Genomic DNA, 53,143 nt, shown 5'->3' with positions numbered 1-53,143 from the left:
GTCCCAACATACCCAGGTTTTGACCCCCGCTAAGGATCTCACTGATTGGTACATCAAAGACAGCCCGATCCGACACCTAGTGCAGTATCATAATCGAGTTTAGGGGTCGGGTGTAACTTTTCAGTTTTGCCCATCAATCTCCAAGGTCCAGGGCAATACTGGAAATCTGGTCCAGTTCAAAGATTCAATTAATCCTACACTGTATGTGCCTAGGGTCTCACCCTGGCAGCTGAGACAGGCCACCCCAACCGACTTGGTGGCACCACAATGTCAGTCTTGTCAGGATATGTCTCCTTAGACCGACACACTGGCTGTGAACATTATAAACTAACACGAGTCTCATTAAGTGTCCAGTTTAAGGGTATTACACAGAAACATACCAAATAAACATGAATCAAATATGCACTTTTATTCATTTACAATAAACTCATAAAGTACATCATTCTGATTGAAGCTAAGGGCATACAAAACTGTCTAACAATGCCAACCAATAGAAGTCAAACAAAAACAAATAATAAGAGTCCCTTAACCTGGATCTCTCTCAAAAATAGTGCAATAAGGTCTCGGTAGAACTTGCCAAGTTTAATCTTTCAACCTCTTTCACTACACAATACCAACTGCAATTTGTGTTCAAAACAGGGAATAAATTGTTGTTAAAACTTATTGACAACCAATAAAAAAGCAAACAAAAATAAAGAATAAGAGTTCCTTAATATGGATCTCTCTCCAAAACAATGAAAGATGGTCTTAATAGAACTTTCAAGGAGTGAAACTTCAATGAAAGGTCTCGGTATTTCCCCCAAATGCCAATCCAATAAGGGTGTTAAATGTGAAAATAGGGGCGAGTATGGTGAAGAAAGAAGTAAGGGAATAAAAACTTACCCAATGAATGTGAAAATAGAAGAAACACGTAGGGAAGAAAAGAGGGAAGAAGGGGAAGTTTTGCAAAGTTTTCAAGATAAACACGACAATGTTCATAAAAATTCTAAATCACTATGGTTATGGTGATGGGGGAATGGGACCTAATCGCATTATAAGGGAGAAATGAGAGAAGTTTAAGGAGAGAAGAGAGATGGGGGAATGGGAGGAGAAAGTTGTTGATGATATGGGACCTAATCGCATTATAATGTAGTATAGATTGATTATAAGTACATGCTTTATAACAGTATACATAAAATCATAACTAACACAACACCAAAAACAACAAGAAATGTTGTCTGTTGCAATAGAGGACCGTAAGGAGGGAGAACATTTTTCATCTAACGATCTGATGCTGATAGTTGTGGTGATAGTTAAGCATATAGGAACGCATAAACATGAAGAATTTTCAGCTTTCTTTTAGAAAATTTAATCCTCTCTTCTTAACCTTAGAACAAAAATTGAAGTTTCTTTTTGAAAATTTAAAGAAGAATGATGGGCAAACAGTATTTTTCATCCTTCCATTAATGGACACTGACGATAAGGGAAGTATTAGTCAACTATCAAAAACAGTAGGGGTAGCATTAGTTAATTTTAAAATAGTAAGGGTACACTTAGTCAATTAGCTAAACCATAAGAGTAGTTTAAGAAATTTACCCTTTAAAGTATATTGGAGTAAGGCTCTAGCTCTCCAATTGAGTCAGAAAATTCATTTTCTTGCTTGCCCATTGGTAATAATTGATGCTATGTAAATTTTTGAAATTTGGTTGTATAATTATAGTACAATGCACTACCAAGGCAAGACAAATGTTAAATTATGATTATGATTGCCACTCCTACAAGGAAAGCCATTCTTGTTGATGAAAAACCTATCAAGGATGATACACCAAATGAAAACAATGATTCAAACCATGCATGGTCGATAGTTGAAAATAAAATGTAAACATAGGAAAGATTGAGAGACAGTTCCAAACAATCAATACGCAATATTGAGATCATCAAAAGCAAACAAAGGTGTTCACATTGTTATTCTTCTAAATAATTTTGTTCTGAATCATAAGCTAATGACTAGAGGTTTTTCTCCCTAAAAGCTTTCAAGGTCAAGTTTTAGGCTCCACACCCCTTATAATTCATGGTCATTTAATAAATAAAATCATTTTCTTAGAAATCTACTACACTAAAGGAACTCTAAGTTCCATAAAGTAGTTCTTATAACAAATCACAAATGTTTAATTTCATGCTTAGTAACACATAAACTATAAAGCTATCCAAAATGGAACCAATTATTACCAGGGTTGTAAAGGTATACCTGTAGGTGTTCTCTCCTAGGCAGAAGAATCTACATTTCAAAACTCTTCTACTTATTATTACCTTTGTCACCTATTTTCTTTTACAACAAATGAAAATGCCATCTCCAATATGGGTGATTGGCAAAGGAGTTCGGTATGTAAAGTTCATATTGATTAGCATTATAAATTTGAAGGGTTTAAGAATATGCTAGTGAAAATTTGGAAAATATTGCTCCAAAACATACTAGATTTCATAGATATTTCCTTTTTAGTGAGATTTTCCCAACAATTTTGGTCGAGATTAAGTCATTGGTTGTTCATCAATGATCCCGTTGTCATTCAAAGAGTTATCCCTTATAAACATTTGAAGTGTTATGAACTTTCTCAAGATGATTTTTTGTTCATTTAGTACAATTGTCAGTCAATTATCTTGATACGAACACGACGATGCATATAGGTAATAAGATTGGCCGTCCCTACCAACCATATCGGAATGATACAACACACTATAGTAAATTTATGAGGCTTAAGGTGGCTATACTTTTCTAGTTCAAATAGTTTTAATGTAAAAACTATTAAGGTGTTCTTAAATTTAAATGTATACATTACTTTTGTTCACTGTAAGTAGGGTTGTTCACAAAATATCATAAATCGACCAAACCAGACCGATCCAATCCGAGATGGTCGGGTTTATAAAAACTCGGTCAGTTTCAGTTTTGATAATAATAGAAACCAATGATTCGGTTCGATTGTGGCTTATATTTTATGACCCGATTTAAAATCAACCCGACCTGATATATATACACGGCTACACTACAAAGTAAAATTCTGGCCATCCAAGGATCCTTTGGTCTTTGATACAATCTATATTTTATTGATGGGACCTATGGATGTGGGCCCCTTACAAGTCATTTCATTAGTCAAGTTTTCATGAAACTATGCGATATAACTACCTAACCATTTATAAAATCCACCCCTCTTTAAAACTAAACCATGTCATTAAATTCATGCACCTGAACTTGACACATGGCATAGTTAATCATCTGTAAAATCTACTCAAAAGAACATTATTAAAGTATTGTACTTGGGCCCACAAAGGAGAACATAGGATCGGTTGAATTCAAACCGACTAAAACTGACCCCAATAATAACCAATTTCAATTCGGTTATATATTAACTTTGGTAAGTTTGGGTTGGTTTGTAAATCAACCCAATATGATCAGTTTGATTGACAAAATAGGCAAAACCGATCCGAGTTGGCCCATGTACAAGCCTAGTTGTAAGCACCCAATTTTTCTCGGTCCCTTCTCTTGTCCATTTTTTGCACTTCAGATGCCCAATCAAGCCTCATCTACTTCCTTAAAATGTGCCCAAAACCCAAGAAACCAAATTTTGGCTCAAATATCCTTAAATCCACCGTTAGACCTACAAGATTCCATTTTGATGATCATAATTGTGCCCCATCACCACACTTGTTACCTAATATCACTCTAGCACCAAAACATTTGTATATCCAATCACACCAAATTTTAGCCATAAACTATTTAATTTCCCTACTCATCTGTTAAACATTCATCTTTAGCGCATTTGACATTACTTTTTAGACATAAAACCCACGATTCTTATGTCCTTGACATAATCAAACCCTCTTGACAGCCTCATAATTCAAATACATGTCACTAAACCAAATTTTAACATAAAATCCCCTAATTGGACCCACCCTCAAACAAAGATTTTGTTTTAGCAAATCTTGTTGATTAAAGCATACCAACCATACATCTCCACCATCCAAGCTTCATCTGACCAACCAAAACTTACCATCATATTCAAAGACACAAAGAGCCCTTGCATGTCAAATTTCGTCACTTAACTCATCCGTTTAACTATTAAACAAGCAAGATTCCATTTTGAGTATTATTGTTAATTGATAAACCATAAGTTAATACCTGATCTGAACCAAATCTACCAACCCACACCTTTAATCAAAGATCCACCACTTCCATAAAGTTTAGGACGTTTAAAAGTGTCTACCCACCAAATTTCATCCAAAAATTTCCTTATTTGACCCTTTATCAAGCTAAAATTTTGTTTCAGCAAGTATTCTTGATTAAGAGCATTCCAAATGTAGACCTCCATCATCCAAACTTCACTTAACCGATCAAACCTCAACACCATATTCAGAGACAAAAAAATAAAAACCTTGTATGTTAAATTTCATAGCCAAATTCACCTGTTTGACCATTAAACTATAAAGATTTCATTTCAATGTGTTAAATTAAATCGCCTCATAAGTTGTCCCAAGATGAAACTTAAAAAGTGTAGGAGTTGACATCAACCCTTCCTCAACCTACTAAAACACTTGGACCAACAAAATTAAGCCAAATAGACTTAAAAAAGCATAGAAACCCAAAGATACCCACACTTAAAGTTAAGAAAAGATAAAATAACATATATGAGTAATTCATCCCATATCAAGATAAAATGTTGTACAAAGATGAAATTGGTGGGGAGATCCAAGTTTTTTTCCCCCATTTTATTTATAAATAGAAACCCAAGTCGAGCTTGATGGAGGGGAAAGACCTAAGAAGCATCTCTTGACCTCTTTACAACCTTTATTTGCTAGAAATCCCCAAGCACTTAAGCTCCAAAACTTCAAATCCACCTCTCTTATTTTAAGACCGAAAATTTGTAACAAAATACACTCTTTCACTTAGTTGCTAATCCAAACTTCATTCTAACATATCTCAATTGCTAGATCACTCCTATCAAGGTCGCATATGAGAGGTAAGCCTATCATTTTACTATTTAACTTAGATTCGTAGTCTATGTTTTTCACTCCTATCAAGTTCTAGGTTGCTTAAAGTCCTAAAACCATGGAGAACTCACATTAGTAGCTTCTTCCAAATTGAGAAAATAGGTAGAAAGGTGAAGTTTTAGGAAATTAGTATCTAAGACCCGATAACATTACCTTAAATCAGTTTTGGAATAAGTTGTTAGTGTTTTTCACCATATTTAAGGAATTCTTAGCAATCATTTTTTTTACAACAAATGGAGCCTAAGAAATCTCGTATTGGGCTACTACAATAACTTAGAGAAAGAGGTGCCTAACACCTTCCCTCTCCCAATCCCAGGAGCTTAGAATCTATCGTTCAAGTCCCCATCCCCATGGAGAATGGAGTCACTATTTTTAAGATAAATTTATTTTTTCAAAACTGAAAATGATGATCAATTTTCTTAGGAAAATGGGTGGCAACTCCTTTTATTTATGTTGAACATGAGCTTTTCGGAGCTCACATTCCTTATATGCTCGAGTGGGCCATGAGATGGATGGTTGCTAGATTAAGTACCACCTGGATACAACTATTCATACCTGTGTTGATCTCGATCTTCTCGTATAGTTTAAAGAACTCCATCTAATCGTTCTATTGAAGAGATTATAGGACATACATCACCCTCTTCAAGAGACATTTTATCATCACCGATGCAATCTTTGCCTAAAGACTCATCGAAGTTATCATCAATGATAGTTCTAGAACCGATAAAAACCAGTTAGGGATCCCCAAGTGTAGTTACAAGTAGATGCAATGAAATCACAAGCAGTGGAGAACATGTAGTTGCACGTATGCAACTTCCTTCAACGGTTTTAACCTCCAACTCAACTGATGTGGATGGCAGAATTACATCTGAACTAACTAATTGTAATTCTGTCAAAGCGGGGGAGTTTTATTCTAATGCTAATTGTTTAAAAAGTTTGACAAACTCTTATTTCTTATTAGTTTATTGTAATAATTTCAATGTCTTTATTGTCAATGAGATCCTAGTGCTAATGGAGGTGGTGGCAAGATATATACATAATCTCAAAGTTTCAATGTCAGTTATGTTACTAAAGTCTATCCAGAGTGAAGCGGTGATCGTTACTTCTCAGTCCTCAGTATGGGGAGGCGGGTTTACCTATGAAGATGATGGAAGTATGGCCACCAAAGCAGACAATCTTCCTTCATATTCACATGATTTCCCTTCTAGTTGTTTATTAAAGGACTTTAATACACTTACTTGTATTGTTTAGAGTTTGACAAAGATCCTTATGAATCCACAGAAGCACCTCCCTAGGATTGAACTCCCTCTGCAACTTCCACACTCTAATCAAGAAGTTAAGTGTAGTTCACTGAGGGTTGGTTCTGAATCGAGACTCAAGAGGATCGCCAGAGATATTTCTCATGAAGACTTGTTGTTTACAACCCATGCCAACAATATGAACATGAAGAAATAGACAATACCGATTGGGCCTTGTAGCTTATCTTTATTAATTGACTTGCTAGGGCAAGGGAGTCCTCTGACAATTCGACAATTGCATTCACTCCTCAATGATGAAAAGCCCCATATTGCTTTTATCATTGAAACAAAATGTGACTAGAGGAAGTCATCTCGTATATTACATCAATTCAAAAACTTGTAATATCATATTATTCCATTAGTGGATTTAAGTGGGGGTTTATGGCTTTTATGGCCATCCAATTTTAATTTATCTATTTCATATTATTCTTTCCATCTTATAGTGTTTGATGAGCATAACTTCCTCTCCCATTTCCAATGGAGCATATTCTTTGTTTTTGGGCATCTAGTAAGGGCACATAGAATGGAGATATGGAATGCCATTTGCATATTGTGCCAAAGCAATACTTTTCCTTTGGTGTTAATTAGAGATTTTAATGTCATCTATCCGAAGGTCGATAAGGAAGGTGGACACCTCATTTCAACTAGAGATATTGTTGTTTTGTTATCTGTGTTAACTAACTTCCATCTTCATGACATTGGGTTTGAGGGGCGTCGTTCCACATTGCCAAATAGGAGACATCCTAATTTCATCATTTTCAGAATTCATTGATCGGGTCTTTGTGATGACTCTTGGCTATAGTTATTTTCTTTAATGTCGGTTAAACATTTGCTTGCGGTAGGCTTCGACCACTATCCAATAATGCAGAATCCTATGCAACATTATTGTTGAAGTGACCTCCCATTTGGTTTAAAGCTTATTGGACAAGTGGGTGGTTTCCATACTTAGGTGTCTAATTCTGAAAACTTTATCGCAAAATGTGCAATGACAAAATTTAACTTACATTGTGGATTTCCACCAACCACGGGCAGTTAAAGAAACAACAAAAGCTTATTCTTTCCAAAGTTACATCTCTTTAATCCATTGTTTGTACTGAAGATAATTTGCAAAAACAAAGTTAATTACAAATGGAGCTTGACTATATTTTGAAGCTTTAAGATCTATTGTTGATGACACGACTATCTTCACCCGATGATCAAAAAGAGTATTGGAGAAAACTATGGAGTCGATTCACATGTATGAGAATTGCTCAGGACAATTGGTAAATAGGGCTAAAAGCTGTTTTTTCACATTTGCAAGACCCACTCGTAGCAGGTTCTAGATAATTAGCTTGACTGCAATCGTTACTCATAAGACACTTCCCTTCACCTATATTAGCATTCTGACTAATAAAGGCATGTTAAGATTGACAGAATTTAATGATTTGGTGCAAAAAGAAATTGCCTCTAAAATCTCTGGATGGAAGGGTAGAATGCTATTAGCTGACAGTAAGCTTGTTTTACTTGGACATGAGTTGAATAGTATACCTATTTATGTTTTTTTTGAAGGCCAAAGTCATATTTCATTCAATCTAAGAAACTTGTATGAATACAGAGAAGTAATAACAATACCATGGAAGAAACTACAAATACAATTCCTTAGAAATAACGAAATAAACAGAATGGATAAAGGAGAGAAAAAAAAAGAACTTTTGCAACCAATAGAAGGTGATGTAGAATCACCAATAGAAGAAACATTTGAGTGCATCTCCAACCACCAAAACCGAGGAATAAAGACAGTAGCGCCTCGCAAAGGTAAAGATAGTGAGTCCAAAAAGGAATGAGAGGTGAAAAGAAAGGGCCACCAAGGAACTTCCACTGGCACCAAGAAATTGGAACCACCCGGAACCGTAACAGTCGTAACGGTAACCACTGGAACTATAACCACTCGGAACTGCAACTGTCAGAACCATAACCACCGGAACTATGAACCACCTGGAACTGTAACCACCCAAAACCGTGAATGTCGGTGAAATATAGTCAGGAAGCAGCCATCAATGGTGAAAGCCAAAGTAGCAATGACGACCACCACAACCCCACACCAAAATCATCAAGGAATAGTCAGCCGCCTGTACTAAAATCCCTGCAAAAGGAACAAAAAAAAAACAAAAAAAAAGAAAGGAGAAAAGCATCATTGGGCGGCTTAGGAATGGATAATTATGCCTTTCAAATAAGGTTGGCTACAAATTAAAAGTTTGCATAATGTTTACAACCCTAAGATTGAAAGCTCTATGGTAGGTCCTATTCCACAATTCCTTATGGGCAGGTTATTTTAAAGCAAAGGTTCTAAGATGTGAACACTTTTATATAGCTGATTATCAAAGTTATACCTCTCGGACTTGGAAATCAAATTTGGACTTGAAGGAGAATTTGGTTCGGCTATCTAGGTGGATGGTGGGTAGAGGGATGACCAATTGTTGGTTTGATAGGTGAGTAGAGTTTGGTCCCTTGATTGGTAAAGTCATTCAGGTAGAGGGGCTTAATCATTAGTTACGGGTTTGTTATTTTCTAGGTGAGAAGAACATATGGCACTTAGACCAGGTTCAAGACTTCCTAGTCATCAAGTAGCGGATTGGTACAAGGCGGTTTAAGTGAAGTAGTCCTAACAAAGGTGAGCTTTTTTATTTGGGAACTTATGGTTGGTAAGGTGAGTGTGGATGTTGATATAAGAAAGTTGGGAATTCTGCTTGTATCTAAATGTTATTGTTGTCAACAACCATCAATACAGGATGCTAATCATGTGACGGTTTGTGGTTTTCTTGTAAGAAAAGTTTGGTCTTATTTCGGTAGACTTTTGGGGCTGCCATTTAGGGGAGATGAAAGTGTCAAGGAACTATGATCCAGTTGTTTTTTGGAAGCCTTTGAAATTCAGAATCAATGAACTATCATTGTGGGCCTGATAGCATGTGCTGTAGTTTGGGAGATTTGGAAGGAGAGGAATAGGCATAAAATGGAAAACAAGTTCCACTGCTCTCAAACAATCATTTGGGTGGTGATAAGGTGGGTGCATGAGTTTTTCCCTTCTTGACGTTTGAGAATGCTGTGAATTATAATCAACAGATCTCTTTAAGTGACTTGGGGTTAACGATCCAACCAATTAGTAGGAGTGTAAGGTGGTCCACTTGAATGCCTTACCTGATGGTGATGTGAAACTAAATGTTGATGGTGCTTGTAGGGGTAATCCCGACCCTTGTAAGGGAGGTGGCCTAATCAGAAATGGAAGGAATGGTTTCATTTGTGCTTTCTCCAATAGTTATAATAGTGAGACAAACTTGGCTGTTGAGCCAACAACCTTACTGTAAGGATTACGCCTTGCGACAACCTTATAACTAAACAAAATTATGGTAGAGTTGGATTCCTCGGTTTTGATTAGCATTCTTAATGAAATTTGTGCAACACCTTTGAAACTTTGATATTGGTTTGTACAAGTTCAGGAGCTTAAAGGAAAAATGGATTTCTTTTGTGTACATATTTATAGAGAAGTTAATCAACCAGTTGACGCGCTTACAAAATTGGGTTGTTTAGCTTCACAACAGATGATTTATGATAGCTCAAATAGGTTACCTTCACATGTATAGAAGCTTATTACAACATATGGGGTTGGTTTTCCTTTTTTTTTAAATTCCCAAAGACCTTGGAGGTTGGTAGAATCTCCCTGACCCTGGTAGATGAAGACCTAAGTAGTGAGTAGGACTCCCAGGTTACCAACCTACCGACCTACATGGCAGAACGTCCTTCTCCGGAATGACACACTTATCGGTTCTGAGTCATGTGGCGGCATGTTGCCTACCCAATACACATATATTCAGTTCCCTTATGATTCAAGGAGTTCGGATATGGATCACCACCAATATGGAAGAAACACACTCTGAAAATAATGGGCTGGTAAGGCCAATTGTTCCTAGGTATCTTGGACACGAAACACGAACCTCGATGCCTATAAAAGGACCTCACTATTCTACCACCCACTAACATTTTGCTCTTTCAAGCTCTTTGCTCTCACTATTCTTATTGTTGACTTAAGCATCAGAGTGTCTAGCCCAGGTTCAACACCCTAGGTACTCTAATTATTTGTTTTCTACAGTTTGGTAGACCGATAACATCAACCCATCCGTCCAAGTTGCCCTCTAGTAGAGATATCGATAGATTCCTGCTACAACATAAATAAAATATGCGGTGTCCACCCCTCAACTGGGAGTAAATTTTGGGGTTAAAAAAAGCTTGAAGATCTATATTGTCACCAAAGAGCAAGGTGTAACTGGTTACAAGTCGGAGACAAATAGTAAGTTCTTTCACATGTATGCATTGAATAGGAAGCGTGAAAGTAGCATTCATTGGCCCAAGATTCTCAAGGTTAATAGACATCAGACCATTCGGCCATTGAAGATATTATACATAGCTATTTTGTTGAGTTTTTTTTTTTTTTTCTAATTCTCCTTCTTGTGAATATATTCATGATGAATTCGCACCATGTAATGTCATTTTAGAAGACAATAACTTAGTCTGTTCCATACATTCTTTTGAGGAAATCAAATCCACCTTATTTGTTATTAGGCCCACCACATCTACAAGCTTGGGTGGTATCTCAACTTTATCTTATCAACAATGTTGGGAAGAGGTTGGCATTGAACTTGTTGCTTTCACTCAACACTTATTTGTGAATCCTCATGATATTAAATTTGTTAATGATATTAATATTGTATTGTTCAATAAACAAGAGGGTGTGGAGTTGGTGACTAATTTTAGGCTTATAAGGCTTACAAGTTTGATTTGGGATATTCTACCAACAAAACACATTCCAACTCACTACTAACTTGATCTAACATGACACATCTCACCATGAGAATGAGACCCATCATAAAAGTGGCACCCGTCATGTATGAGATGTGTCATGTGAGATAATGTTGGTTGAGGGTTTGAATGTATTTTATTGGTATGTCATATGGAGTCTACAAATGTTACTTATGAAATATTAACACAAATTATCATTTCTAAATTGAAAAAATTGCTTCATCAATTAATCTCTCCCGTACAAACAACTTTTACCCATGGCCAACAAATTCCTTGATAACCATATTATGGCTTCTGAAATTCTTGATAACATTCAAATAAAAGATGGTAAATATGGTGCTTTTGTAATGAAGATTGATCTATTAAAATCCTATGACTAGATGGAGTGGACCTTTTTGATTTAGGTTCTCAAAAGGAGAGGTTTTTTAGAGACTTTTTGTCACTTAATTTTCCAATGCACTATAACATATTTTTACTCTATACTAATAAATGGTGAACCTTCAGTTCTTTTATCAGACTCAAAGAGGTCTCAATCAAGGCTGCCCTCTATCACCAAATCTATTCATTTTGGGAGCATATGTATTTTCTAGGATGTTGCATGATGCCCTCCTACATCATCATCTGAAATGCCTTTGGTTTGGTTCAAGAGGTGTCATTTTAAATCATATAATGCATGCTAATGATATCTTAATATGTAGACATGGAACTTGGTGTGATGCATCCTTTATTAATTTGATTCTTCAACAGTTTTGTTCATAGTCAAGCCGATAAGTTAGCTTTGAGAAATCTTCCATATTTTTTAGTTGTAATGTTCACTATTGTGGCTATTTGAGGATAACTAATCACCTAGGGTGAAATTGATGATAGGTCAAGAAATTTATTTGGGTTGCGATTTCCATTAGTTCAAAAGTAGTAAAGAAGATGCTCGGGTTGCAATTAATAATGTTAAAAGTCACCTTGAAAATTGGAAGGACCAATTCTTATCTCATGCCGAAAGATCTTTGATGTACAGTTAATTTACTCCCAACATATGTAATGCCCTCTAAACTTTTTTCTCTCACACATTGTGGGCGATTAATAAGGATTACTCATAAATTTAGGTGGGTCATTTCAATGATTAGAGGCACATATATCTTAAGAATTGGGGTTCTTTTTGTATCCCTAAATTACATGGAGGGTTGGGCTTTAAATATTACCACAAATTAAATTTACCTTTACTCATAAAAGTCCGTTGGCAGTTTTTAACAAAAACAAATTAGTTATGGGTTTAATTTTTATCTTCAAAATATTTTGCTACAAATTCTAGTTATTCAACAACACCTTCGTGGTCTTCAATTTCCCACACTTAGTCAAACATGCTGAAATGTCATGATTTTCTTCGCCAAGGATGCATATGCTTAGTTGGCAATGGGTGATCCACAGATTTTCTTTATGGACCCTGGCTTCCTATCGGTGAACCACTAGAACTATTATCATCTTCCACCATTCAATCGTTATCAAGTTTCAAAGTGGCAAATTTTATTCACTCATACACCCATGAGTGGATGTCATCCCGTATTTCAGAATTTTTTGGTGATGAAGTCAGGCCCTTAATTATCTCCCTCCCTCTTCTAACCTATAACCATGATTTTGAAGATGTCCTATTTTGGTTGGATTCTCCTAATAACTCTTTGACACCAACATCAGCATATAGACATTTATCATCTCAAGTTGCTCAAACATCATCTTCTCACTTTGCATTTGGGAAAGTAACCTGGATGTTGTTTTGAAAAATTAAACATTTGCCACATCGAATTCATACATTTCTAAGGAGATGTATAGTTGGAGTTCTACCTATAGAAATTTCTCCATCAAGCCATTCTCTACATACATCCCATTATGTTGTCTTTGTGAGTAGCAAGAGTCTACTAGACACCTATTTTTTTAGTTGATCAATAATTATAAGAGTGTGGTTTGCTTCCAATTTCTCTATTCAAGTGGAAATTAATCTCGATTGAAATGCTCAAAATTGACTACAACATTGCTTCTTGATGGATAACCATTTAATTTCATCTTCCTTGTTAATGATTGCGCATCAATCTATATTCATGTGGCACATTTGAAACACAAGGTGTAAATTAGTTATGGGGAATCAACCTTTCCAACAATGCCCATATCCTTCACTCTCAATGACAACTAGCGATCTATACATCTGAGATCCACTTATGAGAGTATAGTGAGATGGGAGAAACATCCACCAACTTCACTTAAACTTAATTTTGATGGTTCATTGTGCAACTTATCCATTAGAGGTGCTGGTTTAATTTTTGGAGATTCATTTGGCCAATTATGTTTTCCTCGATTTGTTAAATTGCATATTAGAGAACCTTCAGAGATTGAAGCTCAGCCAAAACTCTCAACTCTCATTTTTGCCCTGGAACTCGATGTTTATTCTATTATTCTCTATGGTGACTCTCTCATTGTCATCAAGAGTTTGTTACACTATGATTCTTCTCCTCTATGGATGATCAGACACACAATTAGAGATTGCAAATTCCTCTTGTCTAGAAACCCTCACTACTCGGTTCGCTAGGTGCCTTGTGCTACTAATAAGACAGTACAAAAGTTGGCCAAACAAAGCTCTTTCAATTTCTAACTGTTTTACTTGGTCTACTCCTCCACCTTTTATGGTTAAAACACTTTCTCTTGATTGTAACTCCAAGCAAAATAATCAATGAGATCGATTGTCAGCCCTCAGTTGATAGGACTATTTGCCTTAAAAAAACATAATTTAATACAACAATAAATAGAAATTATTTAATTTTTGTTATAATGTCATTTCAGACACCAATCAAATGTGGCGCCAACCAATGACAACATTGGGAAATCATTAATGACAAATAATATGAATGATGAAACCCAAAAGTTGAAAGTTCAATCATAATAAAGTCGAACTAAACAAGGAAACTCGGGTTGTAAATGGACTAGATTTGGATCAGATTTAGTTGCATATGCATCTGCATCTGCATCCAATTATGAAATTTTTATACTTGCATTTGCATCCAATTATCATGTCAAATTTTGGATTAGATTCAAATTTAATCAACACCCACCTCGTTGTGTTTAAAGTGACCACAAAAATAAAAAAAAGGTTTAAAAAACTATTTTTTAACTTGTACACAAATAATAAAAGTATATAAATATAAAATATTAAATTTACCAATTATAAGCTTTGTATAACTATACGCGATATCTTTATATATACATAATTATACTACACATATACATAAGCTAATAATTTTTATCAAACTCGAATTTTAATCAATCAAATGGGTTAAATCCACATCCGATTCAACTATTAATCAAATGCAAGTTCTAACATCCAAAAATCGGGACAATAGGATTTAGAGTCTAACTAGGCATCGTACTTTTATAATCTATTGATAGCTCTAAAGGAAACTATGATCTTCTTTCAACAAGGACTCTCATTCTATATAAAGCACTTGACCCAAGGTAATTCTTACTTTACAATACTTTAATTACTCATATAAGTTCTGCCACTTTTGGTTTCTTCCTCTTCCCTGTTTGACTTGAGCGTTGAAGAACTATCCCTATTAAATAAGTCTATGGTTTTTGGTAGTTTATATGCTTATAGGTTATTATGGCCCTAATCTTACAATTCTCTCGTTATTGTAAAGATGGTCAACAAAAGTTCCAATTTTGGTTTTATAGTACTAATGCTACCCGAACCAAGGTGGACGTGCAATAGATAAATCCTGCCAACTTGGATGAGCCGAAGTGAAAGGATGGGATGAGGAGATGCCAAGTACGACCTGTAACCAAAGGGTGGTTAGAGGTCATGAAGAGGATGTCCCTAGAGAAGGCACTCTCATGCCCGAGTCAATAGATAAAGAGAAAGAGGGCTGAAGAGTGGAAGAGATTGGAGATAGAATGCCTCGAGGGAGATGCCTTTATATAACCGTGTGTCATGGTTCACTAGGTTATGATCCGTGTTCTGTGCATCATCTTGTCGAAGAGGCTAGGGTCGAAAATCTTTGGAGGTTTTGCACTCTTCATCATAGGGTGAGTAGTGGATTATCCATCTGGGGTCTTTGCTAGGTGACACGATCTCTTTTCCTTGGTGTTGACTCAGAGCTTATGACATGGCCAAGATCATTAGATGAGGTGTGGCTATCAGTGTTCACGTCGTGAGCATCGGTGGCTTGGGTATGGCCCTAACAAGTACAAAATATTCCATTGATTATATCAAAATGCATAAAAATAAAACTAAAAAAAATATTAGTTCAAAATAATGTTTTATAGGATTGAAATTCTCTTGACTTCCTAAAATAAGAAAGGGGGAAACTAACCGATTGAAAAAGGCTACAAAGAGGAGATGCTAAACAAAGTGAGGTATTTGCAAGATGAAGATATAGCAATGAGAGCAAAAGGTGAGACAATCTTGACTACAAATCAATGGTAGATTAGTCTGTGTTCTTAAGAAAATATAGGAGACACAAATTGTTTATTTTGTATGAAAGTGTAATGGCCTAACATGGCATAATGAGATTTTCATTGATTCCCTCTTTACTTCAAATTGATAGAAGGGACGATGAGTATAATTTACCCCCATTGTGGAGAATTGAGAATGAGGTTTTTCCAAAGTGGTTTGTTTAAAGGTTTTTGACATATCATGGACCGGGATTTAAAGTCAAAACTTTAATGGAAATCTTCATGTTGAGCGTCACTAAGTTTGAAGTTAGAACCAAAACTAGTGTCACATAATACCATGCTTTTTCGATAAATTGGAAGGTGCTACACAAGTCGGAACGGGGAAGGGAAGGGGGAGGTAGCACAACCCTAATAATTGCAAAATATCCCAATGAATGCAATCAATGTTTACAATAAAACAAACTAAAACATTACACACCAGGCAATCTGCCACTTGATTTACTTCAGGATACGAATAACGAAAGGTGGCACTAGTGTTGAATAGAGAGTACACATGAAGACACTTCATAATTATGTTATTTTGTTTCCACAGGGGATCCACAATCTTCTTTATACAATCTATGACGAGCTTTGAATCTCCTTTAAGAATGATAAGGAATTCCTTAAAGTTGATAGCAATGTTGGTAGCTTCCCAAGCATCCCAAGTTTCATTTAAGTTGATGAAAGAAATGCCAATGTAGTAAGCTTACGGATACAAGCAATGGAGTATCAAACCGTCCCTGTTATAAGAGACATCAAAATTAGTGTTGATAAAACCTAACTTATGACAAGACCATTGATAACTCTGCATTTTGATGCCTTAAGGGCACCATTCCAGGGATATTTTCGGCCTTAGAGTAGTCAAATTGTATCATTTTCACAGTCAAAATTAGTTTTGATAAAACCTAACTTAGGATAGGACCATACAACAAACTTCCAAACTTTTTAGACATTACTATCAACCTCGTCATCAAGACTAGCTTTAATCTCCCAAAAGTAGTTAAAAGCTCTATCAAGGAGGAGTAGATTTGTTATTGGAAAACTTATTATTTTTATTTTTCAGATAAGTCATAGAAGCACCATGACCTCCTATTTAACAAGAGGATCAAAACTAAACCATACATACCACTAAAATTTATGACGTATTTCATGTTGTAATGTAACATGTAAAAAGCCAACTCTCTCTAAAAAAATTACCAAAAATTCTCTATAGTTTCATGGATTTACTAAAAGCCACCTTATAGTTTACTTTTTACCAAAACCCTCCATATAGTTTGCAACTGATTTACTTAATCGGCCTTTTATCAAAGATCTTTTATATTGCTATCTGAAAATGGCAACTAACCACCTATGATGAGTGCAAAAATGTTCAAAGGCATGGGCCTATCCTATTATATTCCAAAAGTACCCCTAACACTTCATATTGAGCATTTTAAAACAAACCAATGTTTGATTTTAGTTCAACTACACAATGTTTGGTTTTGGTTGAATGAATAAGTGGGAATAGTGCATCCTAAGGCTATTAGTTTGCAAAAAGTGCCTTACACAAATAATATGGTAGGTTTTAGTAAACCCATTCAACTTTGTTTAATAAATGACCAAAAGTTAGAAGGTAAATTACAAATACCCCCTTGTACTAAGGGACCGTTGACAAATCCCCTTTGAATTTTTGTTTGCAACAAAGTCCCCATTGAGCTTCTACTTTGCAACAAATACCCCTCCGTTAGAGTTATGCCAATTGACTTCGAAAAAGATTCTCATTTAGTTATTTGTTTTTTTAATCCTCAAACTACCATTTTCTTTTTTTTTTCTTTTTGTTGAATGATTTATGATTTGATTAGTTTTACAACTACAACTTGAAGACCCTCAATCGCTCCAATAGATCATTGCAAATATATGGTTGGATTTGATATTCAAATGAAAGGGTAAAAGTTTCATTATGATAGATATAAATTAATGGTTTGTTTGGTTTTCTCTTAATTTATTGAGGAAGAAGTGGATGGTTTAATATTTTGAGATGAAGAGAGGCATTCATGTGAATGAAGTTAATTGAGAATTAAAAAAAAAAAATTATGCCAATGAAATTATTCTTGTTTTTTTATATGTTTTGATTTGGAGAAAATGGAGGTATTTTTGGTAAATTAGGGATAAAGAGAAAAGGGCAAGAAAATGGAAATTTTTGAAAGTTAGTTGAGAATTTTGATAATTTAACGCATTCCATCATTTCACTTAATGGTCAAGGGTAGGTATTTATCTAAAGTAAAAGTTAAGGGGATCTTTATTGCAAATGAAAGTTCATGGTGTACTTGCCATTGAAACCATAGTACAATGGGGTCTTTGTAATTTAACGCATTCCATGAATTAACCTAATGGTCAAGGGGTATTTGTCATAAAGTAAAAATTCAGGGGGTCTTTGTTGCAAATGAACATTCAATGGGTATTTGTCACTAAGCTAGTGTTTATAATTTATTAGAATTAAATTATGATGAAAGGAGGCAATGTAATTATTGATAGGGTAAAATACTTAAAGTACCCCTATGGTTTAAAAAATGGACAAAACTTATCCAACTGTTTGAAAAATTATGTAAAGTACCCTTAAGTTTTCTAGCAATGAACATCATCGTTAAATATTGACAAAAAAGTGAAATGCCACATCTGCCCTTCATTATTTATCAAAATTTCAAAATAAAATCCAATCAATAAAAATTTTCTCATGAACTCTGGTTTGCTGACCACCTCCTGTGACTTAGGTGGTGGAGATTTTTTAAGAATTGTAGGATCAGAACTAGCAGCAGCTCGATCAACTAAGTGTGGCCTTAACAATCGATCCAACAACAAGATTGGCAAAGTCAAAGAAGTTCTTTAGTTTGAATTGATCGAGTCCTGCAATGACAAACAACTCCCCTGTTAATATATGTTTGGGTTAAAAAAAATACCATAGGTTAAAAACTTACTGTGCTTATTCTAATAAGACATTTTGATGGCGCGAGAGGTCCTCTGATAAGTAATCTAACTGGTACAAGACTAATCAGTTTCATTGTACAATAATTTGAGCGGACATTTGGGCTTTTTGCTTTTTTTTTCTTTGATTTTATCTCATATGGAATTTAGGTTTGACAACAAAAACACATCCGTATGTATTTAACGAACTCAGACTGTTAACCTTTTGCTACTTTGCTTATAACATTCTTATAACAGGTGCAAAAAGCTCTACGTCCATGGGCACTTGTCAAATGAATGTTTTAAAATATGATCCGGAATTGTACTGTTATGGCCATCAGTTTTTGGGTAAATGATTCGATCGTCTGGTTCGAATGGATGGCCCATTCTCACCAAAAAAATAAAAATAATTAAAATAAAAAATGACCAAAAACTATTGAACGGGTCGACAGGTCGACCACTCGGGTTGAGTCATTGACCGATTTAACATTTTTTGGCCAAGGATCGGGTTTGGGGTAAAGTGAAACCGGTTGCCTGGATGGTTCCTAGGCCAAACAATCTGATTGTTCGAGTTAACAACGGTTTGAAAACCATGTGTCAAATCAAGTAATTTAACATTTAGATCCCCACATACCATCTACTCTTTGGTTTTCCACCCACTGTGTTTCCATAAATTCACATCTTCTAAGTTGTGCTTGTTTTAAGAAGACATTGCCATTGGGTTTATTTTGAAAAAAAAAATAATAATAAAGGGCAAAATTAACCATGAAGGGTAGTTTTGGAATTAAAAGAATTATATAAATCACATGACGTCACATATAAATGGATTGTAATGACGCTAATGGTAGGGGGAGAGTTTATCCTAAAAACTTAAGGGTACCTTAAATAATTTTTCGAAGAGTAGATAAGTTTTATCTATTTACTAAACCACAATGAATATTTAAGTAGTTCGTGTAATTTATCTATACTACTAATAAAAGTGTGAATGAGGTATAGATTCTGAATTTTTTTTTTTACTACAATACTCTTACTCTTTGAACTCGGTCTCCCTATATTTATGAGGACAAAAAACATAATTTGAATTACTACTAATGGAGGATTATTTGACCCGACCCCTTGAGACAATGACACGTGGACCTGACTCAACACGAGCAACAACTCAGCACCGCAGCCTGACCGCGACTAAGTAACCAGCCCGTAGGGCAGCTTGCTACACCATAGCTCGCTATACGGGTGCTTGCTACAACGCGAACTCGAGGTCCCCCGAGCTACAAAGTAGCTCGCGGCTAAGCGATGCGATGCTTTCAGGAAGCTTCTATTTGACAAGACCGTACCTGTCAGACTGCGCCACGTCTCCTGATCGACGCGCAGTCCCTGCCAATTCAACAGACTGCGCCCACGTCTCTCGACAGATGGTGGCATGCCTGTCCTCCCGAGACGTGTCACTCACCCGATTCGGAAGTACCCTGCAACGGTTACCTGCGCAGCCTTGGCAGGTAACGGGCTGCGACAGAAGCCCAGTGGCGGTTACGTCCGATTTGACAAGAATGCCTTTATAAGAGCTCCCTAGTTGAAGGGAAGGGCTCTCTCGAACATCTGAGATCTTATATGAAACTTACTTGCTCTCGAGCTAATCTTGAAAACTCGGTGATCTAGCACGACCTACACTCTTAGCCTCTTTACACTCTTTACTTTCTCCCCCAGCGTTCTAACTTATGCTTCGGAGTATTCCCGCCGAGCAAATCCCCCGGGAATCCTTCACCGTCTTCTTCTCAGGTGCTGTCCAGTGCCAGCTAAGAGCCAGTCAGCAGCCAGCTAGGAGTGCCCGGATCGTGCCACATCAACTACTTTTATTAAATTCTTTATATTCATCATCACTAAGTCCTATATTTAAGGTATTAAGTACCATTTTCCTTCATTAAATCTTAAATTTAAGACACATTAAATAAATGATCTTTGTGGTATTTTCTTGACTAAAACACCCTTACTTATGAATTTAATCCCTCTTTAACTACGCAAGCAAAAAATATAATTTAATGTACTATTATTTTTCACTTCATTAAACCTATATTTAATATTTTTAATAATGTAAAACCTATGTCCAAAACCAACCTGAAAAATAATTAAATAAACCACCATTTTGCCTAAGTGGCAAGTAAATAGTTTAACTTTTGACATCAAAATGGATCAACCAATGTTCTCATAGTTAAATAATAAACATTTAAAAATAAATAAAAATACAAATATTACAAAAAATAAATACAAAAATGTAAAAAAAATTAGGCATGTCTCTAATGTTATCTATTTATCAAATCAAACAACTTTAAGCATGCTACATAAAAGTATTTTTATTAGATAGAGATGAAATACAAGATTTAAAACTAACCGAAAAACTAAACAATTTTACTATTCAAGAGGTGAGTCAATGGTTCAACCATTTAGGTAAAATGGATTCACCCATGATATCATAATAAAAATTTAAAAAAGGTAGAGACACAAACATTATTAAAAACAGAGAAATTTTGTAAAAAACATTTGCGTACATCTTTAATATTATTTATTCATCATATTAAACAAAAATAAGTGTGATAGATAACAATTATTTCTATTAATGGCAGCTATAGAATTTAAAACTAAACTAACTTAAAAAAGTATTTTTTTTTTGCATTTAATTAATGGTTAATGGTCCATAGGGAGGCAAATTGGGTGGGCTTTAATTCAAACTCGAATCAACCTATCTCATAATTTTAGTTAGGCTAGCTTCAATTTTCTGTCATTGATTGGAGCCTAGGCCTATGTTCAAAAGTTTGGGCTTTTTTATTTAATTTTTGTTGGGCCTAAGCATATCCCTTAGGTAGCTAAAGTCAAGCTTTATTATACACATACAATAGTAAATTCACATATATCACATATTTATATATATATACATTTTATGACAAATTTTATCATGGTGCTATTTGATAGAGATAGACCCAAGTCCAAGACTAAGCCAAGGTACCAAATTTCAATGTAAGTTAGAGGTTAGGCCCAAGTTGAATAGATTAGGCTTTACTTTGGTCTAAAGCCTTAGATCCAATGCATAGTGTTAGCCCAAGGTTATGCTTAAATTTAATTGAACCTACTTGACTTGCACCTAGACCTACCTATTCACGGGTCGGGTCGGGCCGGGCTTTGTCTATGTATCAATAGAATACATTTAGGCTCGAGCTTGGTTCCAACCAAAAAATTGAAAATAGATTTTTTTTTTCTTTTTTATTCAATAAAAATATTTTATGAATATTAAAAGCCCCTAAAACTCAAAAATAATAAAAGATATCACTATTATTTGAAAAAATAGAAGATAAACAAATAAAAATATTGTATATAGATTTTTATTAAAATATATATTTTTTTACATAACATATATTATCAAGTTGGGCTCGAGCTTGGGCCATACTTTTTTTAGGAAAAGTCCGAGCCTAGCCTGAAAAAGGGTTAGGACCAGTGTTTTAGGCTCAAACCTGAGCCTGTGGGCCTTAAATAATGTCAAAGCCCGACTTAGAACGGGCTGGTCTAGCTTGGCCCGTTGGGCTACTTGGCTTATGAACAAGTTTACTTGCACCATACTAATCGTTTGGTAAGCAAGTTAACCAATGATATCATAATTGAATAATAAAAATTTTAAAAATAGATAGAAATATAAAACATTTAAAAATACATAAATTTTATATACAAATTTGAGATATCTATGATATTATCAACTTATCATATGAAACAAAAATAAGTTTGATAAACAATAATTATTTTTAGAATTAATTATGCAAACAGAATAAAAAAATTGAAGTTGCCCAAAAGTGAGATTATTTTATTTTTCAAGTCAAATAGGCCAGCACATGGTGTCATAATTATATAATAAAATTCAAAAAATAAATAGAAATAAAAATATAGAAAACAAAAAAGTTTGTTTATAAAATTTTAGCACATCTCTAATTATACATTTATCTTATTAAATAAAAATAAAATAAAAATACTTTATTTTTATTGTTATATTAATGTTATATTAATATATTTAAAATTATTAGTTATATTAATATATTCAAAGTACATGCATGCATATTTACTAGTCCCAACAAGTATCTTCTCTCTCTCTCTCTCTCTCTCTCTCTCTCTCTCTATATATATATATATATATATATTAAAATTGGTCAGTCCATGTTAGCATGTCTCTCCTTTGAGAGAAGCTATTTATCTATTTTCTTCATCTTTTCACATTTTTTCTTATTTTTTTTATTTTAAAAATATAAAACAATAATCATTACTTATCTTGATTGATTAGATTAATAAAGATGCACACTATTAGAGAGAGACCTTTAGGTTTTTCAATGCCTCTTATTTTAATGCATGTTATTATTACATTTAAAAACAACAATTGAGTGAGAGAGAGAGAGAGGGGGACCTTTGGGTTTTCCAAGGTTTCTTATTTTAATGCATGTCATTATTACATTTGAGAGAGAGAGTAGTAATAGTATATATCAAGGCTTTTAAAATTGAACTGGACAACGAACCGGCTAGAGGTCTGGTTCCCGGCTCGAACTAAATGGACGACTTGTTCTATCAAAAAATAAAAAAAAACGGCCAAAACCCTTGGACGGTTCAAACAGTTTGACCGCCTAGGTCAGGGGTTTACTGGCAAAATCAATAGTTTTTGGCGAAATAATAGTTATGGGGTAAAACAGAACCATGATATAAATCAAATAATATAAGTAGGTTGAGGTTAAACAATCAAAAACTTATTAATTTAAAAATCCACTAAATTTTCACCAAAAGTAAATATTTACAAAACTTAGTAAATATTAAAAATGTGTTTCAATTGCACTTAAAAATCCAACTTAATAAACACTAATAAAAATAAGAAATTTAAATATAAAAATATTAATTGATAGTTTTAATAATATTCTCAAATAACTTATGAGTTGAGATCTTAATAAATGTTAATAAAAAATATTAATTGATTGCTTTAAATTACCAACAATTAATTAAAAATCCAAAAAAATTCTAAAAAACCTAATATTTATTGAAAATAATAAAAAAGTACAATTAATAGTATTTTATTATTAAAAAATACCCGAGCCATAAATTATTGAAAAATATTGAAAATTAGTTGTATTTTTATTAACTATGGTATTTATTTAGTTATTAAATTTATTTTTACTGAAAGCAAATGCAAATTAATTTTGTAATGACTAATATGCTAAAATAAATGATGAAAATACTGAAAATTATTGAAAATACTCATATGCAAGAATTACTAACTAATAATAAAAAAGCACCAATTATTAATTAAAAATCTGAGAATTTTGAAAAGCCTAAAGTTTAGTTAAAATACTAAAAATAATTAAAAAATAAATTACTTGTATTTTATTGCAAAAAATAATGAATAATAATGAAAAAATAATGTATTTTAATTATTAATAGTAATATAGTTAACATTAATTATTTTTAAATTATAATTAACAGTAATTATAATTTAAGCTACAATTAGTTATATTTAATTACTAGAAAATTACATTTAATTAGTTTTAGCCAAGAAATTATCAATATTTCTAAAAACATGATAATTTCCAAAAATTATTGTATTTTAAATAAATATAGTAATTTAATAATTACAATATTTTAATAGCTAACAATATTGTAATAATTAATAATAAAAAGTAACAAATCGTTTATAACTTAACCTAGCCCAATTAGATCTATAAATTTGCAGGTTCAAGCAACTATTTTCTTTTGAGTAGGTCTAGCTGAGATATGCACCATGCTCACACATTACAAGGGATAATTAGATTCGAAGTCTAATTGGGTATCAAACTCTTGGAGTCCAATGAAGGCTTTAGCGGATAGGGCCTAAGCTAAATAATCCCTAATAAGCTAAACTTAGAAATTGTATGCATATATTTAAATAACAAAATTTATATTAATATATATAGAAATGTTATATATTTTTTTATATCAAACAATATATAATTAAATAAAAATTTTAATTTGTAAAAAATCATAGTTTTATAATTAAACACAGGTCTCTTTATCAATAGAAAATATGCAAGCCCAAGCCTGAGCCCGACTTGACAATCGGGAGTTCAGCTTTAGTCAGGACAAAGCCGGTTCGAGCACCCTTTACTGCCTTGCATTGAGACTATCTCCATGCTTGTATGCTTTATTTTATGAGGAGATATTCCCAATGCAAGGGTGAAAATGACTGTTAGAACGGTGTGGTCATAGCTTTGCCTTGATAGAAGCCGATCTTGACCGTTGGGCCTAAATCTTGAGCCCGAGCCTAGCCCTTATATAAAGCTCAAAGCTCGAGCTTGAGCTTGAAGTCCAATCTATACACAAAATGTCTTATTTTTAGTATATTTTTATAAACTAATATTATATTAATTTAATAAATTAATAAACTAATTTATATTTCCTAATAGTAAATTGATATTTATCAATAATTTAAGATGCATATATATATGTATATATATTCTTTATTATATATAAGATAAGTACTTTTTTATATATGTAATAGTATCGAGCCGGACTTATTCGGGAAAGCCTGAGCTTGAGCCCACGAGCCTAAAATTTTGTCCAAGCCTAAAAAATAACGAGTCAAGCCGAGGTAGGTTGTCAGGCTACCTAGCCTATGAATAGGTCTAATTGTATATATAAACAACTGTATACATAAAAAATCATATGAAATAAAAATTTAAACATCTTTTTCATTTTTTTTTAAATTGACCTCTCATAACTTGGCCCAGTCCGCGGCCTGGCTTGGCCTAAGGCTCGGCCTAGTACGACCCGATTTACACCTTTACTTGAACCCCACCCAATACTAGGAATATAAATTATTAATAAAACTAAATTTATTAAAAAATATTAATTCATATTAAATTAACAATAATTTTTTTTATAAATCAACATTAAATGAAAATACATATATTAAAATTTTAGATATTAACAATAACTTTGAATACTTTTAATTAATTAACAACGAAATTTGATTATTAATTAATAGTTAAATAAAATTATTAAACCTTTCAGATTTTTCGTGCATCGCACGGGTCACCGCTAATACCGTATAATAAGTATTTGTATAGCATGTTAGTATTCCCCAACGGTATGTTTTAAGTGTCATCTCAGTACATACCGCCTTACCTTGAAACCCCTTACCACCCGCCAGATATTCCCGCCTGGCTGCCTCTTCACTGTTCAGACTTCAGACTTCAGTTTTTCGTCTTATCCGTCACTCCTCCCAACTGTTCAAGCAAAGAACCGGAAGAAGAAATGCTCAATTACTTCAATTCAATCCCTCAGCTTCGTAGACGGCAAAAGCTGAAGCCCCAGAGCTCGAAATCATGAATTTTGACTCCAATTCTTACGAAACCAAGTTACTCGAAACCCTAAACCACGAACTAGGAAGTTCTGAACAATGTCCAAGAGACAGTCGTGGACAATCGATTCCGATCTCGATGGTATTGATCTCAGCCCTGAAGACTTCAAAGCCTCAGTTCCACTCAAGAAGGTTCCTGCCGGTGATGTCTTCGAAGCTTCGAGGGCTGGAGATGTTGAGAGGCTCCGGTACCTTATTGAATCCGGGGTCAACGTAAATGCCAGAGACCAATGGGATTCTGTTGCCTTATATTACGCCTGTTTGGCGGGCCACCTTGATGCAGCTAGGATGCTTCTCGAGAGTGGAGCAATCTGTTCCGAGCACACCTTTGACGGCGATCGATGTCATTACGCTGCATTGAATCTCAAAGTGCGGAAGCTTCTCAAGGCTTTTGAAGCTCGGCCGCCGCCTTTGGGACCTTTGCAGGCTGCCTTGAGAGAGACCTTCTTGGGCTGCAGAGCTAACCGTCTTTATCTCGAACAGTCGGGGAGTCCTACCAATTGCCCAGGTCCAGTTTTTTCAATTTCTTTTATTTTCTTTTCCTTTTTTTTATGGACTTTAGCTTTAGGTCTTTCAATATGTTTTTGCGCCGTTTATACTTTATGCTGAGCGAATAATAGGTATAACTGAAAGTAATCTTGGTAGACATGCTAGTCTGAAAAGAAAATTCTCTTTTAAGATTCAAAACCTCCGCCCTTTCGGTTTTGCCCAAAGAAAGAAGGCAATAAAAGATTTTAAGGTGAACCGAGAAAAAACCAGTGTTTGGAAGCAAGAAACGCAACTAAAACTCAAGGAATCACCAGATCTCGACTGCGTGAAATGCAAGGCGAAGCTGCTCCTAAACGAAGTGAAACGCCTCCATTGAAAAACATTGAAGAATTTAATATATAACAATATGCAACTATAAATTCTGAAAGAAATAAATCCTGTTAATTCAATTGGCTGGAGATTCGTACTATTGACGTTATTAATTAATACGACGGCTGTAACCTTTAAGTTCAAGCCCCACATAGGCTAAACGGTTTAAACTCTAAAAATCATGCTACCGTGTATGACATAGTAAATTACTCGTTCAAATAACATCCCACATTCCCACTCGAGGTTAAATCTTCAAAAAAAAAAAAAAAGCAGCATGCCGGGGGAGGTGCCGTGTGCGCCCCACAAACTGTAAAAACTAAAATATACATTGATGCTTTTCCTAGTTGTCACTAATATTTTATTTCAGAACCATGCCTTGCATGCCTCATTTATTGAAGGATGAGAAGAACTAATTGTAAGACAACAACTAACCAGGTTATAGAATAGTAGATTGATTGAAACTCAAGACCAAACACTTGGGTAATACAGGGTTCAAGGAAACATCCTTAAATAACTCTTTTTGGTGGATAAATTGGTGATTGAAGTTGCAATTCTTGTCTTGAGCACACTTTCACATGTCTGTACTTCCAATATTAGCTTCAAACTCGGTAAATTACCTAGAAAGAAAGAATAATTTTGCGAATTAGAAATGCATTAAGCTCAGCCTTGTATTTTGGCTAATTTTTTAGAGGTTGATATTAGGGAATTATGTTAAAATTGTTACCCTGGTTCATGTACTAATGCATGATGTAACATTGATGGAGTTGCTAGAAGGAAGACCACTTTGCCGAGAGATTTGGGTGGGTTCCCTGTACATTATCAATTCAACAATGACATTCATGCTTTATCTTCTCATGTACATCTCTTCCCTCCCTTTTTTTTGATCTTAATGAAATCTGTTATCTTTTCTTTCAAAAAAGATGACATTCATGCTTTATCTTTTTTCTTGCCTTTTTTCTCAGGGAATTTCTCTCTCTTATATATATATATATCTATATATATATCCTCGAGGTCTGGTAATGGTTTGGCAGATGGCTTAGCTAAACAGGGTGTGAATAGACATCATTTGTTTTGGGCTCAATGTTTTGGGAAGTGGGGCTCTCTGCTGTATTGGGTGTTATCTCTAACAACTTCTTGTTGTGCATTCTCTTTTCAATTCTAATAAATCTCTTTAAGTTGCTGATCAAAAATGATAACAGAGCTCCCCCCGGTATCCCTTATATTGTTCCAGAGAACAGTTAAATTTACTACTAATAGTAAAGGCAATAGATTGTTTGCATCATCCTATTTCCTCTGTATTGTAGACAAAACTCATACTAGTAAAAGAAATTCCAAATCAAAGAAAAAAGGCCATTACCCAATGTTGGTCCTAGCTATGTGGGGTTTTGGGAGGGGTGGATTGGAACCTAACCTATGGCATTTATTTTTTCTTCACAAAAAAAAAAAAAAACTCAGACCAAAACAAGCCAAATGAAACAAAATTTTAACTCCCCTAAAAATAAAGAACTTGCAACTTCTATCTAAATAATAAACTATAAATCAAAGTTAAATCTCTTTATGAACATGCAACTCTATGGACCAATCAAAATCCAAATAATACAGAACCTAATTGGAACCTTGCTTGCTATTTTAAAAGCCTAAATACATTATAGGGCATCTTTCCTGTGTAGGAAAATCTGTTAATCCCTTCTGAAGTCTGCTAAATCTTAATGCTTTGTTGCATGGGCTTCTCACTTTTTCCATGTTGCAAATATTTGGCTGCTCTTGTTTTTAGAATACTGTATTACTTCTGGAACTAGTTGATGATATAGAATGTAATTTGAGTTAGGGATGTACTAGGTCACTATAAAGGTGTGCTGTATTTTTTTTAGTGTAAATCCTTATTTTAGCAGCATAAATCCATTAAGTGGATTTGGTAGAACTTGATTCTGTGAAGTATGATGCAACATTTTTTTTGTCATTCAATTTATTTCCATTTTGCTATTTGATATAATTCCTTGAACTTAATACTGTCATGCCATATAGTTGATAATATTCCATTTGAGACTAATCTAGGTATTGAGCTGACATACTGTATGAGTAATTGACAGGATCTTCATTCAATGATGCATCCAATTCCTACAACTTTCTCCCAGATGTAGTGTTTTTTGTGCAAGGCAAGCCCATTGAAGCTCACAGAATAATTTTAAGTGCTCGTTCAACTTTCTTTAAAAGGAAATTTGAGACCGATTGGAAAGGTCGCAGGGAAGTAAGGTTCTCAAGAGAGAAGTTGTCTTATCCTGCCCTTTACAGCATCATCCATTTCTTCTATTCTGACAGACTTGAGATTGCAGTGGATGACATGGAAGATCTTGTAAGAATTTGCAAAGTCTGCAAGTGTGAAGGGTTACAGAGGGTTCTTGAGAAGGAACTGATTCACCAAAAGTATGCTGAGTATAAGTCATTGCAAGATATAGATAACTCGCAGAAGCGGTTTATTTTGCAGGGGTTGTCCCTTCCAGAGCAAGATCGGCTTCCTGCTGCCTTGTACCGAATTCTTCAAAATTCTCTTGCAAAGTCCAGTAAGGAAGAAGTCTTAGAAAATGCAACTGATGGATTGGTATCTTCTATTGGGAATATTTCGATGAGTTGTTATGGAGATGATCTTGCAGATGTTTGCATAAGAGTTGGCAAAAGGATTTTTCGCTGTCATCAGGTGATATTGGCATCACGTTCGGAATACTTCAAAGCAAGGTTATCTCGTATGACAGATTTTCTTGAAGGGAAAGATGGATCACCTGGTTATGCTCTTCCTTTTCTTGAAGAACATGATTTAAGCACAGAGACTTTTGAGAAGATGATAGAGTACATGTAAGTAAGAACCTAAATAGGATCATTAAAATTGGTGAATGATTTGGGTTTGGGCACAACCCCAATCACTGGTCAGAAAGTATATATCTTAAAGGACAAAACTACCACCATGTTTTGACTTTTATCAATACTAATAGTGGTTTCTTTGCCCAAATTAGGCTCCTTAAAATTAAAACAGAAAACATCAACAAACTCATTAGCTAATTACAAATGATCTCATGCTTATAGTTTATTCTATACTTTCCAAGGCATTCTGACCCTGTTGATAGGAAAAAGAAACGTTTTTGTCTGGTCAGCATTATGTTATGGGAATATGGGATCAATAATGGTTCAGTTTTAGATTATTTCATGTGGTGTCTTATGTGCTAGAATGAAGGGTGTCAATGGGTTCGGTCCAGATTTAGGTGGTTAAAGAGAAAGGTTGGCTCCAAGCATAATTCATCTCTATAACATGTACTGGTAGTAAGGCTCTGGGCATGAGATAGCTTAATGCTGGATGTGTTGCCCAAATGAAAGTACCTAGTCAATAATGCAGACTTGAGCTTTTGATATGGGTTAATTAATGCCCTTGTTTAATCAAAATATCAACAGAGCTGCTGCTTACCTTTAATAGGTTAATTAATACCCTTGTTTATTTCTTGGATACCCATCAATGGGCCCAGAAATGATCCAACCCATAAATGGTTAGGGCATATGCAGCTCAATCTCGTCTTTTTAATTGATTGAGGCCAACGGCATGCTATCATGCTATTATCCTCAGAGTAGTTTCACCTTGACTTTCTTCTGAAACTTTTGATGCAGGTATACTGATGGTTTGAAGGATATAGATCCAAATCAGGTATTTACCATACAGTTTGAAGCAATCTCTCTCTCTCTCTCTCTCACACACACACACACACACACACACACACTTGATAATTGGTAATTTGGTATTCGATTGCACTAATTATTGAGCAGGCAGAGGAAATGTTTGATGCTGCTTCAAGATACCTGTTGTTTCCCCTTAAGCGTGCTGTGGCTGATGCATTGTTGCCACACCTGGAAATGGTATCACCTACAGAATTGTGCCACTGGCTGATATTATCAGACATGTATGGTGTTTTATTCTCTTTATATTGTTTTTCTTCAATATTGTTGATCAGAAGTTGGAGTAGCATTATGCTACACATTATATTCATTTGCTGAGGTTATGATTTAAGCAATCTGTTTTTATGGATAACAACACGATTTTATTAATTATACATATGATGATTATGTGTCAAAGGGGGAGGATAAGATAACCTTTTCTGTATCACTGAAGACACGAAAAAACAATATACAAATGGAATGAACTGAACATGCTGCTGTTGCCTCACTGGCTCTTCCCACTTGGAAACAAAATCCACATTGCTCATATCCTTTTTGTGCTAGCATCCTGTTCATGATCAGTGAGCTGATGTCCCTACTTACATATCCTATGCAACAGCCTAAATTTATTGTCAAACATTCTTCTATTCTTCTCCTTTCAAATTCCCCACAATTTTGGTATGAGAAAGTAAATTGGCCAACATCCTTGAAGAACCCTTCAAGCTGATGGCTCATTGATACATTTGTTTGCATTAGTTGGCCAAACCTTCAGTGGAGCATATCCCATTAGTATTTTTGACAGAACACTACCTCTGTTATCTGGCTGCTATAGAATGAGTGCCATGCCCATGTTTGAAACTTCAACTTTGGTGCAAATTCAAGTGTCTGAATTCTGATACCTTATCCATGCTGTTCTTGCTTTGGCTGACCATGAAATATTTTATCTTGATAATTGATCATCCAATTTTAGTTCTAGTTGGAAGGCTAATACTTAAATGTCAGGCCAGTATTCAAATGCATTTCATAGATTGTACTGATTGAATACATTGAGATGGTGGTAGGTTAGGTGACATGTGAGATAAGATGTGTTTTTAGTCTCCCTATTACAACATTCTATGGTCTTTTTGGCTAAATTTAGGGGCATGTACTTTGGTCAACTTGGTGTCTTGGACTGTCCAGTGTGGATGGATGTGTTGGACAAGATCCTCTTTATTGATCATTTCATTTCAAGAGAGAAAACTGGAGAATTAGTGCAGCTTTTGTGGACACAGGAGGAAATTGTTCCTTGTTTGTTACTTAGGGTTCTGACAAAATGGAACCTCTTTCTTTTGCCTTCCATTTGTGCACTTTGTAGGAGAAGGGTTGCCGTACATTTGATTGCAAAAGTTCTCCCCTTTAGAAGCTGATAGGTATAATCAGAGGACCTTTGTCAACTCATTCACGGTTTTGAAGAATTTTGGTGTAAAGACTAAAGAGATTGGGGGATCATATATGGTAGTGATGGTTTACTCCCACTAACCATGTGAAGATCCTATTACACCTCCCAAGTTGATCTCTTTTTGAAATATTAATGCAACTGACTGGCTACTTACCTGAAAAAACTTACGCATAAAATATCATGTGGATGGAATGCGGGTTACTGGTCACCAAATACATTGGTGTTGTATTTTCTTTTTCATTTTAGCAAGTTTTTGCAATGGAGTCTACAAAAGGGGCCTGTTCATTGAAATTCAAAAGAGAGCCCTATAAAGACTAAAGAGTGTATAAAAAAGAGGCTGACCAGCCAAATTTTTGTTACTGCTGGTGCTGATAGCTGTGTAAAATGATGAATTAATGAGAAACCTATCCCTCTCTACATGGTTGTCTTCAAAGTCTTGGAATAGTCGTGGTGCATTATTAACAAATGGCTAAACAGGCTCGATTTATTTTTGTGCTGAAACAGGTATGGAGTTCTGAAGATAAGGGAGTACTGCCTAGACATAATTGCTTGTAATTTTGAGACATTTGCTGACACTCGTGAGTTCCGGGCGATGCTTTTGACACTCCCACCACCTTCTGGAGATTCCTCTCTTCGAACTACACTTCCAAGTGCCCCAGGAGCTGGTGTGAATGTCGACCAAGGTAATCTTCTTGATGACTTGCGAGAGAAATGGCTTGAGGTGGAAGCTGCTGAGCTTGACAAGAGAGACGAGAGTGCAGCTCTGTTTGACAGGAGGCTGGAGATGCTCCTGGTTATGGCAGAACAGGAGAATCATGATAATCTCGCTGATGAGTCTTGAAACTAGACAGACCCCCCCACCCCTAAAAAAAAAAAAAAAAAAAAAAAGCAGAAAAGGAAAAGAATATGTAAGCAATATTTATTCTTTTTTATATATAAAAATAAAAGCTTTGGCATTTCACATTTGACGGTGTTGATGAGCTCATTACTTTTTGTCCTGACCCAATTCCTCGGTCCTTCATTCACGTGCATTTACAATGCCTCGATAATCGATATCAAATTGGCTTTGCCTCGAGTTCTCTCAACCGCCGATTCGGTTGTAAGCTCATAATTTGATCTCCTAGCTCCTAGGCCGAAGTTTACTTGATTGAATAATTTGTTGCAGCCTGCACTCTGCAACCATCCTGTAGCCACTTCATTTTCTAGACTAAGCCGGTTTCCCTTGGTTTTTCCATTGAACATACTTAGTTGTGAATCATCACTGCTTACGAGCAGCTTTAGGTGATCTCATGAAGGATCAAAAGGGATGCTTCGACTTTCGATTGTTTACTCCATAAAGCAAAACCATGGCACAACAATAGCTTGGGTTTAGCATGATTTTGGTTTAAGATAGTGGAGGGAGAGGTTTGTGGGGTGGTATTAGTATGTTGCAAATGAAGCCACATTTGAAAGCCCTAAAAGTCTAAAATCCAGTTACATCAAGCAACAAGTCAAGAACTGGGGTTATGCTGCTACCTCTAGTTTCTTTATGGGAGGTAGTTGTATCCAACCATCTAATATCAAACATTCTTCGGTCTTTGATGTTCTATGTTTCTTCTTGAAAAACAGACATACTCAGTTTTTAACGTCGCTTAGACAAATATAGCTGGTAGGAGGAAGAGCTGCAGGAATAAGAGCAACTAGAGACCAGAAAGATATCCTTCTGCAGGAGAAATGGTTGAAATTGCATTTCGAAATTCGAACCAATGCCTGGTCGGATGCGGCTAACCTCCACCCCTGCCTCCTTTCCCAGAAAATCAAGGATTACATTTTGAAACGCAAATACTTGAAAGTGAAACAAGAGAAAGGCCTCATTAGCTACTACTTTTCCACGTTTAATTCAACATTATTGACATATCGTTCCAAAGAATACACCTAAGCAATAACAAAACTCTAGTTACAAAAAGAAAAGAACATCCTCCCTCGCGCCAACCAAAAGAAAATGCAGAGGATAGGGCACAGATTTTACAGTGACCATTAATCTTTGACTATATGCACATCTAAGACAACTGTGCATTTGTTCTAGCTTGTATCCTAGTTATCGTACCACCTTTTCTTCTCCTGTTTCTGAGTTGGAATTTATGGGTGTTATTCTTTTGCTGGGAGTGTCCCCGTTTTCAACTACTGCGGAAGACGTGTTGTCTGAATCCTCACCATCAACCAACGAGGAAGATGTAGTATCTTTGGTTCCATTTTCCATGGTCAAATTTGAGACTGCACTTGCTAGAACGTCCCCATTTTCGGCATCAACAGAGAGAGCTGGGGATGCATCTGGAGTTGCAGCTTTCTCACCTGCAGTTGATTCTGATTCTTCAACAGGTTGCGTTAAGCTCCAGTACATGATGCTGGCTGTTAGAATAAGGATCATCTTTTGGTTTACCTGCCACAAGATTCAACTACATTTTAGGTAATACCAAGTGGTAACATCTTTTCAATGATTAATGCATAGCAATTCGTCTACTCACCAAACATCAAGAACTACTATTTCTGACATCTGAACTTACCAAAAAAAAGGAAAAAGAGAAAGTGCAATGTGGTTAAGGAGATTGTAATCCCAATGAACTGCTCAGGACAACTCCTACGTTATGTTTACGGGAAAATGTATGATACCAAAAACACATGGGTACCGGAAGAGCTTTGACCAATGAAAAGCACCCTGTGAATTTTGATGAATACCATCTGATTGGTCACCACTTTTCTGATATTGTTTGATTGGCTGTAATTTTTTCAAGGATCATGTCTTTTACCCTATGTTTATATGTTTATAAAAGCAGGGTTAGTTGTATTAATATTTTAAATCTAAATATGCTCCCCTGCCAGAAAGAAAGAAGAATAAAAGGAAAATAAAAATAAATTCTATTAAATTATTTGCAAACTTCAAGTACTACAGCATGCAGGTAATTCGGTCAGTTTCCAAAATTTAGGATGTTTTGAGTTCTAACAAAGTCATGGTGACTTGAGAATCAAACCAAATTTAAAGGAGAACATAAAACTGGAGCAAAGATCAGGAAAATCGCAGTGAACTGTTAATTGAAATGGTTTCTAGTTCTGTATCTGTATGGGGTCTGGCACACAAATGTATAAATCCATCAATGAACGCTCTTACCTCCATTATGTCCTCGGGCAACAAGAAAATGGAACACCCAAGCTTCCGTGCAACACTGATTATATATGTAGCATTCAACCTCTTTTCATCATCTGCCATTTCAATGCCAAAACATAAGAAAGGTTTTTCTTTCATCCTAATCCATTACAATTTCATTCTACTTTGTGTGTATGTATCTCAAAGGTGTGAACATTTGTGCATATCACAGAACTAGAACTCATAAGTCATAATAATGGAATTAGTTGCAGCAATTTCAAGCCAACATACCACTTTCACCCTTTGTAACAAGGTTCCAGTTCACAACCCTTGGCTCTACAGAACTAAGAAGCTCAAGGAAGAATATCCCATTTGAAAGGTTCTTATCCTGAAGACAAAATGCAGTCAAATCAAAACATTCACGAAATTTTTAAGAATTGAAGGTAATAAAAGAAAAGGTTGTTACCTTGAAGCTTTCCATCTGTGAATTTCTATTGGCACTCTTCACCTTCTTATTTGCCCAATTTAGGATATCGCTATCTGTCATTTCCTTCCCTTGTGAATAGACTCTCAAATTTTTCAATAGTTGGAGCATATTTAATTTCATCAACTGCCAAAGGAAAGCTGGGACAGGTCCAGAAAATTCAGTGGAACTTGAAACGAATCTTATGAATAAAACAATTGATGCAAATCGGTAGGTAAGAACTAAAATTTATTAGGCAAAGAAAGGAAGAAGGTCAGGGAAGAATTTCATTCTAGATTCGAACTGTAAGGCTAATTTAGTTAAATGAAGCTCAAAAAATCTCAAGAAAATATGATGTTCTTTAAGTTCATCTAGAGTCATGGAGGAGTTATGAAGAGCTTTCTTGTTCATGACATGCAAGATGCAACAGCACTAGGTGTAGGCTTGCAGTAGATGTCTCCCCATGACATGGATAGAATTTAAGATCCATTACATCATGGACCACCAAAACCAACATCCATGTGATATATAGATGCATGCATATAAAATAGCATTATAGTGCATACTACCAGTGTCCTATATTTTAATGCTTTGTCTCAAGAAGTTACTATCCCATGAGAATATAACACTGATTGCAGTACTTGGGGATAAGTTAATTCTTTTCTGAATGACATTCTTTATAAGTCCAATCATGTAAGAAGAAATAATTGGGGACTTGAGGAGACTTCAGATGAAGTTCAACTTTTGGGGTACTAACGTCTAAGACTATGCTATAACTTGTCACTTGTCAGTGAACTTAAGACAAAGTTAACATATTTGAAGAACAGAACATGACACCTGGAAATGAACATATGTAAATGGTCCATTTTTATCAGTTGAGATGATAGGCTTATGCACACGATACATAATGCTTAGTACATCTACAGGGATTCCGTGTAATGTAAAACCATGTATTTCAGACTCCAAAATTGCCAGCTCAAATTGTTGGATCACATGGTTTTTAAACACCCTCCATCCTGGAGATGATCCACCAACCAAAAATAACCATGTACAACTGGGATAGATGTGCTATTTAAGTTCCTGTTCACATTCAAGCTAAATGTTCATCTTAAAGAAACCAACATAATTAGGATTGGGCTTCCTAGCAATGCTTAGCATCTTGTCGAGTCAGTTGATATATTATCATTATGATTTATGGAAGAGCATCTGATAAATACATGATAGTAAATATCTACTACAATAATATACCATATTTTGATCTTACTACGGAGATGCTTACCAAGTATAAGCTTCTTATTTCCTTGTACAATATCATTTCCACCTAGATTGACGAGGGAAAACTTCAACTCCTTCCCAATCCTTACTACTTGGTTGCAATTCTCTACTTTTCTAAATGGCATCTTGATGGGAGGTTTTGTGGCATGCTTCCAGTTAACTGATCCTGGAGATACTTTGTCAAGCACTTCCAAAAGAACCCATCTGCATGCATTAGAGATGTACATCAAACATGATTGGTAAGAGACTAGACTATTAATGCAAAAGGAAATACAAACTCACCCATTTCTGACATCCTCAAATACATTGTTGACATATGTAGCAATTCCAAGACTGTTGATCCACAGTCGGAAGCATCTCTCTTCTCTGGATACTTGAACATCATCTGTCATCATTTCTGCAAACGAGATCTTTTTACTGTCTGTAGACAAGCCATTCCTGCAAAAAGAGATCCAAACCACATTAGCATGCCACAAACAAGACAGCTTCCTACTATTAACAGCATCCTGATACTTTCAACTTAAATAAGGAAAAAAAAGAGAGACAAAAAGGGGGGAGGGGAGGGGGTAAAGCACAAATAACCATATATTGTTTGGATGGGCCAAATTAAAATTGAGAAATCATATGGTTGCAATCATGCAATTGCAAAAAGAACATTTAGAATTTAGCCCAAAAAATTTCCAACCAAAAGTAACTATGTCCAGATCCTGCAGATATGCTTCTTATATTACCAAGTTAAGAAGCAACAGTGAAAAGATAACCATAAGCTTTCTGAACTTTTTCCTACAAATATGAACCTTTTCATAAGTACAATGAGTCCACTTAACACAATGATAGAAGAAATCTAAATTCTATAGCAAATGAACCTCAGTCATTTTGAAAGAATGCTATGGCTAGACTAAAGTAGAAAGAGAAGATCCAGTATTCTTCTAAAGGAAACAAGATAAAATGTAGAATAATTCATTTTTTACCTATGATGAAATATATGTGCAACAAATGCAAGATTCAAGTTTGGTGAACCCTCAACAATGTCCTTTGGTGTTAGGTATCTCTTACAGTTCATTCTCTCAGCATGCTCAAGTATCAAGTTTGCCCTTTCAGTAGGATCCTTTGCATCTAAGGTGGATGGGCTACAGTGCTCTGGGGCAAGAACATTAAGCAGGAAAGCGTAAGCCTCTCCATCCTGTAGGTGCATAGAGTTAATCATTATGCAGAAGATGCTCAACATTAAAGTATATTCTATTAGTGTGGCTTTATTATTTAGGCCATGGTTGCAAGTGATAGAATAAGAAGCTGCTGGGAGGGAAAAACTGGAGTGTGCAAGACCAGGAGAAGTTAGAACAACTTCTGTAGGAGTAGGACTTTTTCCTATAAATATGCTCATGCTTTTATTCTCTCTCCTATTTCATTATAATTCTAGAAATAACTGAGCTTCACCTCTATTAAGAGTACAAGCACCAGCTGTGCAATCAAGAATGCATAAGAACACCAAACTGCCTAAAATTTTCTCCAGGTTTTACCTATTTACACATGAACCAGACATAGGTTTACAATTGTAAATAGACTTTTGCAGGAGAATGCACATATGTTTCACTAATAACAACTGCTTTAATTCTGGAACAATAAAAGGGGCAGCCCAGTGTTCGAGGCTCCCGCCAAATGCAGGGTCTGGAACAATACCAACCAAAAATTTCTCTTGCCATTGACTAAAAATAGAAAGGCATCGATCAATTACACCTCTTACCTTTACATCTGAGGAGAAATTTGTAATGGTTTTCTTATATCCTGCTTTCTTCAGGTGGAAATTCATCCACCGTAGCAATATTTTTTCTGGGGCTAAACCCATGAGTTCTTCCACATCCTGTAAAGTTTGATATCAAGAAAGAACAAATGATATTTCCTTCTTTCCAAGTTTCAACATAAAAGCAAAAGGGTAAAACCCCCATTTTCTGAAATTTAAAAATAAAGTAGAAAAATAGGAAAATAAATCAATGTGTCTTCACCTTACTGTCATCAACCAATTCCACAAGCTGAGGAGTTTTCTTTAAATTGAGGTCTGCTAACAGTTGGATCTGAAACCATCATCACATGTAAAGGCAATCAAAGTAAAAATGGAATAAACATGAATGCGAAGAATTAATCTCCACAATCTGAACCAGAGAGCATTATGAAAAATATTAAGAAGGAACATATTTAGCTTCATACCTTTATAATCTGGGAAATCAAACCAAGTAACAGGTGCGGCTACAAAAAGAAGTAAAGGAAACTTGAGAGTCTTTCTCAAGTTGCATGGACAGACTTTACCAATAAAACACAAATGGGTAGCTGATATGAACTCAACTCACCCTTCCTTCGACCAAGTCTTGTGTTCCAATGTTGACCACAGTGCAGCCAATAGCCTTTGCAGAATTGAGGCAAAGGGTATGGTTTTCATTCCTTTCCCATGGATTTAGTACCCGTTTGGTATTAATAGCACGCTCGTCAATCGTCCCAGGAACGGCAACATTTATCAGCTTACTGCGTCAAGCCACCGGACATCCCAATTAGCAACCAAGAGAAACATACTGCATCACAATCAAGTAGAGAATTATTCTGTATATTTACCAGAGAAGAACTCCGTCTTTTACTAGATCAAACAGACTATTATCAGATGGATCTAAAGGAAGATATTTCTTCAAGAACGGGTCTTCTCCGAGGTAGCTGTTGATGTGGGCAACATAAGACGCCTTCTCCGATTCACTAATGGTGTGAAGCAGGGTAGTTGTTGTGGCCTTGAGGAATGACGATGGCGTCCTTGAACCCCCCAATTTGGCCTGAGCTCGGGCTTGCAAATTCAAATACGCCTGACCAATGAATGTGGTTCATCAACAAATACTTTCATCCTTCCAACTCCATTGAAAGGTAAGACACTATTGTCTTTCTTCTCTTTCTATGAACAGAGTTGTCATTGATTAAAGGAGAAGTAGAGAAGAAAGCAGGAACTAAAAATCAAAACTAGAGAAGACTCACCCGGAGGAAGGCTTCGAAATCAATCTCTTCGGTCATGTCAGAAAATGATTCCCCCAAGATCCCGGTAATCTCTAGCTCGGAGAGCATTTCATTAAAGGCCTTTAATTTTGCCAATACGGGCGGCAAATTTCCCACAGTAACTCGACCCGATTCATTCCTTGTCGAAAGAAACTGAAGAAATAAATGCAACGGAGTTCATAAATCATCTCATAATCGCAAAACAGATCAGATAATCACCTCAAATAAAAAGAGCAACGAAAAACACCCGATTCAAACAAAGAAGATGTCAAGACATTTAGATACATACTTTGGATTTGAGGGCGCGAAGTTCGACCTGAGTGAACTGGCTCTGAAGCCATGGATCGGAAACGAGAACACCAACGTAACTGGACATCTTCGCCCCCTGTTGCGAGTGACCAACGTGGGGAAGAAGCTAATTATCCAGTAGATTCCTCCGTGGAATTTCACGAAAATACAAATCGCAAAACAGAGAATTCAATAAGCAACACCAGCAATCGAACTCAGATCCATTTTTCGCAGGCAAAGAAAACTCCCAAATGACAAACCATGCAGACAGGTGGCTTAACGTGCATGAATATCCAATCTCTCCTTCTCCATTCTCGACAGACGGATACAGAGAGACGAAATCCAAAGACACAAGAAAAATGGCGAAAAAAACAAAGTTTCCTTGTTTGCAAGAATTTCCTTGGCAAGATAAGGAAACTAATCGAAAACGAGAAAGGTAATTAGGTATTGAGAGAGAATTCAAGAAAAGAGAGACCTGTTTCAATCAAAGGTTCATGTTTCAGTCGCTAAGTTTTTCTTTTTTCTTCCTTAATTATTTTTTTGCAGGTTTGACTCTTCTTCAGATATTCAATGGTTCTTCTTCGAATGGAGAAGGAGACGAGAAGAGAAGAGGGATCGATTTTCCTTCGTTGGCGAGCAAAGTGAGGAAGGAGAGAAAACGAAAACCGTTTTCCCTACGGACCCGCGAAGACCGAGGGTAAGAGGGGCCAGCCAAGAGCGTGCTGTCTTCGAGACTGCCTTCCTTTTTATTGCTTTTCTCTCTTATTTTTCTTCTTTGGATGTATCGAATCTCCGACCATGGATGCGTGGAGATGTTTACCAGCGCAATGCATCACGCTACGTGGCGGACATGCAACCATCTGGGGACCCACCGATATTGCATCATCAAGTGATAGATATGATTCACGTTCTAGATGACAAACAAGGTTTGTCTGAGCCTCTGGGGCTTTTCTACGACACAATACACAGCAACATGGCTGTTGTGAGAGATTGTAAACTCAAGCTTATTACTCTAGGGTGTGGAGCTTTAATTTGCCACGTGTCAAAAAGGGGGCAAGTTGGCCCCAAAACAAATGGATTTAAGAAGTTTAAGCCATGAAAGTGCAAAAAGAGATGCTTAGGGCAGGTCTGGGGAGAAAAGTGGTGGATTTAATAAAAAAAAAAAAAAAGGGGATGCTTGGTCCACTAAAGATGTAAGCACATGAGAGAGAGAGAGATGTTAATAAGGAATTCTGCACCCACTAACCGAAAAGGATGGCCCCAACTGCCAAGCTGGCAACCTTTTTTGTTTTCATCTCTAGACCATATTAACAAAATCATAAGTTTGTTTGTACTTACATGCGAGAGAGGGATATGGGCCATTGGGCCCTAGAAACCAGACAGATTGGGAGTGGCAGATAGTTTATAACCACCACAGCTCAAATTGCTGGGATAAGATTAATTTTCTAATTTGTTCTTGTTCTAGCTTAGACAATGACTTGCCAATCCCAAGGCTTTTTTTTTTTTTCTTAGAAAAGAGAGAGAGAGAGAGGATGAGTAGTGTGTAAGGTAAACTTGGTGATTCTTTGAGGGTCTGCTTATCATACACTTTGGTTGGAATGATGTGGGTTGCTTTATCTGATGATGCAGCAGTAGTGGTGTTTCTTCTTAGATCATACACTTTAGTTGTGTAAGGGAGGTCGGGGATGACCATTGATGGGTAAGCCCTACTGTGACTGCCATGAGATTGGAATGAATGATGGGATTCACCCCATTAATCTAATTAGACTAGTGGGCTTAAAATTTATTTATATTTTATTTAAAAATTTCAGCTTTTCCTCTTTTCCTTCTCTTTCCAAAAATGGTGGAAAAAGGCAGCTAATATTTTAAAAGCATATCGCACCGGAAAGAGACATCCTAATATTTTATCCATGGTTTACAGATAGGATGAACATCTCTTCCTTCCCCTTTGTTCATTCATTTTTAAACTTGAATGGATAATTAAATAAAACTGGTTCAATGTTTTAAAAATGACTTAGATTTGATTATTTTGATTGTTAGAATATCCGGTTGAGTTTATCACTTTTAATTGCATGATCAACGTTGGCATCATGGGGCATTAAAGAGTAGATTAATTGGTCTTAGAAAATAAGGAAAAAAATTTATTGGGTCAAAATAAAACATACAGATTCAGGCAATTTGTGTGATAAGGCTCTTAAAGATTCTGTGATGTTTCAATGTATGATCCTCTTTAATTCTGGGTCATCCGTTTGGGAGGGCTTTAAATTTAATTAAGTTGCTTTCATTTAGTCGTTCTTAAGAAGCTACTAAAACTACCTTTACCAGAAAGTCAATTCCTTGTCGGAATGAAAGCATACTTGGAGGGTTCAGATTGACGTTTCACATGCACATATCAGCGTGTATTGAGAATATCTCGTGCATTTATTATGGAAAATTATTCTCAATACATGTCTAGGATGAATTGTGGGGCGTGTATTGAGAAAATCTACCATTGCATGGATTTAAATTTGATTAAGGAATTAAATGGTATGCCAAACAATTAGCATCTTTTAGAGCTTATAGAAATGCTCATATTGATATATTAAGGTCAAGTGATTTGGATTTTAAAATAACTCATTTTTATAAATACAAATACATATAATATTAATACATACAGAATACAAAGTTTTACACTATTTGTATTTGTATTCCTCTCAAACTGAGCCTTGGTGTATCACTGAGGTGGAGCCCATCCATCGTCCGTGGATGATAAAGAAAAAAGAATTATAATGTAAAATAAAAAAAATGAATTAATTCATGACTTGAAATAAGCTTATTTATTTCAACAAATAAGCCCATCACGTGAAACAGGGTTAAAAGCCCATTCAACCCAAAAAGCAGGGATTAATCGAATTTCCTAAGGAAGACCGGAAGACACACATGCGCAAATAACTCCGAAAAGGTTCACCGACAAAGAAGGGGGAGTGAGAAAAAAGAGTACTAAAATCCAGAAAGAGAGAGAGAACTCAGGACAATATCACTTTTGTAATTCACACGTCACACCTGTTAACTTGTTAAGATTTAAGCGAGCGAGTGGAGTGCAAACAAAATTACGTACTCTCTTTTCTTTTCTAGAAAATAGAAATTGTATTTTTTTCCCGGTGACCACCGAAAGTTGAACGGCCGTCCACGATTTGTATGGCTGTTCTTTCTCTCTCATTGCATTCGGATTTATACGGTGGGGCCCCATCAGACAAGGGTTGCCGTCTGGCAAATTGGATCTAGTGATATGCAACGGTATAGATGTAAGATATAATGTACTGTCTTTCCCAATACGAAGCTCAAGTCAAAATATTCCTTCCACATGTAGGAGTAGGACGGTGGATTTATGATCAAACAATTATACATATTCGGCTCTGACCCACCCAAATAGACTCGGAGTCTGGGCGGTCTGGAAAGAATATTCATTTTCTAATTATGGGATTTTAGAAGTCCTTATGTTATAATAGTGATGGTTCAGTTGGTATATTAATTCGTTTGATGATTTGATCTTGTGTGGATTCGATTCTTGCACTGTCGACTCTAAAAAAGGGTTATTAGCAGTTTGGATCAGGTAAGCACAATATTATAAATAAGTTAAATGATTATTTAGAAATTTTTATGACACTTGTCCCTTAAAATACTCTAATCTATCTTTAAAAATGATTAATAGCTATTTTTGACACTTGTTATAATATTTATCAAATGTTCATTTAGCGTCTATTTGGCATCATAGCTGTTGCTCTAGAAAACGGTGCTACATTAGTGTTATATCGGAAAAAAACGATATTCTAGGAAATGGGCATTTGTTTAGAACCATTTTTTCATAAAAAACGGTGCTCCAAATCATGTCTTGAAAATCGGGAAGGCATAGCTTCGAGCAATACCAAATTTGGTGTTTCCTGGATTTGCAGCTCGTTGTTGCCAATATGGACTCGAGGTGGCAGTGATGTAGCACTGGATAATAGGTATCAATGATGAAAACGTTTCCTAGAGCACTGGTACCAAATAAAAAATGTTGTTGTTGCTCCACGAAACGTCTTACCTAACAACAACGTTTCCAAACAAAAAAAAAAGGGCTTCCAACCTACACATCAGCAGCTCTGCAGTATTGATGCCAAACATATACTTAAACATGCTTGCAATGTTGTGCCTATTAGATCCAGTCTTACTTATTAATGATGCATATCACCAAATACCCAAAAAGGTTCTTATGTTCTTGTTTTTTACGCCCAAAGTCCATACGTTTCTACCTCAACTCCTTAAAAAAAAAAATTAATACAATAATAGACTTCTCAGAAAACCAAACATCCACACTCCACCGCAAATCCAGAATATCCGAGATGATATAATGTTCCAGATGCGTGGTGTGCAGTGCATTTATGTGGGGTGCAGTAATACGGCCTGCATAGCTCTAAGACATTTATTTGGAATTAAATCCAAGCATCGAATAGTCATGCGTATTGAGCATTGGAGGAATGAAATTTGGGATCAGGAATTCCAAATCTAGGATCTGGGGTTTAGAATTGCAACTGTTTGATTGGACGAAATTAGATCTGATTCCCATTCTCGGTGAAATGGCATTTTCCCATTTGGTGGAATAATCATTTCATCCCCCTCTCTTAGGAATGGAAATCCAGTTTTAATATTCTAATTTTGATTATCATCTAAATCAAACAAGTTAGGGGAATTGACCATTCTGATTCTAATTCCAACTACAAACCAAATGAAAGGATTTTTAGGCTCTGTTTGATTTGTGGGAAGATTTGGGTAGGATGGGATGGAATGGGAAAATGTAAAAATTTAACTTTCTAGTGTAAGATTTTATATATGGAAAAATAATAGGAAAAGCATTGTCACGACCTAGTTCTTCGCTGGATTCATGTAAGAAGAAGAAGAAGAAGAAGAAGGTGATTAGGGAGGAAGATGGGAAGAATAGGAAGAAGAAGAAGGTGAGGGAGAAGAGAGAAGAGGAGGATGGAGGGAGAGACACAGAACAGGGAAGGTAGCATATTGCTGCTGCCCCTCGCACTGGTTCTCTTGCTACTGCCGCCTCTTCTGTTTGTTGGTAGTAGATTGCCACTGCCCCTTGCACTGGTTCTCTTGCCACTGCTGTCTCCTCTGCCGCCGCTTCTTTTGTTCGATGGTAGCAAATCGCCGTTGCCCCTCACATTGGTTCTCTTGCCATCACCACCTCTTCTATTCGATGGTAGCAAATCGCTGCTGCCCCTCGCACTGGCTCTCCTTGCCACCGTTGCCTCCTCTGTTCGAACGGGGAAGGCAATGAACATGCTGTGGTTCCTTGCCAGTATTTGGTGAAGAAAACAGTGGAGAATAGATCGGGTCGCACTGTTTGTTGTTGTCGCCTTACTCCAATTGAAGAAAACTGTGAAGAATAGAAAACAATGGTTCCTCTGCCGTTTGTCATCGCTGGTTCGTCACCTTATACAGTTGAAGAAGGCCCATCCTGCAAATGAAGAAAACTCGAGTTTTTCCACCGGGGTTGCACCAAAACAGTGCGACCCCGATTCCACAATTTTGAGATTTTGCATCCCACATTTTTCTCATCCCATCCCTTTATTTCCCTCAAAACAAATAAAAGAAAAATGAATATTTTTAGAATATTCCCTTTTCTCATCCCCATCCCACAAACTAAATGGAGTCTTAAAGACTACTAACATTCATGGCAAGAATACATAATGACATGGAATTATTGGAGCCCAATGGCTCCGGTATCCACCTTGAAGGAGATGCACAAAAAGTAGTTAATTAATTAATCTTACACTTGTACCGGATGATGATAAATTGCGGTGGTATTGTCATGGGCTTTTTTTTTTTTTTTTAATGTTCATCTATTTACAAATGGAATTATGGGGAGAAGTCATTTCTAAGGATCTGTTTGGTTTGCAATCAGAATCAATATTCTCTGAAAATAGAATTGGAATGATCCATTCCTAATAGTCTGTTTGATTCAAACAGGAATGAGAATATGAATTGATTCATGAGAATATGAATTGGAATCAATAGGAATAGGATTTCATTCCCAAAGAAAGGATAGGGAATGGGATTCTGATTATGCCCAACCAAGCTGTTGAAATCAGAATAGCCTATTCCGATTTCAGACCCAGACCCTATTTCCATGTACCAAACGGGGCCTATATTCTCAACCTTGGGAGGAAATTAGAAGCTTGAGCGTCAAATGAGGAACGAGTGAGAAATCTGATCTCTCCACTTGATCTCCTTCCTTCCTCGCTGCTTCTCATGGGCTTTGTTCTTTCTGCAATGTATTGCTATACGCCATCAATCGAACCAACACAAGGCCTGATGTAAATGCACTGATTGTGAACATTGATCTTGAATATTGATAGATTGTTACCGCCGCGTTTTCTGGTTGATGCGATTTTGTTAGGTTGTTCGTCATTTTTTTTTCTGGTCTTGTTTACTATTTTAGTTGAACCATTTTACTACTTATTGTCTCAGGATTTATCTCTTTATAGATTCGTGAAGGAATAGATTCAATCATTCAACAATCAACATCCACATCAAAAAGAGCAGATAATCTGCTGTCGTCAAAGAATCAACATTTCTCTTCATTGAGAAGTTAAATATTCATCCCCATAATCCTTGCTTGTATATGTGTGAATCAATCATGCGAAAGTAGTAAATGTTCTATGGCTGATGACCCAGTCGTTGAGATGGTCAGCCGGCGTCCTTCTAATTACTGCAGGCTCTCTAATGGGGAGTTTCTATTGCCTCTTTGATTTGAGTCCGGATCTGCATATTTCAGCGGCACATTGGAAATATTTTCTATTCTTATTTATTATTTTTCATGGAAGATGTTCTCAATTCATGGTGGGATGTGGCTGTGAGGTCGGTTTGATGAGTAGTAGTCTGTGAAGAATAGATCCCAATTCTCTTAATTTTAGGATGAGAGCGACTTTAAAGCAAACTTAAACATATAATACTTTCTTTTGGTAAGAAATGCATTCATTAAACAAGCAAAGTGAAGCTCGAATCCCCTACCCAAACTGTCTCATATCATCCCCACAAGATGGTATAGACACACATTGGGAATATCTCCCTTATCATTCATGGGGAGATATTGCTAATACACGAAACGGAAGTAATGTCTTGTAGGTATGGATGTGGGAGCAGTTTGTGGGCAAGATATCTGAAAAAGAAGCAGAAGCATCTCTAAAGAGGTTTATGATCAAGGAGGGAAAGCTAGCAACAAAACTCTCCCTTGTCCCAAGATCCTCTCTGGGCTATAGAATAAGCTATAAAGTTCTGACCTTTACTTAAGCATATAATACAATGCTGGTTATGTATCCATTCATAGCGTATTTTAAAGGATGATTTCATAAAAATTCCTTAACCGAGGGAGTTCACCAGTTCAAGTTTAATTAGTGATCTTTAACTTCAATCACGTTTCTTAATGTGAATAATGATTGAATCGATCTGAGTTTGAAATTTCAACTATGGACCTGATTGAATGGAGCCATTCATCAATTCCTTGACCGTAAATGATTCAATTCAGTTGGGCTCCATTAGAAAGCTGTCCAACGCTGGGCCAGGTCCAAGGGTCGTCAGACAGCAGGCTATTTTGGCCCATAGCAAGTGAAAGGTCCAGAGTCATCCATGAGCACCATGGATACAATAGTTGGTCCCATTTCTCACCATTACAGTGTGGGATCTGCTAGTAACCAAACAACGCTAGTCACAGAGGTGCATACATCCATTTATACGTGCATATATGCATGCACCGTGCTGTCTTTCAGAGAGAATCGGTGATCACGCAACAAAAATATTAATAATATAATAAGGGAGAACACGGAACATCATTTTCAGATAAAATCATATCACCAAAATTCACGAAGAGAAGGAAGAAACTGAGATTGAATTTGTGGAGGAGTAATAACACTCAATGATTGTAAGAGTAGAAATTGCATCCTTCAAATCTCAATTACATGTTATGTTCAGAAAAAAATGATTGAGCTTGAAAGCAAAGCAATTGAAGCAACGAAAACAATCATCGCTCTCTCTCTCTCTCGGAAAATAAATTAAACGTTCGCACAGTGACACAGTTCCGCATAAGAATTGAAACTCTCTCTTACAAGAATAAGATCAACCCACCTGAAACTTCCAATAAAAGGAAGTAACTGAAGATACTCCAGGTGACGATCCTATAAGAGGAGGCAGATGAAGCACTGGGAGAAGGCTCATCTCCAACGGGGCCGGGGCTACCTGCAGAAGAGCCTGGAGCAATGTCAGGAGCTGGTGCCGCCGGAGATGGCGGTGACGGAGGTGGAGGATTGCCAAAGATGGCTTCGGGGATAAGGACCTTGTCGACCTGATACACTGCAACTGGATCTGTCGAATGCACACTACTGCTCACCTTGGCGTTTGTCCATCCCGAGCCTATGTTGATTGTCCCTGAAGAATACGTGAAGTTGAGCGTGTACTGTCCACCTGCAAATGTGGTGACGGGGTTCGATTGGCTCAGGTTCTTGAAGTCTGCTAGAGAGTAGTACTGTGGCAAGGCATGAAATTGGAGGAGTGATCGGAGTTGTTCGTTGGTTAGATTGGTGAGAGGTGGCTTTTTAAGAGATGCAAAGGACTGGTCTTTCGGTGCGAAGATGGTTATGCCTTGTTTTGTGTTATCGACTTGATTTTGAAATGTTTGGATGACGTCGGTTCCTTCCAGATACTTAAGGAAGGTGTGGTAGGGGCCGGCTACTGAGAGTAAATGGGTGAGGTTAACGTAATCTGGCGCCGGTGCAGGTGCCGGTGTCGACACCGATGAGGATAGAGATCTAACTGACAGAGCATTTGCAGAAGAACTCAACAACACTACTAGTATGCTACTAACCATGAAAACCATGGTAGTTTCCATTTCTGCTGTTCTTTAATTTTTGTGTTTCCTAACTCTCCAAATTCCTTCGACAACCAAAACTCGTCATCATTAATTAATAGATCCCTTTGCAAGAAGAGAAGAAGAATCGGAACCAAGAAAAGAAAAAACAGGTATCAAACCCAGTCAAAGGAAATCTGTAAAAAAAGAGAACCAAAAAACCCAGTCAATGGAAACCCCAAAAAGTTGCAATGCTTCCAGGGGAGACCAAGAATAGGAACTCAACGGAAAAAATGCTGATGGGGCTTGAAAGTTCACGTTTGGAGCTTTCTATAAGAAGGGGAGAAATGTTTTCGAAATGGATCAAAAAACCAACCACAAAAGGTCGGATATAAGATCCACTTGAATAAGAAATTTCTTATGAAACCCTGTCCCTATTCTCCACAAAATCAAGCAGATGTTGATAAACCAAGTAAAAGAAAAACCACCAAGAGAAACCTAAAGCACAAATGGGCATAAAAAAAGAATTCACCAAACCTTGATGGGATTGAAGAAGACTAACCTCACTAAGAGGGGTTGAGAGAGAGAGAGAGGTGGTGAATAAAAATGTAAGAGAAAATGGAATGCAGACTATATAATGATGGGTTTTTGAATTTTGATAGAATTAAACAGTAGGGCCATTTACTAAAACACCTCCTATAGTTTCTTAAATTTGCTAAAGTCTCCTTATCATTTATGTTTTACTAAAACATAAACATCCTCTATTGTTTACAATCAATTTACTTAATTGACCTTCCATTAGATGAGAGTGGGAAATGACAATTTTAACATTAACGTCTATTTAAATAAATTTAATCAAAAGAAACTAAAAATAAAAGTGTCTATTTTACCCCTAATAAAAGACGGACAACCACTATATTTTTATCTATTTGTTCAATTTTGTTTTCTACACAAAAAAAAAAATGTGAAGGTACTTTTAGAATAAATGACCATTGATTCATAACTTTGATCTTTTTCGCTCATTTTAAGAATATTTTTGAAATAAAAAAATCAATTAAATAAATACATTGCAAGGTAAAAAGGTAGTTTAATAAAACGATAGGTGTAAGTGAATCTGTGAAATTATAAGGGATGTTGTAGTAAATGACGCTAAACAGTAATATAGAACCTGGAGGCTGCTGGTGAAGGGAGAAACAGGGTAAATGAATAGTTTCCTTTATTTATTTCATGGTAAAGTCCAAGATAGCCCATGTAAGGTGTGCTTTCTAAATCAACGTGGAAGTAATTTTACTTTTTTACTAGCAGAGCTTGCACTCTACCCTAGGCTAGCATAAACGTAATAATAATGTTTTTCACCAATTATCACCGGCTTCTCAACTGGTGCACTAGTTATTGATGACTTGAAAGGTTTGATGGATCAACCGATCAAGTCCACCTTTTGTTGGTTGGCCCATAATCTGCCCACGATTACGTGTCAGAGGCCCAAGTACGGATGGGGCTTTCCCAGATTTAAAATGCCATGGGCCCACTTGGCACTCGTGCTAACCATTGTCGTGTAAAACTATCTCAGCTAATCAATTCATTTTGTCGGTAAGAATCAATATGTGCATGTGTGTGTCTTTTTATAAATTTCTTAAGCTATTCTTATTGTTTAAACTATTTTTGTTATTTTTAAGAATCGACTAGCTCTACTTTTATTATTAACATTCGCTAATATTATATCAAAATATAATATCATATAACGTATAAAATTTTTTAAAATCTAATATTACTTTCTCTCTCACTCTTTTCTGTGACATTCTTACAAAGAAATGGAGTTATTGGTTTTAAATCTGTTTTCCGGGAGCGGCATTTGGAGGTGTTCTTGACAACGGTAGAGCCGGTGGCTTTAGATCTGTTATCTGTGGATAACAACAGGTGGCCGAACGTTTTTATCAAATGGCAATTACTCAATAAAAAAATTCAATCAAAAAGAAAATTGCCTTATAATATTTGTTTGGAATAGGCGCCTGAATAAATTTGGCCGAATGACAATTATTCAATTAAAATTTGTTTTCTTCTGATTTGCAAATTGGCAAAGTTGGAAAATTGAGAGAGAGAGATAATGGAACGGACGGCGGTTCTTCTTCTTCTTCTCCATTCGGACCAGTGACGGCATAGCAACGGTTTCCCTCCACTGATTATCTTTTCGGTGATCTTCTCTCTCCTTTTTTTCTTCTTGCCTTCCTAGAATGAAACCGACGGCGGTTCTTCTTTTTCTTCTTCTCCATTGGAACTAGTGAAGGCATAGCAACGGTTTCCCTCCACTGATTATCTTTTTGATGATCTCTTCTCGCTCTCCTTTTTTCTTTTCTTCTCTTTCTTCTTCTTCTTGCCTTCCTATCGTTTCCACCACTGCCACTGCAACTCACAGCAGTGGCAGTCTTCTCTCTCTCTCATAGCAACACTGGCTTCAGATTTGTTTTCCGGGCTTCAGATCTCCCTTCTGTATGTCAGAGCCGAGAATGCAGACGAACCAATAAAGGCAGCCGGGTGACGATAGCCGTCCAAAAGAGGGCTGCGAGAGAATACGGACTCTTCCCGAAGATTGTCTGCAGCAGCGAAGAGACCAAGCTTGGACTGGACTCTTCCCGAAGTTCATCTCTCCTACTGTTTTTCTCTTAATATAAGGGTAAAATGAACATTTCATTCTTTCCGTTATGATTACCAATGATGGCAATTATAAAAAAAGGTAGGAATAATTTAAGAAAATAATTAACTAATAAGAGTAGAATTAACATTAAGGATAGTTTAAAAAATTTGTCCTTCAGGCTGCATTTGTTTTACGTGTAAATTCAGTTTTGTGAATCGGTTTAGTTGTTGATGGAAATTGGGACCAGTAGATTTTGAAAATTTACACCGACTATGTTTAGTTGTTAAGGTGTAATTTATGTGAAAATTTACACAGAGGAGGAGAGAAGCAGAAGAAGAAAAAAGAGGAGAAGAACGAGAGAAAGAGACAGATGGGAGGTGGGTTCAGATCTTCTGCTGCAACTAGTTGTAGTGGTGGTGACAGAACAGAGAAAGAAAAAAGGGAGGGAAGAAGAAGAAGAAGAGAGAAGGAAGAGAGAGAGAGAGAAAAATTTCTAGTGCCGTGTCGCTCTGGGTTCGGATCTGCCGCTGCAACCAGTTGTAGTGGCGGTGACGGAATAGAGAAAGAAAAAAAGGGGGAAGAAGAGAGAGAGAGAGAAATTTCTAGTGCCGTGTCGCTCTGGGTTCGGATCTGCCGCTGCAACCAGTTGCAGTGGCAGTGACGGAATAGAGAAAGAAAAAAAGGGGGAAGAAGAGAGAGAGAGAGAAAAAGAGAGAGAGAGAGAGAGAGAGCCGCTACCGCCCTGGGTTCAGATTTGCCGCTACAAGATGGAATAGAGAAAGAAAAAAAGGGGGAAGAAGAAGAAGGAGAGAGAGAGAGAGAGACGTTAATTTTACACTGAAAATTTTGATGTATATTTTACATCAATTGTCGGTGTAAAAAAATTCAAAAATCAATTTTACATCGATTTACGGTATAAAACTAAATGCTTTTCAAACATATAGAAAATCGAACTGAGGTATAAAGTTTACCCCGATTTGATTTTTTACCCTAAACAAACGTGACCTTATGAAAACAGGTTCAGCTATGATACGGAAAAGATATAATATCTGAAAAACTTATGACTAATCAACTTAAATCGTAAACATAAATATGATAACCAATTAAGTGTTATTTATCAAAATTCATAGGTAGGTTTTGATTGGTCAAAACTCTTCCCTTACAAAAATATAAATACTTGTTGAAAATCATCAATCTTCGGGGCCCAACACCTTTGAACAATAGCAATAATGTGGATTAAGAGGCGGAAATGATTGAAGGATATGATCAAACAATTTCTATTTTTGGGTTTGATGCTTCTTCCTCCATTTAAATTACTCAAATTAATTCTTTGCCTCACCTGGAGTCTGAGTTAAATTTGTCATTTGCGTAGGAAGTTGAAACACTGTTTAAGTATTAAAAGTCTAAAACATAAGAAAGGGTAACCGGGGGTCCATATCCATCTTAATCCTCTTCCCGGTTCCAGATAGGGATACCAGTGGGTTAGGTTAAGTGGTGCATCCGCCTTG

General features: G+C 36.1%; 3 protein-coding genes across 5 annotated transcripts; 1 reads left to right on the top strand and 2 right to left on the bottom strand.

Moving 5' to 3' along the window:
* Window positions 1-25,731: 25,731 nt before the first annotated feature.
* LOC104594418 (ankyrin repeat family protein) lies at window positions 25,732-32,923 on the top strand. 2 transcript variants are annotated; one of them, XM_088900901.1, is made up of 5 exons: window positions 25,732-26,476; window positions 28,917-29,676; window positions 30,478-30,514; window positions 30,634-30,767; window positions 32,465-32,923. In XM_088900901.1, the coding sequence occupies exons 1-5, from the start codon at window positions 26,008-26,010 to the stop codon at window positions 32,799-32,801; spliced, it is 1,737 nt and encodes a 578-aa protein (XP_088757027.1). In that variant the 5' UTR covers window positions 25,732-26,007; the 3' UTR covers window positions 32,802-32,923. The 2 variants fall into 2 exon arrangements, with proteins under 2 accessions (XP_088757027.1, XP_019052746.1); XM_019197201.2 differs by lacking the exons at window positions 30,634-30,767; window positions 32,465-32,923 and having other exon boundaries at window positions 30,478-30,601.
* An 862-nt stretch (window positions 32,924-33,785) lies between these two features.
* On the bottom strand, window positions 33,786-40,890 carry LOC104594168 (fimbrin-4). Of its 2 annotated transcripts, none has more exons than XM_010254347.3 (14): window positions 40,136-40,890; window positions 39,829-39,999; window positions 39,424-39,662; window positions 39,165-39,336; window positions 39,025-39,063; window positions 38,823-38,891; window positions 38,564-38,680; window positions 37,791-38,002; window positions 37,102-37,257; window positions 36,824-37,023; window positions 35,548-35,705; window positions 35,373-35,469; window positions 35,106-35,197; window positions 33,786-34,379 (listed from the first exon to the last, which is right to left on the bottom strand). In XM_010254347.3, exons 1-14 carry the CDS (start codon window positions 40,220-40,222, stop codon window positions 34,038-34,040), a joined length of 2,151 nt encoding a protein of 716 aa, XP_010252649.1. In that variant the 5' UTR covers window positions 40,223-40,890; the 3' UTR covers window positions 33,786-34,037. The 2 variants fall into 2 exon arrangements, with proteins under 2 accessions (XP_010252649.1, XP_088757024.1); XM_088900898.1 differs by having other exon boundaries at window positions 40,163-40,356.
* A 7,162-nt stretch (window positions 40,891-48,052) lies between these two features.
* Window positions 48,053-49,271, bottom strand: LOC104594419 (fasciclin-like arabinogalactan protein 7). Its single transcript, XM_010254704.2, has one exon. It carries the CDS (start codon window positions 49,043-49,045, stop codon window positions 48,263-48,265), a length of 783 nt encoding a protein of 260 aa, XP_010253006.1. The 5' UTR covers window positions 49,046-49,271; the 3' UTR covers window positions 48,053-48,262.
* Between the last annotated feature and the right edge of the window lie 3,872 nt (window positions 49,272-53,143).

The sequence above is a fragment of the Nelumbo nucifera genome, chromosome 1 (assembly GCF_055504915.1).
Source record: "Nelumbo nucifera cultivar China Antique chromosome 1, China Antique-T2T, whole genome shotgun sequence".
In the NCBI taxonomy this organism is placed as follows: domain Eukaryota; kingdom Viridiplantae; phylum Streptophyta; class Magnoliopsida; order Proteales; family Nelumbonaceae; genus Nelumbo; species Nelumbo nucifera.
Note: the sequence above shows the minus strand (reverse complement) of the source record. Positions and strands in the feature narration are given on the sequence as shown.

What these genes read in the sequence shown, in the direction of transcription:
- LOC104594418 (XM_088900901.1), top strand. Translation starts at nt 26,008, where the DNA reads ATGTCCAAGAGACAGTCGTGGACAATCGATTCCGATCTCGATGGTATT. An exon ending in GAGTCCTACCAATTGCCCAG is followed by an intron (nt 26,477 to 28,916) that starts GTCCAGTTTTTT and finishes AGTAATTGACAG; the next exon opens with GATCTTCATTCAATGATGCA. An exon ending in GAGAAGATGATAGAGTACAT is followed by an intron (nt 29,677 to 30,477) that starts GTAAGTAAGAAC and finishes CTTTTGATGCAG; the next exon opens with GTATACTGATGGTTTGAAGG.
- LOC104594168 (XM_010254347.3), bottom strand. Translation starts at nt 40,222, where the DNA reads ATGTCCAGTTACGTTGGTGTTCTCGTTTCCGATCCATGGCTTCAGAGC. An exon ending in AAATAAGAAGCTTATACTTG is followed by an intron (nt 35,706 to 36,823) that starts GTAAGCATCTCC and finishes GACCTGTCCCAG; the next exon opens with CTTTCCTTTGGCAGTTGATG. An exon ending in TGTTACAAAGGGTGAAAGTG is followed by an intron (nt 35,198 to 35,372) that starts GTATGTTGGCTT and finishes TTGAAATGGCAG; the next exon opens with ATGATGAAAAGAGGTTGAAT.
- LOC104594419 (XM_010254704.2), bottom strand. Translation starts at nt 49,045, where the DNA reads ATGGAAACTACCATGGTTTTCATGGTTAGTAGCATACTAGTAGTGTTG.